Here is a 71212-nt window from a genome sequence, read left to right as displayed (position 1 = left end):
ACACAAAGCTCTAACATACAGTGAACAATAACAGAAAGGACAGATTTTAATCCTAGGATTTATACGTGCCGGCAAGAGCTTATTCACTTTTATAGAACTGAGATTGCAATCATTTCCCATATAGAGTTAAAAAGACGTCTTAAGAACTATACCATATATGAAAAACACAACATCTAATTTTTTTTTTTTTACAACAGACAAACAAACTGCTGCAAGCAATGAAACAGCTTATTTTAGTTTCGTTTTACTCGTTGACAAAAACCAAAACATTTAGCAAGAGAAACCGCATTCCAAGAATTCTTTGCTAGTACAAGGAGCTTTCTGGGTCCTAAAGCTCCTAGAAACTCTCAAACAGCCTCGGAAGAATTAAAAATGGTTAATTTTCTGAATCGAGCACAGTTTCCAATGCATTACCAGACAATATCTTACACAAAACAAACAAACAAACAAAGAATGATCAGGGTAAATTAGAGCAAGAACATTTGCAAACAAGACACAGAAACATAAAGGGTGAACACAGCATTACAAAGAAAAGACATTTACACTGCAGTGCCGGGACTCTAACCCGTTTAGGGACTCTAACCCTTTCTTGGCAGGACTCTAACCTGCTCTCTTGTTTACACTGCAGTGCCGGGACTCTAACCCGTTTAGGGACTCTAACCCTTTCTTGGCAGGACTCTAACCTGCTCTCTGTTTACACTGCAGTGCCGGGACTCTAACCCGTTTAGGGACTCTAACCCTTTCTTGGCAGGACTCTAACCTGCAACTTTCAATACCTGGGACTCTAACCCAGCTTTAGGGCTAATGCTGAGGCGTCCCCCAGCTCCCTTTTGGGCGATAGCGTCCTATCCCCACCAACTTAATTACCTTCTTTTATAAACTGCAGTTCAAAACATAAATACCTCTTAATTTGAAGCAGGAGGTTCTTGTCCACCGTTGCGCAGATCCAAGGGGTCTGGGAGACTCTGCCGACAAAAATTCAGTCGGGGGGCCCTGAGAGCGTCCCGGCCCCTTGGGTCCTGGCTCAGGAAGACCCCCGCTCCTGGCTGGCTCGCCAAATTGATGCCAATTTTATGCCCCAAAACAAGGCGCGGAGAAACTGCTCAGAGACAGAATTTCAGTCTATAAGCAGGAGGTATTTATTTCACGGCCGGGGAGCAGCCAGGTCGCCCTGGACAAACTGCTCCGACTCGAGAAACACACAATCCAACTTTTATACACATTTTGCCAAGCAATTACATCATATATTATGAATATTCATTACATTGCAACATCTACTTTTAATATTCATAACAGGTGGAGTTGAGGCGGAGTTAGAGGCGTGGTCCTTAATTTGGGGAGAACTTCGGTGGGAGTTCCGGTCTTCCTTCATCATGAACCTCGTGTCCTTTTCATCATCATCCTCCTAAACTTTTGAACCTTCCCTAATTTGGGTAGCTTCCTTATGAATTTGGCAGAGAGTTTCGGTATTTGGCACCAATACCTAATTTCTTGGCATGTCCCTCTCTTTATCTCTTTGGTTTCCTCCCCATATGTCTCTTTTTGTGTGTACTAGCATTTTCTGTTCATGTTTATGTTCTCTTGTGTCAGAGCGACCTGTACCTCAGTGAATTTATTGTTTCCGCTTTCATAATGCTGAATTCTATGTGCCTTGCTAAAGCTTGCTTCTACATTTTGTGCTTAACTCTTTATATTGCTTAAATTCGCTTTTCAGGTGTTACCTGGCTTCACTTATTTACATAACTGAAGTCCTTGGTCCTCTTTTTCATGTAATGCTTGGAGTTATTCAGATATAAAAAAATAAAGACAATGTGTTTCAGTGGAAATATGTCTACTTCTAAGCATATTTTCAATGTGATGATATCTTGTACATGGAAGAAAGGAAAATATCATATATCAACAATAATAAGATTATTTTATTTATGTAAATCTATCTATACACTTGAATATCATCAGAAATTCAAGCCATGCTGATTATAAGATTAAGACTTTAAAAATTTCTGAGAAAATATTAAAATGAGAAATAAAAAAAGTTTGGTTCCTTATAATGAATGCAGTCATTTATGTCCTGATTTGATATTACCAAAAATCACTGATAAGGTGGTCATTCAAGATCCAAAAATGCAAATATTATTTTCCTATTCGGTGGTCTATAAGCCTTTCATTTTTGGACTAGGAAAACCAGTTCTGACAGCTTGTCAGTCCAAATACTCTACATAAAGGAATATAATTTCTCTTCTGTCATTTTGACAGGAAAATTATTTTCTGTTGTTCTCAAAGATTTGCTCTACTGAGTTGAATAGCATAAAATCTGAAGATTATTACACTTTTTCCTAACAGGACTGATTGTTCTCCTGCGGTCACACGTATGTGATATGACCCTTAAGAAGAGGAGTTGGAATATATAAATTTCAACATACATTTCTGTATGTTCCTTTATAATGGATTGAAAATCTTTTTAATGTGAAATAACAGTTATTTCTTTGTCAAAACAAAATGGGCAGAGATAAACATTTTTATGTCACCCACTCAGAAGACTGCAGATATGCTGATGTTGTAAATGCATCATTATACATATGTCAGATGTCTTTTCTCTCTTAAAACTTTATTGCTCAGTTTTAACTGCAGAGCTTTAAGCTTTGTCAATATGGATGAACATGAGTCATCCAAATACATGACTCGTATATATCCTTGTTAAAGATTATATCACAGGCCCAGATGGATAATGGACCCTAATGAATAAGTGAAGTCAAGCAGATACTGCAGGATTCTACAGTGAGTAGAACTGAGACCTGCTGTTAATGGAGGAAGTCACTGGGAAATCTCAAAACTGGACCGCCCTGCTGTGGCATTCTCTTCCCACTTCCTGTGCATTCCTTCCCTTTGGACTTTTAATCCTTTGTGCCATATACCACCAGTGTCAGCAACTGCTGTAAGCAGGAGTCTGAGACCCAAATGGTACAAGAGGTTCCTTTCTGGGATAGGACAAGTCACTGTTCTTGACTGTAGCTCAGTGCAGACTGGGTGACACAATGCATGTCGTTAACTGGAAATGCTTTGATGTTCCATCAGCCACTATCTGTGCCAGTTTTCCCATAAGATATAGTGAAATTGGAATATATTCTGTTTCTTTTATGCAAACTAGCCTTTTTCAATGGTAGAATGGTTTTAAATAGAGTCAATGAGATTCATTTAAACTGTTAAAATACTGCTAACTTGATCAGGTGTTTTAGCAGTTAAAAGTTTCTCAGAAGAGAAATCACTTCATTTACCATCAGCTGTTGGTTCCAATGGTGTAAAGCCATCAAGGTAAGGATTAAAGCAGAAAATTTACCTCTTTACAGAGGAATTGTACACTCAATTCAAAACCAAATACAAGTTAATACACATATATGCATTTCCATTAAACATATAATATTAATACATAGTTAATTTTAAAGAAAAAAGAAACCATACTACACACTGGTGAACTTAGTAACGTAAAATTTTCTTAGGAAAAAATGTAAAAAATTATCATAATAAACTTTTCTTTTTAGGACTTCCTCTAAGCTTTATTCAATGTATTCATACTATCTTGATCTGTGGATTAGACTGGACACTCTACTGTGAATATTCAATATTGAGAGCCTCGAGTTTTACGTGGTACTATTCACCTGTCTCAAAGCAATACCTGCAGACTGCAACTGTCTGTGACAGATTCTGTAGAAACTGTAAAAGGAAATATTGCTTCAGCATATTTAAAACGCATACAACTTCTCCAAAATTCACTAAAATTAATGGAAGGAACTTTTTATACTTTAACAGATGGTCGATAAGTCTGAGTAACTTCAGTCTCACAAGCCTTAAATGGGGCTCTGCCTCTGTGTCCTTATAGTGGTGGGACTGTGGCCTGACTTCAGTCACGGTATCACAACCTGGCAAGGCGAGCAAGCCAGGGAAGAGGAGGTCAAATAAGAAAGTAAAGATACAAGGGCTAGATGTGAATAGAACACTACAGGTCAGAAGTATTTTTCTGTTTATATGTAAATAAGATAAATTAGTGATAGCACCAGACTTAGCTGCCTGGCCACAGCATTTGTGCACACTTAGTGAATGTGCCCATCACAAACTCACTGGACCTGTTCTAAGTGTACTTGTCTTGCACCTCTAAGGCACTGATTTCCGGCTGTCTTGTACCTTGTGCAGATACTTGTCTCAGTGCCAATTGGCTTAAACTGTATTGAACTTGATGGATGAGCTTTATGTGCAGTAGCTCTTTCAGATTGCTGAGACATCTTTGATCTTTGCTGCTATGTACCTGGTCAGCAAAAGAGAAGCATCAGCAAGACGCAGCTTTCTTAGCAGACTTTTTAGCTGATGCTGCATTTTAGAAAATTGTATCTTTTATGTCTGGTTTCACTCAGATAACTGCTTCCTGATGCCTTCCTCGGCTCTTAGATGTGACGTTACTTTAGGCAAGCCCACAAACCCAATATCCTGTCAATTCTGGATGCCTGTAGCATAAAGGAAGGGAACTCTTTTCCCACATGAACTAGAAAGTATTGTTTAACTGGATTTTGATGCAAAAGTAGGAAAGCTCAGTGTAATTCAGTCCTATATTAAAGGAAGATGAAGACCTAGTACAGACTCCTGGTGAGTTGTTAGCTATAGCATGATTTTGCTGAAGAACAGCAACAGAGACTGTTTTCTGAGTGTTTTAAAAATAAATTATAGAAGTACAGACTGTACTAGACACTGTACAGAAGAATGGCTTAGCACAATCTAATGATCATGGAAAGCACAGCTGTCCAAGATAATTAAGAAAATCCTAGGAGATTTGCAGCATGGTCCGTCTAGTGAATGGTCAAGACATTGCAGTGCTGTGGCTGAAGGCTGATCATGTCCCCACTCTTATACTCATACTAAATAGTAACCAGGAGGCAGAAGAGTTATTAGAAAACTGGAAATCAAATTATGTCTGTTCCCCTGTTTTTTGGTAATATACCACCAACATGAAACATAATGCTTTCTAGACTCCTGCTTTTCTCTGATTTAGTGCAATACCAGCTCTCACTTTTTAAAATAATAGGGAACTACACCATTTTTACTTCACTATTAAGCTTCTGCGAATTCCTTTTATTTCTCTCATCTTTGAATGAATTTGCAGTGTGTACACTGTAAGTAACAAAATAAGTACTTTTATATATAAAATTATTTAAATTATCTTAATTTTGAATTTATTTTTATTTAAATATATTCATATGGATGTACAATTACTAAGAAATAATTTCTGTTACTCATTTTTGTATCTTCTTAATAAGCCAAGCAAACATGTTATATTGTGCTTAATAAAATTATGTGTTCAGTGGTTACATCCATGGCTAGCAAGTCCATTCCTGATGTTCCTTAGAACTACAGTGTTAATGGCAATGACAGATTCATTTTGCAGTATAATACACCAGGGAATTACTCTAGTTTGGTGATATTCACCAGAAATTCTTCTTCTTCAATGTTGAGGGGTTTCAATGCAGAAAAACTGTATATTTTGCCATGTTAATAAACAAGATAAACAGTATACTTCTCAAGTTAAAAAACACATGCTCTTAATTTGAAACCTACTGCTTGAATTTGGAGGTTCAGTTTGTTCTGAGCCTTACAGTGTCTGTAGTGTAGAGAGCTTTTTCTGTTTTTCCAACTAGATCGCTGTTATAATGGTAGAATAAAATGAGTCAAATAAGTGGATTTATAATGAGAAGGCATGAATTTGTCTACAAATTCTGATATAAAATAAAAATACAATTACCAGAGACTTTTTTTTCCGCTGGATACTTTTCTGAAACTCAGCATTTATGGATTTGGAGCCTCTGTCTTCACTGAGATTTTTTTGGTTTTTGCTTATATTGTGTATGCATTGCTCTGAGATATACTTTTTTTTTTAAACTAAGACTACTGTAACTTGTAAAAATACAGCTGGAGAACCAGGAAACACATTAGAATATATATGTTAAAATCTATATGGTTTCTTTCTGAGATACTAATCTCTTAGAGCCTGTTGGGATAGCTAAAAGCAATGAAACAACTCAGTTTGCAACTGAACTGTGTTTTCAGTTGTATTGAAGATAAGGAGGCTACTATAAAAAAGTTAGATATGCTACAAAAATGTTGAACTATTGTTTATTGTATTCAAATACAAGGTCACCCAATTCATAAGTGGATCTTATCCACAGTTATGGACAGAATCCAAGCAAGTTGATCAGTGTTTTATTATTTACTGCTTGCTATTTATTAAAGAACACTTGGATAGAGGTTGAAGGTTACCTCAGCTTTTTGCATTTGCACTGTAGGATATGTTCCCTGTCTGAGAGATATTACAGCTTAACAGATGTCTCCCAGATGGTCCTCTGATGCAGCCATACACAGAAGTCAGGTCAGCAACTTTGGAAATAAAATTCAACTCGCAGGAAATACTTATAGTTAATTCAGCATGCAGCTTTATTAGTGTTTAAGGAAAAACAAGAGAAAAAGTTGACATATTTAGAATAGAAAACCTTTGCTAAAAATATCAGAGAAACTTTTAGTTTAAAACTCTTCAGTTTAAAAAAAAAGAAGGAAAGAAAAAAGTTTACTATACTTAGAATAACAAACTTTTTGGTAAAAATATCACTGAATTTTTTAGTTTGCTATTCCTGAAGCCTACTCAGTTTAAAAAAAATTGGACACACAATACATAATCTTACACATACACTAAGTGCCTGCCCGTGGTTATCCAATTCTGTCTCTAAAAGCCATTCAAGCCATTTGGGGTTCTGACACACAGTGACTTTTTATTTCTATCAATTAATAGCCAATGAATCAATAGCTTCTTCGTGGGTGGAAGCAAAGTAGAGCATGAATAGAGCATATGATTTGTCTGCTCAACTGTGATTGAAAACTGAAGCAACTATGAATGGGAAAATGACATTAACATGGAATAATTTTGTCTCAGAACAGCTCTTTCTGCCTTTTAACATGTAGACACCTCACTTATGCACTCTGCAAACACTATATTCACAGTGAAAATAAAAGTTAATGTTCATAGTTATCTATTTGAGGCATTATTTGCAAATTTTATGATCCCGAAAGCCAATGTAGGAAAAAAAAGCTACTAAATTAAAAGTGATCTGTGTAACCCAGGGGGGTTATACATCTCTTCTAGGACAGAGAAGCTTATTTTGTAGCAGAAGCATCTCAGGCACATGTTGAAGAAGGTGAAACAATCCTGCTCTCGTCGGGAAACCCCCCATGGCAGGACGGTCCCTGGAGTCTGCCAGCACAGGGAGTGCAGCAGAGCACATGGGCTGGAGCAGAGGGGATGCTGCTTCTGACACAGCACCAGTTAGCCTGAGCTGATTATGACACTACAACCCTTTCTTGCCAACCTACCTACACAACCCAAATTGCACTAGAGTATTTCCAGATATCCTAGAACACTCAGCATTAGAGATCTGGCCAGACTATTTGCTGTAGCATTTCCTCTTCTCTGCTTTGAATTGCAGAGGAAGCTCATATTTCTTTTCTGGCAATTTTGTGTCATTAATTTGTGAAAAAAAAAACCCACCAAAAGTGCATGGTGATTTTATTGGTTTGAAAATTATTTAAAGAATGAAAAAAGTAGGGTTGTACCTGATTTCGAAATCTGATTCTAACACCAGTTTTCACAATTTGTTATTTTGCACACAGTATAGTTTACATCAGTCTTCCATAACTGCTCATGAAAGCATTTATTAGAACTAACACCATTTCAGAACTCCTTACTGCGAGTAGCATGCTTGTTTAAATATATCTCTATGCTGTAATGCAGTGCCTTCCTTGACTACAAAAGCCAGGTGGGCTGAGTCTCAGCTGGACATTTCCAGAGCCTTGGAGAAAAGGTCTTACAGCGTTCAACAATTTTTAATTCTAAATTGGCCTTTCTGATTTGAAAAAATTTATTTAGCACTTTTTTTTTAAAATTACATTGGATGCTGTGGTGCTTTTAGTCATACAACTTTAGTTCTCTTTATCTGCCTTTAGAAAAGGGGCTGCAGGATTTCAGGTACCAGAGGCACTTTCTCAGTTTATCCTCTTGTGTCAAGTGCAGTGATCTGCTTTCTAGGATTTGGATGAAGGATTTGTTTTGGTTCTGCTTTTGGTTTTTATAGCTATTTGTCAAATTCACGGGATGTAAAGTCAAAGAGTCTTCTGCTTTCCCCAGAGAAACCATGTGGGGTTTCTGGCAGTTCTTAGTTCCTGGAAGAAGAGCAGGTAGCACTAGCCTCACACCTGAGTGGTGCCGTGACTTCCACATTCTTTCTGCTTATAAAGATTGCAGAATAGAATAGAAAAGAATAGAATAGAATAGAAGTATTTCAGTCAAAAGGGACCCACGATGATCATCTAGTTGAACTGCCTGACTGCTTAGAATTTAATAATCTGGTTTTAGCCTATAAACTCAGAAAGCATTGAGAAATATATTGGCCCTAGATTTACACATTTCAGGTCCAATTCCATTGTCATTATGTGAACTCTGCGGGAATACAGAATAAGGACTGAAATCCTCAGCATTCAATGATACACTTGTACTGTTCACAAAGGAGGCACAAAAGAAAACAAATGACTAAAACTTTCACTTGTATGCGGTTTCAGTTACTAGTATCATCTGCATTTCAATGCCATTTGATATGTGCTCCTTTTTTTAGGATGCTTTGAAACATTCTTGCTGCACACCAAATTCATTTTAAATTGGCTAGTGTGGTACCTATTAGTGCCAAACGTAAAAATTTATTCTAAAATGGTTTTTCATATCCTGAGGGTAGATGGGACATTTTAAAGGCCTTACAGAATGTCAAGGTCACTGTAGCTTTTTATTTATTAAAGTCAGTTTGGGAAGCAGAACATGTTTTCCTAGAGATGTTATAGCTTTTTACAATAGAATTTTTGAACAGAAATTTACCTTTGATATCACAGGATTCTATAAAATAGATAGGAAAGGAAAAGAAAATAAGTTTACCTCTTGACAGCAGAAGCATGACTCAGGAGTTTGGCTATGCTATGTCAGTTTTAATTAATCTTTCTTAGCAGAAATATTATGTGAAATTTAAACCAGATTTTTTTAAAAAATCAGCTTGAATAATCTTTAGAAAAAGTGATATACTCCATAATTAACTAAGGGTTATATTATTTTTTAAATTATTAGCATTAAGGAGTAAAGAGTTATTTGTACAGCATTCAATAATAAGCATTTTATATAACCATACAAAACAATACCAGTTCCATTTTCCTACTGTAAACTGCAACTTTTTTCATTTGGTCCACTTCAAGTATCCTTGAAATACTCGAGCATGCTGATTTCAGTCCTCAAGTAGAAAATACCTTCTTCTGAATCAGAAAAATTTCTCTTGCACAGAAAATGTCTCTCTAAAGCTGCCAGCCCAAAACCTTTTCCATTTATACAGTTCACATGACATGACCCTTCAGCAAAACTGGAATCAGTCTAATATGTGTCCACTCCAGACCATTCCTCAGTTCTATGCATTCTTCCCTCTACCACACACATTTAGGTGGACAATGCTGCATTTAAGAATGTGTAGGAACATTTATTTTACTGTATAGGGATTCCATGAAACTGCATAGAGTGGTCTTGGCCTAAGGTAGCTTGGTCTGAAAAGTATTATCCTTATAGGAAAAAAGGTTTAGTAAGATGTTGATCTTTCACTTAAAGACCTCTGCCAGCTCAGTCTGGGAGCATACAGATGAGGGCAATGTCATGCTTCACTGCATAAATTTTATCAAAGTTGCACTGCAAAAAAACTGGTCTAAATGTATAAACGACTTTGTTAGCCTCCACAGCTTTTTTATCTAGTGTGCAAATAGAAAAAGAATGTATGTCCCAAGGGGATAAGTAATACTTAAATATCATAATATAAACATAAAAATTATTGGCTTTATAAAAGCTAGGGGGGAAAATAAGCGAGTGGACTTATGAAAGTGTGCACTTGAAAGCCTTCCAAAGCAGTCATGCTCTTACTCAGTAGAACCAGAATAATAACATGCTAGATAAAAACTCTAATTAGGGTACAACAAGGAGAAGATCCTAGGGGGAAATACAGCCATTTATAGTTGTGTCTTAATGAAGCAGAGCTGCAAAATATATTTTATAGACACTCTGAACTGGAAAGAATTTAACCACTAGTAAATATCTTGGGTTTGCCATTTGGCTTAAAAAAGTGTCCTCTCATTCTCTTGTGTTCCTCCTTTTTAATATGACCAGACTGCAATCTCCAAGTTGACTTTGGCAGTAATATATAAAGTATATGTACACATCTAATATTAAGGATTGTTTGAACTCTTCTGTTTATCAGTGACAATGGGTGAAATCCACTTTATTACCATGTGAAATTTGTCATCCTTTTCTGTGATTTACACAAAGCCTTAGTGAAAAGTGAGCTCCTGTAATTTGAGTCAATAAATCTCCAGAAGACTTTTTAAAGGTATTCAAGAAAATTCTTTTTTGCAGCAGAGAAGCTTCTTCCCACCAGTGAAACTCTACCAGAATAGAAGTGGATATACTTACCCAAAAAATACTCAAAAAATAGTTAAGACACAGAAAAGAAAGTTTAAAAAAATATCACTCAAACAAGATAGGAGTCTGTTACAATGTAAAACTCTTCAAAGTTTGGGAAATATATAGATTTATTTAAATGGAAATTCTGGTGATGAAACCTCTTGTATCAATTTCAATCCTTGCAGTAGTACACTAATAGCTTTATGACCAGAATAAGTCCAGGTAGATATCCTTACTGCTGTTATCCTTACTAACACCCAATAAATACTTCATGCAGTACCTGGATATCAGTGGGACTATTAGTGAAACAAGGATCTAAATTGCCAGGTCATGGGGTAGAAGAAAAACGAGTGGCTTTAGGCCTCTGCTGTCGGTCTCTTGGAACCCAAGACTGGCCTCTGGTTAAGCCTGAAGAAAGCATGTTTCTCTGTCATGCTGCTGAATGTGTTCCTGCCTGCACAGGAACATGTGTAAGCATGCTCTGTAGATTTGGGGTCCCTAACACTGTCATTCTAGTGGCACAGCATTTTCAACATATTTTAATGCTGAATTTTTTACTTAAGGAGTTTTAAACTTCATGTACTTGTTACCTATGTAAGTATATAATGTCTTTTTTGGAAGGCAGTTTTAGATGCCTTTGAAGGTGACAGTAAGCTTACACCTGGAAGTAAAATGAGTAATATCCTATGTATTTATTTGCTGGTTTTGATATAAGCCTACCTCAAAGTAAACCAGTAAAGACACGTGCCAAAAAGAGTTAGCACATTTATGTGACAGGAGCTCAGTTTCAGTGTAATTGAGTTTGCAAAAACGAAGCTCACTTTTAAAATGAATGACAACTTATACCTCAACTCTGAGCCTGCAGTGGATATAACAGTGGCACTGCAGTGCCATGTAGGGATTTCCCAATTAGAGTCCCAGAGTGACTGGTAGATGCCATTTCAGCCAGGGCAAAATAGGTTTTATGTACTACTTACCTCTCAGAGAGTGTAATTTCCTTGCTTACATATTGAAAATAGGATCCAGATCTCTGACTGGCAGAAGTGTACTACATGCATGTCTAGAAGTGGGAAAGGCTGATATTAAGCTAGTTCCAAACCTCTTTTCTGCTGGAATTGACAGGCACTGACCTAGCTCGCAAGCTGTTCTAAATTGTATAACCTGTTTTCATTCCTTCTCTGCTTTTGACATATGGGGATCACCTGAATGGAGCTGTGCCCTTAGCACTTCTATGCTGGAGGTGGCTAGCTGAGTATATTTGCTTTGTCTGCTGAAATCAATTTAACCTTATTGTATTAACATTTCTGATGAGAAGACAGAAAAACTGCTGCAGAAATTAAAAAGTCTTTGAAGGAGTTCATAGAAATGGTGAATGGTGAAAAAACAATTAGCTCACATGAAAGAATGCTGTTCTTTTGAAACCACTTTGAGAAGATCATCAGTAAAATGCGGTGATCTATGAAAGTCTAACAGAGCTCTTGGCTAAGAGACCCAACAGTGTGGATCAAATCACTACACTTAAAATAAAAATGGTAAATGACTTATGGAAAGAGAAAACAGAAATAAGGCCTACATAAATAACTAAGATCACCTAATTTTTTAGAAATACTTGCTAAATAGAAATATCTCCCTTAATTCTAGATGCTGTTATGGCATAGAAAAATAAACTCTAAACCTGAAACTAAGAACACCATTCTGACCTATTATATAGGACAGATAAACAGAATGAAATATAAACCTGAATTAAATATATCAAATCTCTTCTCAGTACACTTTCCCCGTTTTGCAAAAGTCTTTACTCAAAGCAGCCCCATCTTCATCTACAGAGAATGTATATGCACAGCATCAAAAATCATGTGAAATTCTCAGTACTGGCAGAAAGAGCTATTGCTAAGATGTCTGATATATATGGATTTGTGTAAAAAAACCCTGATCTACATGTGGTTACAGCTACAATGCATGTAAGAAAGAGAAAGAAAATACCAGTTTTTCATATATAAATATGCTGCGGAGTTTTATAAAATGAAAGAATAACAGTGTTAACAGTACAGTATAATTTGCAATTAAGGGTCACAGCATCACCTAGTGGTCATATACGAAAAGGAGAATTCTTAGTGATCTATCCATTGTTTGGGGATTTTATTCAAAGAGAAGAATGAAAAGCAAAAAGAAAATGGCTGCTTATGCTTCAGGAAGCGTTGCAGGCCAAGGTCTGGAAAGCAGTTACATGACTTAATGCTTTCTTTAAATATCAACTCCCTCTTAACAGAAAATTATTTTTCACAGCAATAATTTTGGGGTTATTTTTCACACACATCATTTCTAGGGTTATGTGTATGCTGATGTAGTTGTGGTGGGTTGACTTTGCTGGATGCCAGGTGTCCACCAAAGTCACTCTGTGACTCCCCTCCTCAGCTGGAGAGGGGACAGAAACTATAACAAAACAGTCATGGATCAAGGTAAGGACAGGGAGAGATCACTCACCAGTCACTGTCTCAGGCAAAACAGACTTGAGTTTAGGAAATTATTTTAATTTATTGCCATTCAAATCAGAGTAGGATAATGAGAAATAAAACTGTATCTTAAAGACATCTTTACCCCACCCCTCACTTCTTCTCAGGCTTAACTTTACTCCTGATTCTTTCTACCTCCTCCCCTCCAGTGGTGCAGGGGGATGGGGAATGGGGGTTGCTGTCAGTTCATCGCACAATGTCTCTGCTGTTTCTTCTTCCTCATAGGGAGGACTCCTCACACTCTTCCCCTGCTCCAGTGTGGGGTCCCTACCATGGGAGACAATATTCCATTAACTTCTCCAATGCGACTCATTCCCACTGGCTGCAGTTATTCACAAACTGATCAAGCACAGCACCCTTTCCACAGGGCACAGTCCTTCAGGAACACACTTTCCAGTGTGTTGGTGCCAGCAAACCTGCTCCCGTGTGGACTCCTCTCTCCAAGGTTCCACAGGTCTCCATGGGGTCACAGCCTCCTTCAGGCATCCACCTGCTCCAGCATGAGGTCCTTCAAGGGCTGTAGGGGAACCTCTGCTCCGACACCTGGAGTACCTCCTATCCCTCCTTCTTCACTGGCCTTGGTATCTGCAGAGCTGTTTCTCTCACATATTCTCACTCCTCTCTCCATCTGCAATTGCTCTAGTGCACCAACTTTTTCCCCTTCTTAACTATGTTATCCCAGAGGCGTTACCACTGCTGCTGATGGACTCGGCCTTGGCCAGCAGCAGATCCACCTTGGAGCCAGCTGGCATGGGCTCTTCTAGAAGGGCTCATAACAGTTTTTCACAGAAGCCACCCCTGTAATCCCCTTGCTACCAAAACCTTGCCACACAAACTCTATACAATAGTACCTAACAAAATAAAGCTGGTACACACCCGAAGCTTTTGTAACATGGACATGATTCCAGCAGTAACAGACGTTATCTTGTCAACATTACTGTAGTCCTTCTGCAACCTTCTTTCTAAAGCTACTTTGTTACACCACACTATTCATATTAATATGAAAACAGTTGCAGAACTGCCACCATGAAAATCAAATTTCTGGTAGTGTTGCCATTTGTATCTCAAAGCTACTCTTGTGGTTTTCTTTTTGACCTTAGTAATTAAAACATTTTGGCCTGAGGCTTCCAAAATTCTTAACAAACACCTTGCTAGCCTTGTCTAACTCACAAGGAATTAGAAAAAATATCTTTTGGGAGCTAAGTTTGAATACCATCTAATACTGCCTATTACTCCAATATTTTTGATCTATGGAGTTGTTATTACAACAATGACCTGGTAATATAGAATGTTAGCCTGTAAGCCAGTAAATACAATATTGTCATTACTAATAAAGAGCCACAGGCTTTCAATGAGTTTGTGAAGAACTGAGGCATGTCAGACTTGCTTTGCTTGAATTCATCTAGACCTGTCTGGATCTTTGTCTTGACATGTTTAGCTGTAACAACAATTTTTCTTATCAGGTGGCTATGCCTAATTTCATTTACTTTTGTTTATCTCAAAATCAGATTTGATATACTTGTTAGTAACACCTGGTTATTCCGTATAGAATGAAATATTTATCACTCTAATCTAATGCAGAAATACAGGCCCAGCGTGACAGCAGAGGCCTTGAAATCAGTGAGGTGTATGGAGACATTCTTATCAGCCTCTCAATTTGTCTGTAATTGTATGCAAACATACAAGAGCAGCTGCAGAAGCTTTGTAGAAATCGGAGTGCTCAATAGTATTTGTAACCTGTATTTTGAATCTATTGAGGGAAAATAAAAGCAGACTTCACTCAGAGAACCAGTCAAACAGTCTACAGTTCTGCAAGTCACTGTATAGTTACAGACCAGATGTTTCAAATGGAGTTTGAAAGCTAAGATGGAATCTGTGCTGTTACATTATATTAGTCTTTTTTTGGACATTTGTCCCAGGAGTAGAGGAAATATATTTACTTGTCAGCCAAAGGATAGAATCTACACTGCACCATGTTCCACAAACTGAGAAGTTCTGCTTTAAAGGATGCAATTGCAAAAACAGCAAAACCAGCACTGATACTGTCCTAAAGAACACCTAATGCTGAACAGGCAAACATTTTGGTATTTTGAGAAAATCCACATATCAACATACCATTGAAATGCAAGGAAATTTATTTATGGCTTTAAATATCTTTGGTTTCTTGTGCCAAACACTTAGTATACAAATATTAACCCTTTTAACATGTTTGAGTCAGAGTAACAATGTCACCAAATCTTATATGATGAATTAACTCTTAATTAGAAGTAATAAATGTCCTATACTACACAGTCTTTGATCAGACCAAGTCTTTTCTAATGACTTATGAAATAAGGCAGAAAACATAATGATTAAAAGGATGGGATGAGAGTGAAAGAATTAATTTTGTCAAGTGCCAAATTTGAAACTCTGGAGAACTAAAATTATATTCTCGTGGATGCCACAATTCTAAAAGCCATTTGCTTGTTATACATTCCTCTTTCTGATAAAAAACAAATTTCCCCCTCCTATCTATTTTTTGTCACCTATAATTATTTCTTACATATAGATATCATTCCACAGGGCAGGGGGGACAGAGAAAGGGGAAATTGCAGCTTGCTGAAAATAAAATATCAGTTACTTATGGAATGGTAGGGTAGAGCTGATTTTGCAAGCTCTTCCTTTCAATATAAGGCAGCATGTTTGAAAAATCATAATCCAATGATCTAGAATGTAGTTGTAGTTCCATATAAAGTATTGATTGTGTTTGGTGGAAAAAAGACACTAAATATCTTACACAGAAGTATAACACACAATAATGTATTGGTCTTGAACCTCATTCCTTGTGGGTAAAAAAGCCAGGCACTCAGCTTATGCAGAGGTGTATTTTTTGCTTTCACCTGAAAGGTTGTTGACACTTGCGTTAAGGTATGAAATACGTCACCTTAGCATTGCACATGTAACCTGAGAACTTTGGAAATGATGAAATGCAGCATGTAGCTTTTCCCCTGGACATATTGAGTGAAAAGTAATTTGTTTTGATTGACAGTTCACTGTTAAAATGTGGCACTTTATAATACAGAGAAACTGTTACAATAAATGGTTTCTTATGCCTATGCTGCAAAACATGCTTAAACATGCAGATGCATTGTTACAAAATTTTTTATTCAAACAAAGGCTTGGAGGAAAAGCAATCAGAACACAACTGCATAGGGAAAGAAAGGCAAAATGCCCCACTGTTGGAACAAACTCTGGGAACTTTGTTTAAACAGTAAAGGAATTACTAGAACTTGCTGCTGAGGTTTTTCAGTGCGCAGGGACAATGGTTTCCTTATTCTGATACTAGAACTCCAGTGGCCATAGTTTGAATAATGTACAGAATGGATAGAGAGTAACAAAAGTCTTTCATGTGTTTCATTAAAGCAGAAAAAAAAACCCACCCAAGAAAAACAGTTGTATCATTTGAGAAAAATAACTGAGGAAAGCATTTTTTCCTCCCTTTAGTGAAAAGATTGTTTTCTTTGAAAAAGCCTTTGTTGACAGCCTCTCAAATTGCATTAAAAGTCCATACTTTTCTTTCTGGAAGAAGAAACTTGAATTAAGGTTATTAGGAGTTTCTGCTGTTGTAATCTGAAAGATTTTTTTCTTGTGTCAGTAAAGGATGAATACTAAAGCAGAAGAGTCAGTAAACTCAGTAGTACAGTCTTTCTGTAGTGCTAACTCTAATACGCAATTCCATTAATGAAAGAATGTGACCCCATTATACAATGTTATTTATTCTGTGAATTGTTACCGGTTTGGGGGCCATTTAAAACTCTGCTTCTCGTGGCCTATCTGGTCCTAGTCAAACAAGAGAGTTCCAATATGTTAGGTTGCCCTCACAGATTCATTTAAGTACATGGATATACAGTATTTTGTAGAGAAGGTAAAACAAGCCTTGGGCTTATCTTCATGCTAATGCAGCTACTTGTGCACTCAGAGCTTCCTTGTGTCCAGCCAACTGGAATATATACTGGAGGCAAGAGAAAATACCTAGAGGCATATTAAAAAAAAAATAAAGAAAAAAATTCCACACTCCAGCTTTTATTTTCTTCAACATTTAGCTTTCTGGTCTCACTTTATCAGGATGATGATATAACAGTATCTTTGTGTATCTTAATTTCTGCAAGAAACAGTAGCATCACTGCTCTCATAATAATGCTCACTTTTGACTGCTTAGTGATGCAGATAAGTACTTTTCAAAAATCTGTGGATTCACTAACTCACACCATCCAAAAGAAAACTCATCTCTTTCAGGTGGACCATTGCATATTTTTTTATAGATTTAAATAAACCTGTGTATCATTCAGTGTGGCACTAATTTACTGCTTTCCTAAGTAACTGTAAAGGACAGGCTGAGTTGGACTTCTATTACTTTGGACAACCGTATCTGCCCCTGGCCACTGCTGATTTGATGTCACTAATAGACAGCTTTATGCAAGTGGGTAATGAGTGATGTGCAAAACATCAGAGCGTTCTGCAAAGCTGCCTTTCTTCACTTTTTTTTTTTCAAACTTGCATTTCTTACCAACTCAATAAATTTTAATTGGAATTTGAAATTTTGTCTTTATGGAGTTACAACACATTTATATAAATATTGTCAGTTCCAAATGGATAGAAAGGGAGAAAAGAAAATCACTAGGAGGTTAATTAAGGAATGGAAAAGCTTGTCTATGCAGGCTATAGAATCTTCACCCTTAGGGCCTTTTGAGACCAGGCTGGAGAGAGTACTAAGTGATGTGGTTGGACTTTAGTGCTGATCCTGCTTTGAGTAGAAGACTAGACTACAGATTGCTGCAAAAGGATCTCCTTCCTTTCTAACCTGAATGAGTCTGTAGTTCTGACTCATACTAGTATTACTAAAACACTTGCATTGAAATTTCTCTCTGTATAAGCAAAGAACTTAACCATGAATTTTAACACAAAACCACAATGCACTGCTGTTGAAGAACTCTATTGTTCAAGAATCTATAAATTTGAATCTTGGAAATTTTAATCTTGGAAAGTAAAAAGAAAATAACATATTAGTCATCTATTTTGCTTGTTGACATGAGGGGGAGAGAAAGGGCAAGTTTTTTTTTCTTTCTGCATCTTAGAAAAATCACATGCACTATTTTATCACCTTGACTTGCATGATACTTTGTTAAACCTCTGCTTTAGAGACGTTCATCTTCAGCAGCCTGGTCTGTCAGGGTGAAGAGACTTTAAAAGAGTTTTTCTCTTTCTTTGGGGATTCTGTACTAGGAGGGATGAACAGCCATCAGATATCAGAATTATTTCAAATGAAATTGTTCTTGCCACTTGTTCAATGTAATTAAAAAGAAGATATTTTTCTCAGACTTTTCTGAGCGGAACTGAGAACAGTGTTTCTTAGTTCTGAAAGGAAAACATATTTGAAGTTATATAATTATTTCCCCATCTGGCGAATGATGTGCAGATTAATAATTGGAATGTACCTAGAGAACTAGAAGGGAAGCAGGGAAGTTTGGTTTGCCTACAAGTTTCACAGACCTGCTGCAAAGAAGTTGTCTGAAGTCATTACCCAGGAGTGAACTGAAAGTCAGGCCAATTTAAACAGGATGCTGCAGAACAGCCACCACAGAATTGCTTTTGCAATCCTCATCCTCCCATCTGCTACAACTGCATGTTGACCAGCATATCCCAGAAAGTCTTCTGGACTTCATACAAACCACAAGTCACACAGAGAGCTGGCTAGGCTGGTCAGTGTTACTTTTAAAGTTTTAACAGCCTTAGAAAAACCAGTACTGCTGGTGTTATCAAGAGAGAAAGTACACTGCCCTATTTGCATGCTATGTTAATTATTCCACCTGTTTCCAAGTTCATAGATATTTTCCAGCTTATCCTAATAACAGCAACAAAAATGCATTCATGGATCCTGTAAGAAATTGCTCCTAAATTTCTGCTTTTCTCCTAGATCCTTTTTAAAGATTGTTTTTCAGCCAACTCCTTCCCAAACTCATTTGGATGAACTTGGACTGTCATCTGATGTACTGAATGAGATCCCTGTGACCACCCACTACGGCCAGATCTTTTCCCAGATTGCCAGTGTTCAGTCATGAAATAAGCACAGCCTAAGACCCTCCAGGTGTACTGCACATATGGTGCCAGGTCCGTCGTGATTCTTCAAGAAACAGAAGGAGCCTTGAAGACTTTATGGACTGAAGGCCTTGGGTTTTTTCTATTGAAAGCTGCAAGAAACAGCCATTCCCTATTCAGCAGGTACACTGCACAGCCTTCCAAACATGTTTTTTCTGTGATGGTTTCAGTGCACCCCAGTGCAGGGCCTGCAGGCTCTGCACAGCGGCATCGGGCGAGTGGCTCTGTGGGACCCACAGCCAGTGGCAACAGTGACACAGGCAGGTGGTGCTTTTGCCAGCCAGCAAACAGCTAATTAGATGCGCTAAAACCTGAGATTTCATCAGTCAAGGTTGGGGATTCCCCCCCTTTTGAGATCACAACCTTTGCCCTTCGAAGCAAGGCAGGGTTGGAGCAGCCCTTGTGGCTGCAGTGGTTACTGGCTGCGATCGGCCTCTGTCCTCACTGCTCGCCCTGGGATCCGTCCCAGGTTGTCACTGGGGCTGTGCTCCACCCACACCGCCTGCCTTGCCCAGACACCAGGGCAGCAGGTTAGTGACTGCGCCAGTGAGGTGTCAGTAGCTCGCTGGTCCGTCAACTCTCTTCAGCTTAGAATTTTGTCTGAGGACAAGCTCTGAACTGTTGGGGCGGGAGGGTTTTGTCTCACGTTGGAGCATCCTTTGGGACGTGATTCGGGCACACTGTGTGTGTGAGGCGCATCCTTTGGGATGTGACTCGGACACACTGTGTGTGTGAGGCGCATCCTCTGGGACGTGACTCGGGCACGCCGTGTGTGTGAGGGGGCACACGATCCCAACCGAAGGATCCCGATCCCGGTCCCAATCCCGCCGCGCGCGGCTCCGCCCAACTCCCAGGGCTGTGTCAGTGTCGCGAGACTTGAGGCCTCAGGCCCCGCCTCTGCTCTCGCGCGAGTTGCCCCTGCGCGCGCCGGTCCCGCGCTGCGATGGCGGCGCCGGGCTGTGCGGAGCTGCGGGCGGGCGGGCCGGGCGGTGTCCCGGGGGCTGTCCCGCCGCACTCCAGCTGTATCCCGGGTCCAGGGGGTGTCCCGGGGGCTGTCCCGCCGCACCCCAGCGGTGTCCCGGGTTCGGGAGCTGTCCCGCCGCACCCCGGCGTGTCGCGGCGGCGGGGGCGGACGCTGCTGGTGCGGCACCTGCCCGCCGAGCTGACGGCGGCGGAGAAGGAGGATCTGCTGCAGCACTTTGGGGCGGTGTCTGTGCGCGTCCTGTCGGACCACGGGCGGCTGGTGAGGGCTGGGGCCCGGGGCAGGCCGCAGCGGGGCCGAGCCGGTGTGCCGGGCGGGGAGCCCCGCGGGGAGGGCGGGAGAGCGGCGGGCTCGGGGTGCCCCGGGCCGCGGCTTCGGCCTCGTTGGCTCTTAGCGATGGGCCTGTGGAAGAGCAGTGCAGAGGGGCCTCTTGCAGGTGTAGGGGCGCACTTTCACAGGTGTGTCTGTAGAAATCTCTATTTGATTTTTTTCTTTTTCCAAGTTAAAAAAACATGGGCGTATCTGTTTGGTGACAGATGCTGTTCGGAAAGAGCCTTGCATTCCTACAGAGCTACAGATAATTGATGTCTGCATCTTCTGTCAGGGTCGTGCTTTCTTTATAGGATATCAAAAATACTGACTTTGTTACAATCATTTTGGGTACCAAATCACGTAGTGGCAAGGTGAAGTAATAAAGTTTGTTATATAACGAATACACAGATGAACTGTGTATTCTATGAGGCTTTGATTTAATTTGAAAAGCTTGCATCCTTTTAAAACCTAAAAAAGAGGAAAATGTTAGAAACCATTCAAAGCACAACAATAGTTACAACTTTTGTAGCAGGAATAGTATTTTGGAAATTGCTTTGATGAAAATGTGCTACTGTGAGGTGCTGAAATAAATTTCTTGTTTGAAAAGAGGATTAGACCTCTTTATCCATATGTACTTTTTTGCAGTTTAGGATGGCTTTTGCTTATAGAAAAAAAGCTTTTCCTGTGTTCCTCAAGCAACTGAGTTCCTGTCTTGATTTTTGACTGCAGGAGGTTTATATCTTAAATTCTTAAGAAAAATGTTTTTTAGTCCTTCACATTGGCTCCATGTGGGAGTTAGGTGACTACTGTCTGGAAGCTTTCAAATATGTAAGCTTGAACTTACAAATTTCTTGTGGACATATATTTTACGTGCAATCTCAACTTTTTGAATGCAGTATAATGTATATATATTATATACAGTAATTTTTTTGCTTGTTTTCTAGAAACATACTGCTTTTGCCACCTTTCCCAGTGAAAATGCAGCTGCAAAGGTTTGTATTGAGTTTGTTATTGAATGGTTTGGCAAAGCACTTTTCTGGATTGCCAGTTGTGCTCTAAAATGTTTTGCACGTCATCTAGTACTCAGTGCTAGAAAAAACAAAGCAGCACAATGTAGTATTAGAGTTCTGTTTCAGGATTTGCTTGCAGGACTTGATGAAATGAACACTTCAGTAGATACCTAAGAAAGATGAGTTGAAAATTGATTGTGGAAGTCATCTGATCCAACCTTTCACATAGATCATGGCAAACTTAGAGGAGCTGAGACTGAACTGGGCCCTGTCAAGGATGTATGTGCATTTATATACAAACTAAACCAAACTTAATTTTCTTGTTTCCTGCAAAATTACGTATTTGCCATAAAATTCCCTAGTGACGTACACAGTTCAAGGCTGCCTTGAATGCCAACTTTGATAAGAAAACTACCACATTAGTGGGAGACTTAGATGCCAGAAAGGTAATGCTAATAATGCTTTTTAAATACTAGTCTGCTAAAAAGCCTGTGTCTAGAACTTCCGCCTTATGCCCTGGTGTTTGGGGTTTGGTTTTTTTGCGTTGCTTCTGGTTTTTTTTAGGCTACATTTCAGAGGAGTACTCAAAAAGTTACAAAGACTGTGTGAGGTGAACAGTGGTGAATTAGGTTGCTTGTGTCAGTTGTTGGCAGCCTGTTGTGTTCTGGACTTGCAGAATGCTGGATCTTCTTACTGTTACTTTTAAGAATCTTGATCTTAAAATTCCCAGCTGTTACTAGCGGAATTCAGTATGTTCGTAGTTTATGAGCAAGAGGCTGGTTACTTGAAATCACAGAGACGTACTAGTCTGTGTAATAAGTATCACTGTTGAGGCTGCAGTCCCGCCACTGTGTTCAGATGACCTAACTCTGCCGTGGTTCTGGCTGGGCAACCTTGTCTCTTCCTGCCAGCAAGAAAGAGCCACTAAAAGCAGGGCTGTGAAGGCAAACACAGTGCAGGACTGCCTGTGTCCATAGTGGCACAGACTGAGCTTAAAGCAGTTGGGACTGCATCCTATGGCTAATTTACCAATCAAAGGAGAAACAGTTATGCTTTAAAATGATTCTCATGTTTTTCCTCTTCCTTTTCTTTCTTTTCTCCGCTGTAATTACTTGAAGGCTTTATCAAGGCTGCATCAGCTGAAACTTTTAGGTCACACCTTGGTTGTTGAATTTGCGAAGGAGCAAGAGAGTGTACAGGCCCTTAGCCAGCCTTCTGTCTCAGAGAAGTGTAAAAGGTATGTGCGTAATATAGTTATGATTGTGGTCAAGGAGAGGAAATTCCATATTCATGATACTTTGGTAGTCCTTTTAACTCAAAGGAAAAATTGTAACCACAAAGAAGTGTTAACAAGGAGGTTCAGATCCACAGATAAGTGACTGCGTTCCTCACATTAGACCTGTGTCATTACCTCTGGAATATGTAACTAAGTGATAAAAGCTATGTGATAGTGTTTAATTAAAACAACTGTAGTAGAGGTTTCAAGTTACTTAGAATATGAACAAATCAATAATTTAATACCTTTGAATTTATACAGTCTCTGAACAGAGTGCAGCATGAAATCATTTTAGTTCTTTTCCTATGAGTAGATTGAAGTCAGGAGTGTTTTAATATAGGGAGGCTTACTTAAATCTGCATAAGTACTTATTTTAGAAGACTGTGGCTACAATAATTGTCCACATATATTAATTCTGAAGCATTGATAATGGCTGTAGTAATACCGTTGATAAAGATGTTAAAAATACCTATGTTTATCAATTTCTAGTATTAATAGATGATGCCTGTTTTGTATACTACATGAAGCATTTAAATTTAGCCCTCTTTTAATTAAGATTAAATTAATTTTCAGTTCAGAAGAACCAGTGAAAGAAGAAGAGAAGGTAGAACCAAGCTGTGTTAAAATAGAGAATGGAATTGCACCCAACCATGGGTTAGTGGTTTTTTTTATTTGTCTTAATTATTTTATTCTGTTACAGGTTATTTTGAAATGTGTTATGTACTGTTGAACAATAGTTTTGTTTTCTAGTATGCTACTGTTCCACAGGCATAGCTGTAGGAATTGTCTTAAAGATGAAGTTTCAATTCCTCGAGTTTAGAATCCTCACAAACAAGTAGTGACTGGTGCTTTGAGCCATGAAGTTGTGGATTGCACAGTAGCCTTCTAGCACTATGCATTGTTTTCTCAGGAGGAGTCTGAGGGCTGGGTAGGTTGTCCCAGTGTTAACAGCAGAATACCACTGATTTTTGGTTTTCCAGATGCCGCTGCTTCTTTCCCACCCCCCCCAGCCATTTGCATTTTTGCATACATGAAGAACAAGTTTTTTGGAGGCTAGTAAATTCAACACTCTGAGTATTGAGCCTGCTATGCTGTGCTTTTGGTTTTGGATGCTTTGATTGTTTCTATGTACTTAGGCTTTCTGCTTAGGTTGATACTTTCATTGTGCCCAGCCCAGTAAGTCTGTCATGCACTGAGGCCTATTCCCTGGTGTTAAAGTCAATGTAAGGGGCCCAAAGCTGTTCTTGGGGAAATAATAATATTTCAGTGTTGCTTCAGATGTAATGAATAGTTAAGCTTCTAGTAATCATTAAGTGTTACCAGTGGCAGTGGTGTTAAGGTGTCTTGTTTTTTTTCCTCAGCCTCACCTTTCCCATCAATTCCTGCCTCAAATATTTGTACCCACCACCTTCAAGTGCAATTCTAGCAAATATAGCAAATGCCTTGGCAAGCGTGCCCAAATTTTACGTCCAGGTAAGTGAAAAACAGGAAACAAAATTGAGTATAAAAATCAAATCTCATTTTTCCTCTTTCAGTTATGCACAGAAATAATTTTTTTTGTCATAGTAAATAATAAGTTACTTTTTCTGTGACAGTGTTAATCAATCTTAATTTTTTACCACGTTGAGATAATAAGATTTTATTGACCAGAGATAGCTTACTGAAGACTTAACTGGATATGCTCTTCCTAATTAGATGTGACTTGAGTACTTGGAATTTCAATTGAGAAGATGCTTTGCTTTTCTCATTAGCCTTTTTAGGGTGTTGCTTTTATTTACCATTAGTATGGTGTCTCAGGTGGAGGCTTTCACATTGTTCATTAACATTAAAACTCTGCTGATTTACAGCTGCCAGAAGTTACTGGCTATTATACCTAGCAAGGAACTGTTGTCACTTATTTGTTTAAGGAAACCTTGCTTATTTTGAATAATTTCAGGTACTTCATCTAATGAATAAAATGAATCTTCCTCCACCCTTTGGACCGATTACTGCTCGCCCTCCCATGGTAACTTTTTAAATATATGTTTTAAGTACTGTAGAAGTGATTCACAATTTAAAATGTCAGTAATATGGTAGGAGATCTAAGTTTTCAAAGCTGGAGAAATCTCTGGAGGATAGCAAATACTGCTGCATTTCACTGGGTGCGATGTGCATGTTGGTCTTCTAAAGAAATCTTTTTGACTGTACTTAGAACAAAGAAATACACACATATGACAGTAGCACTAGAATGTTTCAAACTGTTGGCTCACTGTAGAAACTGAGATGGCTTTGGAGGTTAGGCCTCCACCTGTATGTTTTGACCACATTCTTCTCAGGAAAGTCCTTAAAGCTGAGTGCAAGGTGGAAACCCAGGACCATGGGTTTGCCATATTTCTTATTACCTCAGCTTGAAAGAATTAAAACATTCACTGCTGTGCTTCAGAAAGCAGCAACATTTTCTTTTTGGTTGTGGAAAGTTTTTCATTAGTAATGTGGTTTACCAAAATAGCATCTAGATCCCTATAAGTATACTTTGAGAAAATGCTTCTTGTCATATTATAATTTATTGCTTTGACTGTTTTTATTAAGTAAAGGAAAAGAAGGTACACACTTTTTATTTTCATACAAAGTTTAGATACTTTTTTAAACTTTTTCCCCATAATTAGTATGAGGAGTATTTACCAGTGCCTGTGCCACCTCCCCCAATCCCACCTCTGCCTCCTGAAGAGCCTCCTTTGCCTGAAGAGGACGAAGAGCAACTACCTAGTGGGGATGAATCGGAATATGAAAGTGATAATGATGAGGAAAAGGAGAGGTATGTGTTTTGCAGTCATTTGCAAGCTTTTGGGCTCACTTAAAGTGGTGGGTGCCTTTACTCTTCTAGCTTCTGGTTCAGCAAGTGGTGGAATCTCTCTTAACATTTGCAGCACATAGATATAGTATCTAGTAGATAGTATATAAAAATCTTTCTAGGTGCTTAGAGAAACTCCAGATCAACTTAATAATAGAAGGACAGTGCTGTTGTAAATGCAGTAAGAAAAGGAAAACGGCCTGTTGGTGTGCAATTTATCATTTGTTCTCATGTCAAAAAACCCCCACAGTGCAGTTACAAGGAAGCATTAGTTTGTTTTTTGAATTCTTCATTGTTCCATATCTTTACTGAATTAACTACTCAGCCCGAATAGTATATTAATAATTGGAGGTTGTGTGCAGAGGATGCTCTTACAGTTTTGGAAGTGGGGTTTGTTTAATCTTTAAACTCATACTAAAATTAAAAAACCAGTTTTTTTATTTGCTATTTAAACTGAAAAGTAAATCAGAAAGTCACTATGCTTTATTCAGAAAGATACATACATTTGGAAAAAGGCACTCCTGTTGAGTGGAAATTGTGTTATAAATTCAGGTTCAGCTTGGGGTGTCACAGCTTTCCTTACAGATTCAGTGTCCTAATTAGGAGCATGCTTGGGGAAGGAAGGGCATCATTGACCTCATTACAATTATAGATTATTAGTGTAGTTTCATTTTTTAAGGTACCTAGTTTTATAATCATATTCTGGAAAGTTCTATTTCAAAGGCTTTAAGGAGAGGAGAAGGGTTTTCATAATGAGTATTTTCAAATAAACTGTAAACGACTTTGTTTTGGTTTGTTTTTTATTTTTGTTAAAATAGAATGACCAAGTTGATGGAATTAGCAACCCTTCAGCCTAAAAGACCGATAAACTCAAAGAGACGAGGTGTTAGAAAAAAGCAAAGAATTAAAGACTTACTGAATGTTCCTGTGTGTACTCCCCACAGGTTTGTATTTTTTCTGTGGGTTTTTTCACTTTTTCAGAAGATTACTCCTTGTACTAAATTGTGTTCTCTGCATCATGTTTGCTTTAGTGTTGCTTTTTTAAAACAAGCATCCTTCACTGATAGCTGAATTTGGCAGATGAAGGGAAGATGGTCTTCCCTTATCCTCATGCTTGGTTTTATTGCTCAAAAAGTCCAAATTTTCCTGTAATTTGAACTAAAGTCTGCTCAACTACCTTAATCTGTAAAGTGTGCCTGTTCAAGATCTGTGTTTCTCTTGCTACCAAACTACTAAAAATTCCTTTTCATAAAAAAAATAACTAATTCTGTATCACAGCTGTGACAGAAGCAATCTGGGTCTATTTTTTTAAATACTTCTTAAAATAAAAAGTTATAATAAAATTATGATACTGGACTTGGTTGAAGATAAGTTTGGTTTTTGGAGCTGCAGTTCTGTGGCACAGTAGTCACCAGTGTAGTATTTCTGTGTGGTGATGAGTGATTGTGAATGCATTTTTCGTAATAGCCACCTGCTTCCTCCAAGTGATTTGCTATATTTTTTTAAAATGTGGTATATTTTTTTACACTAGGTGAGAGCAGCAGCAAGGCCAGTTATTTTTCATATTTAAGTAACTGCTAAAGTTTTTAATAAATGCCTGTTTGTCTTGTAATGTGGTATGTATTCTTGATTTTGCTCCCACTGCCAGCAATACCTACTGTATTTGTGTTCTGATCAACTTGAACTGTTGGGTGAGATTTATGAAATGGAGAACACATGTATTTGTGGTAAACAACAGCATAGAATACATCTGGAAGAAATCTTGTATTTGAATATGCATTCATCAGTGTCTGAACCTTTAATTAACATGTTGTTGTTTTAAACAGTAATTTGCACCCTACACTGTCACCTTCAGATGTCTTTGAGCAGCCACATCATGTAGGTCATAAAAAAATAGAGTTTCATATTAGTACTGACATCCCAGCTGTTCTTCAGATAAACTCAGAAAAAGAAGAAAAAAATGGTAAGACTTTGTACTTCCAATGTATTTAATACTAAAATCATCTGGGTTCAATGTGTAGAAAGGTGCTGAAATTTAGGCCAGGAAATTCTTTTCTTCTTTTGTACTGGAGCTTTCAACACCAAGTTGTGTCATGTTTGCATTTGCTGTTTTTCCCATGTTACAAGCTTTGTAAAGGATACGGAGGATTTTAAAGGTCTCTTTCTCTCCTATGTGCTCTGTAGGTTTATGGTGAATTGCACTGCCTTTTAAATGTTAAGATTTTTTAGCAAATGTTACAAATGCATTCTCAGTATTTTATAGTGTAAATGAATATATCAGGCTAATTTCAGATTTTCCTTTTCCAGCTCTTAGAGAGCAGCATCCAAGTGATTGCCAAGTCCTTCTCTGTGGTGCACTGATTATCTGCTGTAATAGTGCTGGGTGATAATAGCAATGAGATGTGATGGTTTTTTATAGGGTTATGGTCAGTCTGTGTTTCTTAGTACTTTATAGTAATATTCAGTTTTTTTAAATCAAAATTAGATAAACCATAGAAAGGGATACAGGCTTGAGCAGGAAGGCTTGTTTTATGCTAACTAGCATGTGCCATGGCTTTTGTTTGTAGTACATTGGGTTTTATAGGACCGTATAGAGCAGATGCTTTTGTCAAACCAGGGATTAAGACTAATTTTCTAAAGGATGTGTTCAAATTGCTTTACAAAGTCTACTATATTAAAATATTACTGAAAGGAGTATACTTCTTTTGCTTGCTCTTGATCCTCTTGTGAATAAACATACAAACTGCTTAAATAATGTGTTGAAATTTCAGATCTTTCTGCAACCACAGAAGAAATCAATAATACAGGCTTTGGAAGGATTTTCCCAGCTCCTAGCTCAAATGATAAAATGGAAACTGAAGAGGAGGATGATGAAATACCATCAGAATTTATTTCTAGAAAGGATCTAGAAAAAAACAGACTTTCTAGAGAAGGTATAACTGAGAATGTATTATCTAGTAATACCTTTTTGATTTGTTGAAACAAATAGTTTAAATAAGTAATTCCTTTCTTAGTTGATGATAAGTTATTTTATGTACTGAGCAAGTATGCGAAGTAAACGAACTAAAACATTCTCTATTTTTTCTCTTCTTTAAGAAATGGAAAAATTTTCTGTTTTCAAAAACTATGAACCAGGTGATCCAAATTGCAGGATATATGTGAAGAATTTAGCTAAACAAGTCCAAGAAAAGGTAGGTAAACAAGCAAATCAAATATTTATCCAAAAGGGCTTTTTCTTGGCTTTTCTCTTATACCTACACTTTAATTTCAGGATCTCAAGTTTATTTTTGGAAGATATGTTGACTTCCAGTCAGAAGTGGAACGAAATATGTGAGTTCATTTGGTACTTGGTTAGATTTAAGTTTCTTATGTTATCTTCTACGATACTGTTGAAAATTGTGATTTTAGAACTAGTCATCGTTTTTTATGTTTCTACATAAAGAAAAAATGTGTTTCATCTGAAAATCTTCATTTATCTCAAGTACAGAAATAGAATTGTTTTATAAACAGTGTAGATGATTGTGTGTATCTGGTCATTTTGCATGTCCTATTTAGTAGTACTGCACACCAATTGCCATCCTGCAGTCCGATGTTACTTTTTAGTAAATGGTTCCCCCAGGCAAAATGGTCTCCAAGGACATCATTCCTACTTGTAGGCTTTGCTCCTATTTCTGCTATTTCTCCAATTTGATGCATGAGAATCACATTTTTACTGTGAAATATGAAAGTTTTGTGAAACCTGAGTAATTCCCAATTCTCCATTTTGCCTCTAGGTTTGATATACGTTTGATGAAAGAAGGCCGTATGAAGGGACAGGCTTTCATTGGACTTCCTAATGAAAAAGCAGCTGCTAAAGCATTAAAAGAAGCAAATGGATATGTCTTATTTGAAAAACCCATGGTGGTTGTATCTTTTTCTTCAAACATTTACATTATATTCTTTGTAATCTGTCCGTCAATCTCTTGTTTTGCTGTCATAGTGTTCTACAAAAGAGGAAACACAGAAAACCAGTCAGCATAACACAGTGTACTATTGTTAGTTTTATGGTAGCTGAAAAAAAAAATAGAGGCACCTCTTCTAAAATAGGAGAGTAAAGGTGATAATATAAGACAATAAGATGCTCTGGTCTTACCTCCAATCCTGCAAAGACAATACAAAAAATAATTTAGCTTGTATGACCTCTGTATTTAAATTAAATACAAGCTTTTTGACTTGGTTGGGCCTATGTTTGCAGAATTAAGAACATAAGAAGTGTTCCTATTGGGGTCAGTTGTCTCTGATTACACTGGGTCTCCAGCTGGAACTGTCACTTTTTAGTTGCATGGCACTGTTTTTTGTCTGTAAATCTTTCCTTATTTTTCACTTGAATGTTTCATAGTTTGTTTCATTTTCTTTGTGCTCACATTTATCCCAACCTCTGTTCCTTTTACCTTTTTTCCTCCTAAATTCTGAGACATCAAAGTTACAGAATTAAAATGCTGGGATGGAAGATTGTAGATATCAAGCATTTATCCCTCTGTAGTTACTCTGCATCAAACCTATTTCCAGTTAGTTCTCCTTATTTACTTAGTATTGCAAACTCTTGGACAGTCTCTCTTAAAAACTTTAATACTGTGTAACGGTGAGGTCCTAATCTTTGACTAATGGACACTATTGTTATAATACTTTATACTGTAGTAGAATTGATTCACAGGTAAAGATCACTTTCTAGACTGTGTTTTGCAGAAGTAATCTTTTTTTTTTCTTCTTGATTGGCTTCTACGTATCACAGACACTTGTAGTCCTTAACAGAATCTCAGCAATTTGCTCGTTCAGCTAGACCAAAACAGGATGCCAATGAAGGGAAAAGGAAAAAGTAGAGCACTGCACAAGGTATGGACTCTGCCTGAAAATAAAAATAAATAGGCTTGGATTTTTTTTGTTAGTGTGTGCGTTTGTTTGTTTTTATGTAATATCTCTTTAATGGCTTATTTAGGAATACTGGGAAACATTCCATACAATTTTCTTTTCTTAAATATGTGCTTATATGAGGAAAACAGAATGCAAGGTATATAGTTGGTGTAAGTTTAAAACGTTGCTTCTTCCTCTGTTTAACAATTCGGAGACTGACATTTCACTGCTCCTGATCTCATAGGGTACCTGTCAGTTTCTCTAATCCTTTATCTGGGGAGCTAAGGAGAATAATTATGTGGAATTGGACCACTTACCTTTTAGTAATCTTCCAGGGTTTTGGTATTGAAAAGAGTTGCCTCTTTACATTGGTAGGGATGGAAGGGAAGGAGTAAAGTGATGCTGAAGAACTGGTTCCAGCAATGAACTTCTGCTAGCTGTAAAGGACCTTTGGCTTTGCTAACTTTGGAAGATGAGATCTTAGTGCTGTTGCAGCATCCTTTAAACTTATCTGAATTAGTGAAGGATTTTCTGTCAGAACATGCTGCTTAATGCTGCATTAATCAAGACTTCCTTTGTGGAATGCGTAGGTCCTGATTTTTTGGCATTATTATCCCATCATAACATGTTGGGAAAGTAACTTATAGCAGAAAGTAATTGCTATTATTTCTTATGATGTAGCTTTACTTCACTACTGCTTACCCTATTTCCTTTTAACTCAAGCGAAATGAGCTCTAATTTAACTGTGATGGGTTTCATGGCCTGAAAACATTTGCATAGTAAACTCTCAAATTCTTATGTGAAGTAACTGATGCCAGAATAAGAAGCACTCAGTTCTCAAGCTGCACCCTCTGATAGATCAACGAGTTCAAATTTAAAGGGCATTGAACTTAATCACTGGTTACAGTTAGGGATTGCTCTGGGTATGCCACCACTTAAGACAAAATGAACTCAAATCTTAGGCTGAGTGCTTATGAAGTATTCTACTTAATCCATGATGTGTTTTTAATCTGGAGGTTTGATCCTTGTTACTTTGAAGAAAACGTGAAGTTTGAAATAAAGGATGTGAACAGTTGGTTTTGATTTTTACAAATTGGTTGGAGACCCCACAGAATGGTTATTGTGAGGGTAGTATTTCTATTTACAACAGTTATGTTAATTATATGTTCCTTGTTGTATCCATTGTCCTAAGGATTTCTTAATCAGATTATGTTTGAGCTTATTTCCCTCATATCTGAGATACTACTTGGTCTTAGAAGTTCCTATTTCGTACAACTGATTGCGGTTTGCAAAATCTATATTTTGTAAAATTAAAAGTAATTTTTTTTACAGGCATTCTTCTGTATTGGTCATTGAAAAGAGAGAAACGAGCCGTGGCTAAAGTATCTTATTAGGAACAAGTGTTGATGAGACAGTTTCAGTCTTGTTTCCTACTCCTGCTTTGTTAGCAAAAACTTGTATTTATATTTTATCTAGCATCTAATAAGAAGATTACTAAGTGTCTTGATATTCAAAAAAGAAACTTGAAACATTTTAGCTATTGGAAAGCCTGACAGATGAAGACTGAGCATTTTTATTCTTTTTAGGAATTCCATGTCTTTGCAACTGATTTTGTACATTAATTCTGAATTCACTAAACATGATAAAAACTTGAATTCCATGAAGAAAATAACAAAGTGCTTACTTGGTTATTAATTATGTTGATGGTCAACTCCGAAGCATTTTTTAGAGTGAACAAAAACATACTATGCAAGACTTAATTGTGCACTTGAAAGTCTTACCTGAATTGCCATCTTGCAGGTGTCATTGGTTTAATGTACCATGGGCAGAACTGCTCCCTTAGCTTGACTGTTTGTACGTAGCAATCACAGAATGTTTAGAATGATACAGATTTGTAAGGATCCATGAGGTTTAGTTGAAAATATTTGTTTGATTTCCCAACTAATGATGAAATGGAACCCTATTTTTGCATGGCTATGTTTTCCTTTTCCTGCTGGAACATTCTGGTGGATGCTGATTTATGATGCAAAATTCCATTATAGAAATCTGAGTCTGGTTTTGTGTTTCATGGGGTTTTTTGTTTGTTTGTTTGGGGTTTTTAAAATTTCCTCTATAGAGATTTTATCCTTTGTGGAGAAGATAATACTTCTGGTTTATAAAAATACTATGTAAGTCCTCGCTGGCTGAAATATCTTTCTTGATTGACTGGCAAAAAGTTCAGTTAGTATTTGGGGTGACTATTTTTCCTGTAGCTAAAATACAACTTTTTGGGAGAAAGGTTATGTAGAAGAAACTGATGCTGAGACTTCTCCAGCTTCTTCTTAGGAAGAAGTGACTTGAAAGCCAGCATTAAATGGAAATGTGATTGGGTTTTGGACCTGATGGGAAAAAAAAAAAGTGAGTCTGTGAGATGGCAAAGACTTGAAGGAGAATTATGAAACAGAAAAATCTGGTGGTATCCTAGTAGTTCCAGTTACAAAAAAATGTATTTACTTTTGAATATGGAGTTTAGTGTTGGTGGATCCATCAGCCCTCATTAAGTCTCATAAGGTGTCAGAACTGTATTTTATCAAACAAGCATATTTGCTTTTGATAGGTAGCATAAAGTTATGTGTCTGCAATACTGAGAATCAAGTAAAATTAAACCACATTCTGCTGTTCTTCTTTAGAAACATTCCTGCGTAAATACTGCAGTAATACTGTCATGCAGAGTGTATCCTTTCTTGTTGTATCCTTTTTTTGTGCAATGTTTCCCGTAGCACTCAACTACATCTAAGTTTTCATATAGAGTAGGTGTGGGGAGGAGTTTACATGTTTAAAGCTTGAGCTAATCTGGTAATTTTGAAAAGCAAAAGATGCTTTTTCAGGGGGAAAAAAGAAATCAATGAGTTTTCTGTGTTGTGTGAATAGACACATTAAAGGTTCTGAGTCTTAAAAGGTGGCCTCCACCTTTTTCCTCCAAGGTCATATACCTTACTAATTTGTGGTCCCATTCCTTAGTGAAACAGTTCTAGCTCAAACAAGCTGATGTATGTGGAGCTGTGCTGAGCTCACACTGAGGGTGTCACTTTGTTTTTCTTTAAATAAATATTATTATATTAATATGTTGGCTAAAATATGTTGCAGAGCAATTCCTAATATTAAGGGGTTGACAGGTATTTAGATCATTTGATGATTACTGCTGTCCTGGTATATGAGAAACAATCTGTAGTTGATTCAGTTTATACATTCCTTACTATGTCTTTTTTGAGTAAAGAAAAAATTAATAATAACTTGCAATGAAGTATTTGAACTAATACTCAACTATTAATCACTGCTACCTTTTTGTTGGTGTTTTTTTTTTTAGATTGTTCTCTGCACTGAGGTAGTGTTGTTGCCAGTGACTTAATTTTCTTGTGGGTTTCATACTACATTACTATTTAACTTTCTGTAATTTAAAATTAATACAGCCTGCATCTATTAAGTCATATTTTTTTCAGACATTAAGCACTTCTTAAAATACTTTAACATCTTTCAGTTTAGTTGTCAAAACAAAGTATAACAGTGCTGTTTTCTGGTTGTTCTTACTTTTAACATGCCTTTGTGATGTTCCAGGTCCCTTTTGTGTTCCATCTCTTTCAAGTATTATCAAGCTGGGGGAAGAAGCAGTGTAATCGTCAGGACTCTTGAACTGTGCGTAGTAGCGTTTCTAAAGTATTTAAGGCAGACTATAAATTGGCAGACTATAAATTTTCTCGTCTTAAAGATTCTACATCTTTAAAGTGTCACAAGACTTATATGATAAATGTATGTTAGTTTGCTTGTGAAATCTAATAAATTATTTCCTTTCTCTTTGTTTTGCCTTTCTCTCTTCATTTTGGCTTTTATTGTGGGGTTTTTGAGTTGGGACGGATCTTTTTCCTGTCCTGGAACCAACAGGAGGACTAGTGCACCGACATGAATTTGTACTGTGAAATTAGGCACTGTTTTACTCCGTAATTAACTTCCATTGTTCACCTGCATCTTGAAAAATGTCAGTAGTGAGACTGAAGTCATTAAAACAACAGTAGCAGTTAAAGCAGTGTTAAACCTGTGTAAATGCCCTGTTGAACTGTGATTAATAACAATAAATGCTATGGAGGTCACATAGTAGGATTTCTTACATATTTGGCAGATTACTGTAACTGTCTCAAACCATGTGGGAAACATTGAAATGATGTTTACTTGGCAATAGGGAGTCCAGTCCAGTGGACTTAAAGTTATTCCATAAAATACTAAGTCATGGTTGATGGTCTAGTAACTGGCTCGTGTAAAAGATTTATTTTGTCATCATTCCAGCTGCAGGCAGTCCAAATCACTAGTTATGATGTCTGGACCAAAGTAACTGTATCTTTGCTGGTTCTTTCCATATGAATTGGCTTATCATATTACTATAAAATGCTTTTACTGGAATTCTTTTTTAGCTTATTTGTTGCATTCCCATGTGGACTGTGTAGTTGTTTGTTAGTTTATCTTACTTGTTTTTGGACTTGTAGACCAGGAAAAATATACTGAGAGAAGTTTTATGAGAGTGGCTGAAGGATTTATGATGCTTAGAAGTGAGAAAAAAGTAGCTTAATTTTTTTTTTGTGGGTTCTGTGGCCATTCCATTATGAATAAAGCTAAGCTGTATATTTGGTGGGGTTTTAATTATTAAAGTAAAATACAAATAAAACATGATGTCCACCATCTTACACTCATAAGCTATCAAGGAAACTTTTGCAGTCTTGTTGAGAGAATATTTTTTTGGAAGTCAGGAGGAAAAACTTTCATTCCTTTAAGTCAACTGGGTTTTTGTATACCTATTTCTGCTGACTGTTTGTATTTGGGGCTTTGTTTCTATGGTTCTATGATAGTGTGTCCTGACACCCATGTTGAGCTACAAGTACAGTTATTAAAATAGTGCATAAAAGGCCAGCAAGTGAGTTTTCAAAGCAGCGAAGTAGGGTAACAGCAAGGTGGTGCTGTGCTCAAGGACAAAAATACTTTTTTAAGGCATGCAGTAACTGTATATCCCTAGAGCCTTCCTTTCCCAAATCTCAAGAATATGTTCCTGACTATAATCTTACATTGAATCGACATCATCATGTGTAATATAAAACTTTTAGATATTTTCTACTTTAGTGTTGCTAGAGTGGCTTTGACATACAAAGTAACTAATGGAGTTAGTCATAGAAAAATGTTTCTTTTCTCTGAGAATGGACAAAACCACAACTAAAGTAAACAGTTGTATTTGGTCGTCTATATATAACATGTAAGGACCTTCTGCCAGGAGCTGCTAGTTCGGGTAGGAGCTGCAGTGTTTGGCCTACAACAGGAACAGTAGCAAGGCAAGCTTCTTTAGGAAACCAGTGGCCAACAAAACTAGCATTCCAGGGGAAAGAAAAGCAAACAAACGAAATCCCAAATAGCGATCCCCGGCAGAGACGGGTATAGAGAGGCGGGCTCGGCTGTACCCCGGGGCTCTGGCGCAGTTGTGCGGTGCCCGGCTCGGTCCCGGCGGAAGGGGCGGTGCTGCGGGTGCGGGACTGGGGCGGGCCCAGCGCGTACGTGCGGGGTCCCGGGGCTCCGCCGCTCCTCTCGGGGTGTGCGCGGCCGGGGGAGCTCGGGGAGCAAGGGGGCCCGGCCCGGCGCACTCGCGGCCGGCGGCGCTGCCCCTGCCGGGCCCTGGAGGAGCGGCCGAAGCGGGGTTTGGTTCGTCTGTGCGAAACACCGAGCTGGTGAGGGGAGTCCTGTGGGGAGCCGCTCGAAGTGACAGGGACACTGCTTTGCTATCCTGTAAAAGCTTCAGCAGGCCTGCGTCAGACCTCTCGCAAATGTAAATGCTGCTGCTGGTGTGTTGGAGATTGCAGCTGAGCTTCACAGCACAGACTAACCCAGAAGACAAGGTGACCTGAGATCTCATGCTGTCCAAGACAGCAATAGTGCTCTTCAGAGACAGTTTTCTCGCATGTTCTCTGAGGTCCAGTCAGTTGTGCTCTCTTCCATAGGTGAATACAGGCCTATTAGTTTTTAAGTTTCAAAACCGTTGTGAAGCCAGAGCCATCAGAATGTGGTGGGGATTTCAACATCCTTATTCTCTTATCATTACTTGTACTGAAGTTAGAACAACCATGTATCTATTTCAAAGAAATGAAAAACAACATTGGGTCTTCAAGCATTAGGCCTTGGAGCTGGTTGGGTCAAAGTACATTAGTCTTACTGCTTTGTGTAATTTACTGCTTATGTACTTACTGCTGTAAGTAAAATTTGCCAGTCTGATAAATGGCTTCTCTCATCAGAGAAAATCAAACCTTCTTAGCTCGTTTTCTTTTAATGTATGTTCTTCCTATCAGGGCAAAGAAGCATTTTTTCATGAAAATGGATGCACACAACAACTGCTAGTGGCTGAAATTTATCTGTATACTTTACCAAAGATCTACAAGTAAATAATTTCATTAAAATCATTTTGTTCACAAGAAGAAAAGCAAGCTAAATATACCAAACTATTGATTCTAAATAACTCTATCTGCTTGTGAAGAATAGTGACAGCTGATAGCAACAGGCTCTGGAAAGCAGATTCTGTACTATATATAAACTGGTGTATTTTGTGCTTGAATTTGCTCCAAAGAGTGCAGCTCTACTGCCTGATGGATATGAATTATCATTTCCTTGAAACAAAAATGAGGATCATTTTGTGGAAGTCGTGGAAGATTTGATATAAACTTTGGCCTGGGTATCTGTATCATAGCAGGTTGGAGTTTTCAGCAGTGCATTCGCAAATGTGTATTAAATCAGGAAAGGCACTGATTTCCTTCATGTAGCAAACCTTGAAGGCCCTTGTGTTCATGTTTAAACCTTCCCTGAAGTGTTTGGTGTTCCCTGTAACAACACCGAGGAATCTCCCTATTCCCTCTTTGCCCTGTGTTGTTTCTGTGTTAAGGTAGCTTTTTATAATAAACAGCTCCTAAGAGGAAAGTAACAATCAACTTCTAAACATGAAGAGTGTGAAACAAGATCCTAAATAGAGTAATGCAAACCTTGATAGTTGTTTAACTTCTGGTTTGTTACAGACTGTATCTCTTTAGGTGAGAAAAAGGAGAGGCAATTTAAATATAAAGCTTGTCTTCTGTGTTTGTCCACAGGTAAATACAAATAGGATATGAATTGGGAAATAGAGTTCCTAGCCTAGCTCATTAGAAGGTAATGCAGCTGATTTTCCTCCTCTGGAAAGCTCCTTCGTATGCAGAACTCTGTGCCTTGGCCCTGAGAAGATTTCTTGATTATGGAGCTTCACAGCACTTCTAATGTCTGCCATTGCCTTGTGTCCTTTGGGAGGACAGTATCTCCACAGAAATTGTACAAGTGTACAGAGATTAGACATGAGCATTTCTGGTTTTGAGTCGCTATAATAATTTCTGTGTCTAAGAGATCTTCCAAGGTTAGGGTAGTTGTTTGGATGGCAGGTGTCATGAATATCATGAATGACAGACACCCATGTTAGACCTCCAAAATATGTGGGGGTTTGTGACAACTCACAATAAGAAATATTCAGCTTCTCCAAGGTCTTGTCTAAATATGTGCAAGTCATAGTATTGCCATTTTGAAAAAAAGATACCTCTCAAGGATAAATAGGAATGTAAAATATTAGGGATTAAAATGGACCAAAATATCCATTTTAGTTTATATAACAACTCTTTTGCCTTTTGGGGTCGTTTTTGGCTTTATACTAATAAAAATACAACTTACGGGAGACAGCCTATCAACATCTTAGTTGTAACTTCAGGAAAACAAAGTTACTGTAAGAATGGGAGGTTGATATAGCATAGATAGAATCCAGTTCTCATACAAAATGACAATCAAGTTAAATATAGTGCCAGAGGTAGGCATTTACTTTTAAATGTGTATTTTCTAATGTGTACTTTACCCTCTTGCAGGAACATAAATAGGTAGTAGGAAGAGCACAGCTGATCACAGAGCACAGGATGGGTATCTATTTTCTTCTGTTAATTGTAGGGTTTTGCTGGGGGCAGTACAACCCCCACACCCTCTCTAAGAGGACATCTATTGTGCATCTCTTTGAATGGCGCTGGGAGGATATTGCCCTGGAGTGTGAACGCTATTTAGCTCCTAATGGATTTGGAGGAGTTCAGGTATGTCTTTTCCTATCAGTAGGTAGTAAAATTGCTACATGGATGATAATTTGTTTTTCAGAGAAAATGTTCAATTTTGTTCCAAATGTTCAAAGGACAGGTAGTGAGAAAGAAAAATAGAAATTGGTAATGGAAGTCGTAAATGCTGACAGATATATTCTTCAGCTATCATTGAGAAAGCATGACTTTATTTCATTGTTCCAAAGTGCACATTTTGCATTCTGTGCTATTACATTTAGATGAATTAGAATTGCATATTGTTGACTAAATCTTTTTTTTTTTTTACTGCTGTGAAGAGTAACCTATGTTTATCTGCTTGATATTATTTAAATCGAGGGAAGCTCTTAAGAGCTAGATAAACATAAAATAGAACTATGACTGAAAAAAATGGCTCTCAGAATAACAAAGTGCTGAAGGTTTAAATAATTAAGTATACAAGGCTGCTATTTGTGTTCCCCCAAACTGGCAAGTTTCTCTCTGTTAAGCGAAGTGTCACAGTAAGCCATTAAGAGACCTTTCTTTGTAGGAACCTGGTGTGAGCAGGCAGAAATGAACTGAACACAGGTTCTGGTGGGGGTGTGCCTACGTGAGTCTCTTCTGTCTGAACAACAGAGACATGTTCCTGTAGAACCAGTACTGTCAGATGGGTGGTGTAGTGTGGCTGGAGAGCAGACACTTATTAAGCTATTTCAGTTTGCACGTCAGATTGCTCGGGAAAAATTGGTGAGAAGCCTACCTGTCTCTTATAGCCCAGAAGTTTGCAAGCTGCCTGAGTAAGAACTCTCCCATAATATTCAAATAATAACAGCTTTTCTTTGCAATCTTCTTTCCAGACACACAGACCTGATTGATTTTTAAACTGATTTTTCAGACTGTGGTATATGCCTATATATCTTTTTAAGCCATTCTTTGACAGTGTCTCAGAAAGAAAGATTTTCAGATGATGGCTTGCTGAGATGGTCACAAAGCTGTGGCAGCTAAGTAGGCTGCAGCCTAGGGATCTTTCTGAGAAGTGGTGGGATCAAGTGGTTGTGCTCAGAGGACTTGGAGGTAGCAGCAAAAGCTTGTTACCAAAAAAGTATCCTGAAGAGAGTCTGTAAAATTTTGGAAGAGGTATAACTCACCTGGAAACTTGCAAAAATTACGACAAGAATGCTTTTATCCAAAACATTACAAAAATGGGAAGTTGGATCAGTTTTAAGAGCAGGATGTTACATCAGTTGTTATGCAGTCAGTTCCTTCCTGATCCTATATCTGCTGACCTAATTCTTTGATTTCAGATATTTTTTTTTATCTTTGAGGCCTGCAGTTACAAAAGCTATTAGGACACTATGTCCACGGACCTAATTTTTATAGTATTTTTCTACCAGCTGAAAGCCAGGCCTAAGTCTTATTTTCAGTGTAAGCAGAGGATACTGAGTATCTATATGGGTTATGTTCTTTCTCTAACATGGGCAAACAAATTAACCCCTATCAGTATCCTGTTACCAAGTGCCATTGTTTTATTCACAGATTTCACCTCCAAATGAAAATGTTATTGTTACTGACCCCAAGCAGCCATGGTGGGAAAGATACCAGCCTGTCAGCTACAAGCTGTGCACACGATCTGGAAATGAAACTGAATTTAGAGACATGGTGACCAGGTGCAACAATGTTGGAGTAAGTGCTTTGAAAACCTTCTGGTGTTAACAATGCAAGGATACAGACAAGCAGTAATTTGGAAGGGAAGACATGGTAGCACTGGAGTGAAGATGGTGGGGGTTTTTGTGGAATAGTTTTGTTTGGAAGGGACCTTAAAAGGTCATCCTAGTCCAACCTCCCTCCAATAAGCAGGGACATCGTCAACTAGATCAGGTTCCTCAGAGCCCCATTCAGTCTGACCTTGAATGTTTCCAGCAATGGGAAATCTACCACCTCTTTGGGCAACCTGTGCCAGTGTTTTACCACCCTCATTGTGAAAAAGCTTCCTATATTTAGTCTAAACTTGCACTTGGCCTTGTTGAACCTCATGAGAGTCCCCATGACCCCACTTCTAAAGTTTGTCCAGGTCCCTCTGAATGGCATCTCATCCCTCAGGTGTGTCAACTGTACCACTCAACTTGGTGTCATCTGCAGACTTGCTGAGGGTGCACTCGATCCCTTCATCTGTGTCATTGATGAAGACACTAAATAACACTGGTCCCAGTACGGATTCCTGAGGGACACCACATGTCACCGATTTCCACTGACACTCTGAGCTGTTGGCCACTACCCTCTGGATACGACCATCCAACCAATTCCTCATCCACTGAACAGCCCACCCATCAGATCCAATCTCTCCAATCTGGAGAGAAGGATGTTATGGGAGATGGTGTCAATGGCCTTACAGAAGTACAGATTAATGACATCTGTAACCCTTGCCTTGTCCACTGATGCAGTCACTCCATCATAGAAAGCCACTAGGTTACTCAGACAGGACTTGGGTGAAGCTGTGCTCCTTGTCTTAAATCACCTTCTTGTCCTTCACGTGCTTTAGCACAGTTTCTAGGAGGATCCAGGTTGGATGGGCCTCTGAGCACCCCGATCTAGTGGAAGGTCTACCTGCACATGGCCAAGGGGTTGGAACTAGGTGATTTTTAGGTCCCTTCCAACCCAAACCCATGATCTTCCCAGACACAGAGGTGGCACTGACAGGTCAGTGGTTTCCAGGATCCTCCTTTCTACCATTTTAAAAAATGAATGCAATGTTATCTGCTTGTTTGTAGGGCTGCATGCTGTATCACCATTGCTGTATACTAATAAAAGAAAAATAATTTTAATAAAATATTGGGTGAAACAATCAAGCATATATAGGGGGATGAGACAGGAGGTGTGGGAGAGAGAACATTAATTAGTGATGTTGTGGGAAGTAGCTTTCTCAAATTGTTATGTGAATATTATTCTCTAGGTATATATTTATGTGGATGCAGTAATCAACCATATGTGTGGAGCTAATGCTGGTGCTGGTGACCATGCCACTTGTGGAAGCTATTTCAATGCAAAGACTGAAGATTTTCCAGCTGTGCCATATTCTGGCTGGGACTTTAATGACGGTAAATGTAAATCTAGAAGTGGAGACATTGAGAATTATCATGATATATCTCAGGTAAACCTAGAACTATGATTTTCATGTACATCTGTTCCTGTGCTGTGGTTTCTCTGCTCTCATTTACAGTCAGACATTTTTTAAAACAAAATGCCTCATAGAAAACCATCCAAATTAATAATAGATGTTAGTGTTGCTATCAGGAACACCACTTCTTAAAGGGATAGCTCTATTTGAGACAATGGCTCGGTTTCAGATTTAGACAAATATGCTTAGGTACTTTATAAAGACAATTTAAAGCTCATAAAATCTATTTAGCGATTACCTTGTGTGGGAGTTTTGTGTTTAAAAAAAAAGTAAGAGTTATTTTTTGCCTTTTATTGTAATTGGAAGTTTTCTTTGGTCTCAATTTCAGAAAAGAGAGATTAGGATTTTTTAAAGGAAAATAGTAATGCCAAAATCTTGAAAATTGACCTTTTGTTCAGATATTTCCTAGGAGTTTATCTATTCCTCTATGTTAGATTTTGAGGTCAGGACTTTATAACTACCAAAGAATAAAAAATTATCTTCTAAAAATAAATACCTACTTTTCTTGAATAATGTCTTATGCCTTTCAAATGCCTTTGATCTTTCCTGAATCTAAGTTGAGGGGAAAGGGGTTTTGGAGAAATGACAGAAGAATTTCTAAAGGAACTGTTCTTTAGTTCAGTTTGCAAGATAGACTAATGCACCTTGCTCTTTCCAGGAAGATGTGCATAGCCATGGAAACCCATAATGAGTGTTCTTAGAAAAAGCATCTCAGTATATTCAACGTCTGTTTAAAGTATTCTTTTGATGAAAATCAGTGCCCATCATTTTGTATTTACAGGAAATTACAGTTTAATGTTTTAGAAGGCTAAAGTAACTTGAGATTTTGAAAATATTTAGGACTATAATTTCTAGAAATCTTTCATATATCAGAGAAGAAATGACTACTGAGTAAAATGCCTTATACTTGCATTTAAAAAGCTGATTATAAATGTAATATAATATAGTCTAATCCTTCAGCACCTGCAAATGCGTAAATTGGGTGAATGCAGATTTCTTAATGCTCCTTCTGTGTAGATGACTGTCCAAGGTACCCGTCCAGGCAAAGATATGGTTGGTTTACAAAGGCTAGTGAATGCTTTATTTGGCATTGTAACGTAGGCAAGAAAATTCAAAATGTATGCAGAACACTATGTTTAGTTTATTAGGGGAAAAATGCTTCATTTCAGAATTTTTGCCCAGGTGCGGGACTGCCGCTTGGTCAGCCTTCTGGATCTGGCCCTGGGGAAGGACTATGTGCGCTCGAAGGTGGCTGAGTACATGAACCATCTCATTGACATTGGCGTAGCAGGCTTCCGAATTGATGCTGCCAAGCACATGTGGCCTGGGGATGTGAAGGCGATTTTAGACAAGCTGAAAGATCTAAATACTACATGGTTCCCTGAAGGAACTAAACCTTTCATTTACCAGGAGGTAATCTTTATTTTTTTTTAAAAATTTTACTGAACAAATGCGTTTTTTTGTAGGCACAGTATGGACTCATTCATACACGGAAAGCAACGCTTTGCTTGACTGAACCCAAGCGCCTTTCAGATTCAAGATTTATAGAAATCATCATCAAGATTTAATCACCATAATTTGCAAATATCTAATCTGCCCGTAAACGGTAATTGGCATGCAGAATGCCCCAGATGTTTTGGATCTTCTGGAATTTTCACCTGGAAATTTCACTTGAGATGAAATTTAGTGCATTGAAGTTAGTGTAAAAAATCTGTTGGTCTAAAAAAACAGATTTCACTTCCTGAATTTTAAATTCTGGATAATAAATTGTAACAGAAGATGTAACTGCTGTCTACAGTCTGAAACTTTGTTTTCCAATGCCATAACTAGTGTTGCTTGATGTTCTGAATTTGTGCTTTATATTTGAATAATGAATCCGAAAAAGACCTAAGAAGCAGGTAGTTGCTGGTTTCAGTCAGCAGAAGCTAAAGTTGATAGACACATTTTATTAGATCAGTATCGGGCCTGCAAGCACTAGGGCCAATAATGAAACAGTGTTTAGCTACAGAATGAAATGAGGCTGCCCAGCTGCTGGAAGCAGAGGCATTGGTGACTAAACTAAATATAAAGTTGATACGGGCCAAGCATTAATTATGTATTAGTGATCAATCAGCATAAGGAGACATAGGATGGAGATGGAAAACAAGTTCACAGCTAGGTTGAGGTAAAAGGGGAAAATAGCTTTAAATGTAATTTTGCAGGAAGGCCAAAAAATATAATTAGCTCGAGTATTACCTGTTGCTTAAACCAATGTTAAAGGGAATGCCTTTTACTTGTTTGGTTTTTAAGTAGAAAGCAGTACTGTGTCTTTCCTGTCCCAGGTAATTGACCTGGGTGGAGAGCCGATCAAAGGCAGTGAGTACTTTGGAAATGGCCGAGTGACAGAGTTCAAGTATGGTGCAAAGCTGGGGACAGTGATCCGCAAGTGGAACGGAGAAAAGATGGCCTACCTAAAGTAAGGATAGAGGTGCTGCTGTTTATCTGGGCTACACTGGATACAACAGTTGACAGGGTAACTTCAGCTCTTTGTGTTTTTGGCTAGGAACTGGGGAGAAGGCTGGGGCTTTGTGCCTTCTGACAGAGCCCTGGTCTTTGTGGACAATCATGACAACCAGCGGGGGCATGAGGCCGGTGGATCTGCTATTCTGACCTTCTGGGATGCCAGGTAAGGGATTGCTCTTGTCTGGGTGCTGTTTTGTCTGTCTGTTTCTCTTTGCACGTCTCATGACTTGCTTTGTCCAACCAACAGGCTCTATAAAATGGCAGTTGGTTTCATGCTGGCCCATCCGTATGGGTTCACACGTGTGATGTCAAGTTTCCGCTGGCCAAGATATTTTGTTGATGGAAAGGTAGGCCTGCAATGCTGACGATGCATTTGTGGTGGATAAGGAGCAGAGCAGGGCCCTAGAAGTAGTCCAGCGCATTTCAGTGTGTTAAGGGATTTCACTGGGCCATGTTGGATCTAGCTGGTGAAAATTTGATGCTCCATCTAACTTTTCTCTCCCAGGAGGCTCTCTGCATTTTCAGTAAGAAGTTATAAACTTCTGAATTACAGGACATCAATGACTGGGTTGGACCCCCAAGTAACTCGGATGGCTCAATAAAGCCTGTGACAATCAACGAGGACACTACCTGTGGCAACGACTGGGTTTGTGAACATCGCTGGCGTCAGATAAAGTAGGACACTGTGGGAGAAAAAACTGAGTGAAAGCAGTTGCTTTTGCTTCATGTTCCTCATGGCTTTAGAGCTCTTGCAGCTGCAGTGACAGCCGTTCCTTGTATTTTCAGGAACATGGTTATTTTCCGTAACGTGGTGGATGGTGAGCCTTTCTCCAACTGGTGGGACAACGGCAGCAATCAAGTAGCTTTTGGCCGTGGTAATAAAGGCTTCATCATTTTCAATAATGATGACTGGTAAGTAAGAGAGGAATAAATTATAATTTATTATTTTTATAAATAATTTATTATTTATTTTAAAAATCTAGGTAATAGTGAAAGCTTTTAGGGTGTTGCTGGCTCCAGCAGATCTTTGGAACAGATGCATCCTCTGTGTCTTTTTCTAACAATTTAAACTTATCATTCTCCACTCTACCTGGAACACTCTTCACTCTTGGCAGTTAGGCCTTGTACGCTGATCTCACTGTTTCCCAGTTCTGAAGTTGGCTGGGTCATTGAGCAGGGTCAGCCAGCAAAGTCTTAAGTTATAGAAATGAGGGAACTTGTAAACTCAGGAATGTGGTCTAAAAGTGACAGTGTTAAAAACTGTGTTGCAATCTTTTATGCAAGAATGAGATGATAAGAGAAAGAGAGTGTGTCAGGCCTGTAATAATTAGAAGCAGGTTGTGGTGATGAGCAATTTGAAGGATGTAGTGGTTGTACAGATTTTGCAGTGTCCAGAGAAGTGCTACAGGATAACTCCAGAATTACCTAACATCTGAGAAGGTCTCCAATATGAGTTGCAGAGCATTTTAGAGTCCACGTAATCCTTACTGCATTTCAATCTTTTCCAAAGGTCTTTGAATGTAACTCTGCAGACTGGTCTGCCTGCTGGCACTTACTGCGATGTCATTTCTGGGCAAAAGAATGGTGACCATTGTACAGCAGTTGAAGTTCACGTTGCTGCTGATGGCATGGCAAATTTCCTGGTTGGTAATGAGGACGAAGACCCATTCATTGCCATTCACGTTGATGCTAAATTGTAGCCAGATCTGTTGTGCACCTGTTGTTTCTTCTCTTCTGTATTTTTGCTAAGAACATACAGGTGGGCCGAATGTCCAGCACCAAAAGAACCAAGGTAGAGCAAAGTCTATTAGTTAATACTAGTGAAATAGTGAGCAGCTGCTCTACAGAGACAGGAGCTAGTGGTGCCAGCGCACATCTGGGAGTGGTGCTGTACACCTGTTTGCATTTTTAAGCGTGCTTTATTCAGTTAAAATACTCATACAAAATAAAAGGAGAAAATTGAAATTACTTAATTTAAAATGGTGCTGCTCTGTCCATGAGTGGAAGTAGTGTGGTTCTCTTTAGGGGCAAGTGGGACTGGGAATTCATGGGATGTCCAAAAACCAAGAGAAGACACTTTGTGCTGAAACATGGCACAATTCAAGTTGCTTCCAAATGATAACTCAGTTGAAAATGTGTTTCCTCTGTTGATCTGTACATTCTCTGTATCTAGTGAATAAAAAATGGCATTCAAATCAAGTCTGTCCCTTTTTTGTGACAAACCAAACATGGGGTCTGGGTCAGAGGAAGCTGGCCTGTGCCAGTTGTTTATTCCAGTCTTTGGCATCAGTCAAGCCTGTCTATTACCTGGTTCACAGTCACCTTGTGCCTGTACAAGTAAAAAACTTAGTTCTTCCACAGTTACCCCAAAATTGACTTGATCTCCATTACTGCTGCCTATAATACAATCACGTTGTATGGTGGATGGTGGGCATTCCTAGTCATGGAAAAGGAATATGTGGGTTGAAACCAGCTAAAGCCCATTGCTACCTACAAAAAAACTTCTGTTAGTTTTTAATTTTGTGTAACCACTGTTGTACTGAGCCATGTCTACATTCTTCCCAATGCTGGTCTGGCTAAACCAAGGAGATATTCACCCTTTTTAATTAACTCTGGGATAAACAGTTACATTATCAGCTAATGCACTCAACTAAAACACTTACACACAAAGAGTTTGTGTGTTAAATTAGCATTCCTTGCAACACCCCTGGACAGTCAGTCACAGCCTGCACAGCCTGTCGTGTGAGGGCTCTCAGTCCTCTTTCCCAGTGGGTTTGCCATCCATTGCATCAGGCTAGCAAGGATGGGTCCTTACTCTTCTTGGCTGACAGCAGCATATTTTTCAGTGGAAAACGCATGCCACTGGAAGCTGAAAGTCATGCAGTGACATGCCATCTCATCAATGGAACCCCACAGGGAATGATGATGTAAAAATTAACCTGAGGCACATTTGGTTGCTTTCAGTAATATTGAGGGATGAGGGGGTCTGTTCTCACTGAGTTGGTAATCACAAGGTGCAATCACTCACTGGTTCCTTGCTGTTAGTGAGTAGGCAAGGTCATTTGCAGTAATTTACTATTTCATTATAGTAGTGGGAAAAGAGGCTTTTAATAAGGTCTGTGACATGAAAATGAACAGGTGGACAAATGGGACAAATGCTTCTGTGTTTTGTCCTTGAAGACAAATTCTGGGAAAGAGAAGGATGCATGTGACATATTGGCATGGCTAGTTTCAGAAAGAACAGACTAGAGGTAGTTTGGGTACAAAGTGCACTAATGTACTGATGTTTCTTTTCTTCTGGAGTAGATGTGACCTTTTTTCTAACTTTTTTTTTTGTCACAGATATTCATCAAATGTCAGGAATTTTATGGTCTTTGTATTCTTTCAGAGTGGTGTTGGTATGACTCAGGCTTGTTCATGGAGAATTGTTGCTAAGACCTTGATTTTATAGGTCAGTTCTGTATGAAGACCTGAAGGCATCTTATGAGCTAAAGTCAGTAGTTGTTTTTTTTTTCAAAGGAGAAGATTGTAGGAAAAACCAAAAGGGCAACAGCTCTGGCTTTCAGATTCTGTTTTATGTCAGTCAGCTAACACTTATCTGCAGTATCATTTACATCTGATTTTGGGTTGTTCCTTGGCTCAGATGAATCAATAGTCATTTAAAATGAGATGAAACCTTATGCAAAGTTTCTGCTGGAGAAGGAAACACAGCTTGGATGACTTTCAGTCAGGTACAGCGACAGCTATTCTGCACAACCAGCTGTGTGAAGAAAACTGATAACAGTTCCTAGCAGAGACTGGGCAGTGACACTAGAGAAATGCTTCAGGTGTGAAAAGGCATCAGTTTCTAGTTACCAATGTGATTCACCTGGGGAAGATCCACAGCCTGTTGTCCAATAGAGCTGTAATTGACTGAGAGTGGCTGATCAGGTACCCTGGTTTGAACTCTGCCAGCATTCAGAGGTGTCCAGCTGTCAGGATTAGATAAACTCAGTCATTCTCCTAGTGCTGTTAGGTTTTCATCTTTCAGACACTTCTCCCTCCTTTTACCTTCCAAAGACCCCTTTCAGGGTCTGTGTGTTATATTTTGAAATACTTTTGATAAAGTATTTTTGTTTACATGAAAGAGTGCAATTCTGGATTTGGGTACACTGCTCACAAACTGCTTAGTTTATGATAGTGTGTAATCACTGTGAAAAGGTATTTTATCTTCAGCTGTTGGGCAATCCAGGAGAAAAACAAACCGAAGGAATGATAATGAGCTAGCTAGCTAAATAATAACTGATAGCATTGATCTAGCTAGCTAAATAATAACTGATAGCATTGATCCTTGTGAATTTTGACAGCTGTGGTAGGAACTTTGTCATCTTGCAGGAACATAAATAGCCTGTGGAGAGACTAGAGTGCCTTCAGTAGATGGCACCATGCAAGTGCTCCTCCTCCTCCTTGCAGCTGTGGGGTTTTGCTGGGGGCAGTACAACCCCAACACCCTCTCTAAGAGGACATCTATTGTACATCTCTTTGAATGGCGCTGGGCGGATATTGCTCTGGAGTGTGAACGCTATTTAGCTCCTAATGGATTTGGAGGTGTTCAGGTAAGAGTAGTAGGAAAATGGCATTTGTAGCATTTAATTAATAAATCAAAATCCCTGAGATGGAAACAGCCATCTCCAAGTAACTTTGCTGTTGGAGAGGGCCAATGATTTTGTATCTCTAGCAGGTCAGTTACAAAGGGGCATGCCTTCCTCTGAAAGGCTTCCCCTGAAAGCTAAGACTCTTCCCTTGTTCTGAGGGAAGTGCATAAGCATTGAGGTTTGGCTGTCACCACTCTGGTTACAAATACTTCCTGTGGCTTCAGCCTTCCCGTGCACATGCCCTTGAAAGCAGGCCCCTGCTGGACCTGGGCAACCCACAGAAAAAAAATAAAACCTCTTTCTTGCCAGTGTACAAGACAGATATCTCTCAGACCTGGGTTTATGCTGTGGGAGAGGCTGGGTTGGGTGCTAGCCTGCCTCTGAGGGTAGAGGTGCTGAATGCAGGTTTTGCCCTTAAAACGTCAAAATAAAACCAATTGATTTCTTATCAAAGTATATAATTTCATCTACAGGTTTCACCTCCAAATGAAAATATTGTCATTACTAACCCAAACAGACCTTGGTGGGAAAGATACCAGCCCATTAGCTACAAGCTCTGCACTCGGTCAGGAAACGAAGATGAGTTCAAAGACATGGTGACCAGATGCAACAATGTTGGAGTAAGTGCCTTGAAAAATCTGTATCTGATATGGCAAGAAGTGCTGTATCAGCTGAGGGAAGGTACTACTGCTTTCCTCTAAGGAAACATATACTGAGAAGAAACTGAAGTGGAAAAAAGTCAATAGTGATGTGGTAAAGTTGAGGCTATCACTTCACAATCACTACAAAACATAGTGAAATGCTCACATTGCTTTTCCAGGTTCGTATTTATGTGGATGCTGTCGTCAACCACATGTGTGGGGCTGCAGGTGGCTCGGGCACCCATTCTACCTGTGGAAGCTATTTTAATGCTGGAAACAGAGATTTTCCAGCTGTGCCATACTCTGGCTGGGATTTCAATGATGGCAAATGTCACAGTGGAAGTGGAGAAATTGAAAATTATGGTGATATATATCAGGTAACTTCCTCTGGCAAAAGTTTTGATTCTTTTTCTTTTTTTTTTTTTTAACATGTTGTGTAAACTCCACAGTAAGATGAAACAAAGGGTGTAGTTTCTCACAAAATCTGTGCTTAGTCACTTGACAAATGAATGAGGTTGTAACCATAGGTACTAGTGGTGCAAAATATTATGAGTAGTGAGAAATCAAGAACCTGTGTGTGGAAGTTTTCCCCTGAACTGAGCCCAGTGTACTCAGCTCAGCCCACGACCTCATTCTTATAGCTTATAAGCTCAGCTGATCATGATAAGGAGCCCCCTTGAAAAACAGAGCAGTGCAAGGTGGTGTCCTGGTTGAGCAACTTACTGGTTTTTGTAGTTGGAATGTGTAGCAGTTCTTTCTCAAGCTCTTTGGCCACTTTGCAGCAATACACTATGATATTTCTGCACTGGCACTGCTTCATGTAAGGCTTGCCCTTCACTGGTTCAGGTGGCTCCTAATGTGCATCTGTAATATGCATCTGTGTTTCTGTAACATGCATCTGAAGTCCTGGGTTACAACAGTTTAAAGGTATTTCCATTTCAATCTCCACCCCAGTCCCTTTGGACCAGACCATTGTGTTTAACATTGTAATGAATTCCTCCCCTTATCTCTGCTCTGCCTTGGACTTATCCACAGACTACAATCCCTCAGGGCTCTACCTGCTGCAGAAGGAGCCTTGTCTATGAGCCACAGTCTCTTCAGGAGGACACCTGCTGTGGCACAGACTTATCCACAGCTACAGTCACTTTGAGGGGCACCTGTTCCAGCATGGCCCTATCCATGGGCCACAGAGTCTTCAGGGATACACCTGCTCCAGTGTGGCCTTACCCACAGCCACTGTTCCTTTAGAGCCTGCCAACATGCCCTTAGCCCTGGCTGCAGTCCCTCCAGGGGTGTTCCTGCTCTGTTGTGGGCTTGTCCATGGCCAAACACTTTGAGGTGCTCCAGCATGTGCTCATGCACAGCCACTGATGCTTCAAGGTGTACCTGCTGCAGCACAGTCATGTCCTTGGGCCCCAGTCCCTTCAGAGGGACACTGCTGTGGCACAGACACAGCCATGGCCACAGACACTTCGAGATGTACCTGCTCCACCGTGGATCCATCCACAGGTCACGATCCCTTTGAGTTCACTCTGGAGTTCCAGCCTGTCTGGTACAGCAGCACAGAAACAGCAGCAATATCCTGGCCACCTGCCAGCCCAGGAGCATCTCCACTGCCAAAATCCAAATGTTCCCTGAGTGAGGTGATCAGCAGCACAGTGGAACAGCCAGCAGGGAAGGCAAAAAGCAGCCACTAATGAGCTCTAGACTCTCATACACAAGTGAGTCCTGTGCAAGCACAGGAGCCTGCCAATTAATAGCCAAAGAGCAATAACAGCTATAAATTCCATCTAGCACATTCCAATCAAACTTGTTATTTCAAAACCTTTGAGCCCCACATTTGGCACCAAAAAGAACTGATGTGGTTTAACCCAGTCAGCAACTAAACACCACACAGCTGCTTGCTTATGGGGGAGAGAATCAGAAGAGTAAAACTGAGAAAACTCATGGGTTGAGATAAAGACAGTTTAATAGGTTAAGCAAAAGCTACATGTGCAAGCAAATCAAAACAAGGAATTTATTCACCACTTCCCATGGGAAGGCAGATGTTTGACTGCCTCCAGAAGAGTAGGGCTCCATCATGTGTAAGGGTGACCTGGGAAGAAAAATACCTTCCCTCCAGACATCATCCCCTTCTTCTTCCCACCATCATCCCCTTCTTCTTTATCTGCTGAGCATAGAATATCCCTTTGGTCAGTTAGGGTCAGCTGTCCTGGCTGTGTCCCCTCCAAGCTCCTTGTGGGTCTCCAGCCTACTCGCTGGTTGGGTGGGGTGAGGAACAGAAAAAGTCTTAACACAGGAGTTTAGTTTTAGTAATTGCTGAGCAGTGCTTGCACAGAGTCATCACCCCTGTTTTCAGCACAAATCCAAAACACAGCCCCATACCAGCTACTTTGAAGAAAATTAACTGTGTCTTGCCAAAACCAGCACATTCTATGTCCCTTGTCCCATAGCATTTACATCATGCTAAAGTACCACACTACCCAATCAAACCACCACCCCTCTCCACCTCCTTTGATAATACAGATATAATCTCTTCTCTTCTTTTCTCTTCTCTTTTCATTTTTCTGTTGTCCAGGTCCGGGACTGCCGCTTGGTCAGCCTTCTGGATCTGGCCCTGGAGAAGGACTATGTGCGCTCGAAGGTGGCTGAGTACATGAACCATCTCATTGACATTGGCGTAGCAGGCTTCCGAATTGATGCTGCCAAGCACATGTGGCCTGGAGACATTAGAGCATTTCTGGACAAGCTGAAAGATTTAAATAATACATGGTTTCCTGAAGGAACAAAACCATTCATTTTCCAGGAGGTAATCCCCTGTTTTGCCCTTTATGTTTGTTTTTGTCTTTTGCATCTCTTTTACCTTCCTCCTTCAGAGGAACAGCAGTATGTCTTCATCCAGCTTACCCCAGAAAGAGCTTTTTGGGAACAGTGCTGCACGCATAAGTAATTTTGCTTTTTAAAACTGCCTCCACAACACACTGTCAATCAACTTTACCGTTTCTTTATTCAGTCATGTTTTTGAGTCCATCATGTATTATACTGACTTTGGATTGATTTACACAACAGAAATACACATACTTAAGTACTTTTTTCTCAGTGTAAAGCAAGAACTAATGTTGAATTCTGTACACTGCATTTTTGGTCTCTGTGAGACAAGAACAGATGCACAGATTTTCCTTCCTGTCCCAGGTAATTGACCTGGGTGGAGAGCCGATCACAGGCAGCGAGTACTTTGGAAATGGCCGAGTGACAGAGTTCAAATACGGTGCAAAGCTGGGGACAGTGATCCGCAAGTGGAACGGAGAAAAGATGGCCTACCTAAAGTAAGGATGGAGGTGCTGCTGTTTATCTGGGCTACACTGGATACAACAGTTGACAGGGTAACTTCAGCTCTTTGTGTTTTTGGCTAGGAACTGGGGAGAAGGCTGGGGCTTTGTGCCTTCTGACAGAGCCCTGGTCTTTGTGGACAATCATGACAACCAGCGGGGGCATGGGGCTGGTGGATCTGCTATTTTGACCTTCTGGGATGCCAGGTAAGAGATCGCTCTTGTCTGGGTGCTGCTTCTTTTTTCAGCTTGTTTTGTCTGTCTGTTCTCTGGCAGGTTTCTCTTTGCGTGTCTCATGACTTGCTTTGTCCAACCAACAGGCTCTATAAAATGGCAGTTGGTTTCATGCTGGCCCATCCGTATGGGTTCACACGTGTGATGTCAAGTTTCCGCTGGCCAAGATATTTTGTTGATGGAAAGGTAGGCCTGCAATGCTGACGATGCATTTGTGGTGGATAAGGAGCAGAGCAGGGCCCTAGAAGTAGTCCAGCGCATTTCAGTGTGTTAAGGGATTTCACTGGGCCATGTTGGATCTAGCTGGTGAAAATTTGATGCTCCATCTAACTTTTCTCTCCCAGGAGGCTCTCTGCATTTTCAGTAAGAAGTTATAAACTTCTGAATTACAGGATATCAATGACTGGGTTGGACCCCCAAGTAACTCGGATGGCTCAATAAAGCCTGTGACAATCAATGAGGACACTACCTGTGGCAACGACTGGGTTTGTGAACATCGCTGGCGTCAGATAAAGTAGGACACTGTGGGAGAAAAAACTGAGTGAAAGCAGTTGCTTTTGCTTCATGTTCCTCATGGCTTTAGAGCTCTTGCAGCTGCAGTGACAGCCGTTCCTTGTATTTTCAGGAACATGGTTATTTTCCGTAACGTGGTGGACGGTGAGCCTTTCTCCAACTGGTGGGACAACGGCAGCAATCAAGTAGCTTTTGGCCGTGGTAATAAAGGCTTCATCATTTTCAATAATGATGACTGGTAAGTCAATGGGAGAAACACTGTACCCAGAGAGAAGCATAGCATCCCTCATCAGCAATACAACCCGAGTTATTCAAGTGTATGCCAAGTCTAGAGAGCTAAAATTACAGAATATTCTGAGTTGGAAAGGACACACAGGGATCATCGAGTCCAATCCTTAGCCCTGCACAGGACCATCCCCAAGCGTCACATCATGTGCCCAAGAGTATCATCCAAACACTTCTTGAACTCTGGCAGGCTTGGTGCTGGGAGCATAGGGAATGAAGCAGGGGTAGGATCAGAAAGCTTATGTTTCAGATTGCTCTTCAAAGTAGCATCAGGTTCAAAAATCTTGCACACAATTTGAAATGTTTGTTTTTAAAATAATGGATAAATAGCATTTGTTTATTTTCACACAGGAATATGAGTGTTTATTTGCAAACTGGACTGCCTGCTGGTACTTACTGTGATGTTATTTCTGGACAAAAGGAGGACAACAAATGTACTGGAAAACAGGTGTATGTTTCTGGTGATGGAAAGGCTAATTTCCAGATTAATACCGACGCTGAAGATCCATTTATTGCAATTCATGTTGATGCAAAATTGTAACTCCAGAGAAATGTCCTCTTCTGTGCATTACTGTTTCCCCTATATGTGGTTTCCTGTTTTTTGAGCATGAATGATTCTGTATCTGGTGAATAGTAAATGGCAAGTAAATTGAAGAGTCATGCTTTTTCCCTTAATTAATTGGATGTAACTTTATTACCTCATAACTAGTGGCATTGCAGTCATAGGTTTTAAGGCAATGCAGCACTTCAATTCCCACTTAACAGGAGAAAATAAAATAAATAACACCCCCCCAACCCAGCACCTCAGTAAGTTAAAAAGCAGTATTTCCAAGGCTAATACGTGCACACACAGCTGTATCCCACAGCAGCCACGTTGTGGGCAGTCAGCTACAAGCAGTGCCTGCATACAGTTTATCCCTTTCTTGTGGCAAACCAAACCTGGGGTATTGGCCAGTGAAGGAAGCTGGGCCATGCCAAGCAGTTATTCCAGTCTGTGGCTTCAGTCAAGCCAGTGGGTTACAGTTTGTGCCCGTACAAATTAAGCCCACAGCTCTTCTGTTGTTATCCCCAGTGGTTTGCTGCAAATGAACATTCACTGTGGAGGGTTCCAGAGGTGTCCAAGGACACTGTATATCCAGGCATCACTTACCCCTTGTGCCAGTGGCTGAAACCCAGCATATTCTTGTCTATGTGGTGTGTTAGGCTCCCGTATTCTGTAATATCTCAGAGAATTACACAGACAGAACACAGATTTGGCAGCTTTCCCTATTTCCCTGTCAACTGTGAGAAGATACTGACTTAAAAGGCAAGTGTGAGCTTTGCTTTAAGTCAGTGTCTGCTAGGCCAAAAGTACTTATTGTGGCCTGGTCTGGAGGGGAAAATAGAAGAGGGTTGCTCAGATTTGCAATTTTTGAGGTCAAGGTGTACTTTTAAGGGCTCTTTCCCTTTTGTGGTGGGAGAGAGAGTATGTGTGGATGTTGGGGGTGGTTATTGGCTCTCAGTGTGCCCAAGGGCTCAGAGTGTCTGTCAAAGCAGTCGTGGTGTAGGAAGAGTGTCCCTGGCCCAGTGCTGGACCTACCGTCTGTCTGCGTTACTGGCTATGTCCAGCACTACCTGAATCCACCCACGCAGCCCTTGGATCCACTCACTGGAGCAGTGTCAGAGACTGGGAGATTCGTGTGGCAGGATGTTCATAGCCAGTGCAGACCTGTTGTTTGCCCACAGGGGCAGGTCAGGAGCCCTCCTGCCCCTTTGAAATTGATTGGCACTGCCTGCTGCTCCTGGGTTACTGTACCCGCGTTTGTTTAAGCCCTGCATTCAGCTCTAACCCTCAGAATCACTGTGATTCCATACTAGCTATTATTCAGACACTACCCAATCCCAAATGGAATCGTCAGTCCACATTTCCAATTACAAATCCACCTCCAAGCCCCACAGTTTTTGTGGCAAATGGCTGAAATGACACACATTGATCTGAGGTGTCCATAAATCAACAGGCGGTGCTGAATATGGAGAAGATTATGTCTGTGCCTGTGAACATATGTGGATCCGCTTTCCAATTATGTTGGAGTGCAGTGAGTGTTTTGCCTAATGTAGACTCAGATGGCTCTGCATTTCACAGTAGAATTAAATAGAAATATGGAGGAAAAGAAATCTGGAGACAGTTTCCTTATATGTAAGTAAAACTTTGTGGGCCAAATGTTCATTGCTTGGAAAGGACCTGACCTGTTTTTTGTTCCTTTTATTTCAGGCTTTTTAACACATTGCATTATAGTATGAGCACAAAGATGATGAAGAAAGCAACAGTGTCATCCAGAGCAACACCAGGTCTTTCAGATAACTCACAAACCCCAGTCAGCTTTACTGATGATCGCTAAGTTTTTTAAAAAATTTTAGTACTAGGAAATATTTATTGTTATCATTTCTATTGTCACCCTTCTGTATGTAAATTGAAGGCACTAAGGCCTTAATCTTGTGTACCAGTAATCAGTGAAAAATTGAAATTATGTTATGAAATTTATCAAGTTTAAAGTAAAATGTTTGCTGGGGCACAAGAAGATCTGTGTAACAGATCTGCTGAAGTGTAAAACTTTAGAATTTTGTGGGCATTATGCAATGTTTCATTTTCTGTGGCAAGTGGTGCTCACTGTCACTGGCCAATCAGTGAGTTTAATTGAGTAATGTCAAAATCTGTTATAGGTTGATTTTTATTTTTTTTTTGTAATATTACCAGTCTCAAGCCTTCCAAAATACTATCTCAAACCCTAGAAATTCTGAGATGTAAAAGAAAGTAAAGATTTGAATAAGAGTTGGCTTTTATTTTCACTCCAGATTTGGAGTTTTCCAGGTACACTCTCTTCTCATTTTTATATTTTACTTTGAAATCTGGTGTAGAATTTAAACATGGGAAAAGTCCCCAGACCTAACCAGCTTGGATTAAGCACACAAAAAACAATATTTCCAGTTTTAGGGATATGCCAGGTACCTGACTGGAAAAAACTTTCTGAGCAAAGGTAAATACTGCTGACTTTTACGTACTATCTGGTTATCAGCTGGGTTTTAAAGTGAATGGAAGAAAGATGACAGTTAGTAATAGATTATTTTTCCTTTGGGATCTGTGAGATTTCCAGAGAAGTTCAACTAGTTCTGTTATATAATTTCAGTTCCTTCACTGGAGAAGAGCATGAATGCAGCTGCTGGGTCATGAAGAATTGCTCAGTTGACATTGGTTGTGCAGCAGGTGAATCTATCCATCTTTACTTATGATGAATAAGATAATAGTGTATCTGAGAAATTTGCCTTCTGTCCTTCTTTTGTCCCTGGTTCAGCTGCTCCAGCTGCCCTCTGTTCTACTCGGTTCTATAGACTTCCACACACTTTTATCCCAGTTTTGCTTTTCCTGCTTTTCTGCCTCTTCTGTCACATGACAAGTACCATTTCCATCCTAGCCAGCTCTTCCTTTGTGCTCTTTGGGAAGCTTAAAGGATCTGTGTTAGATTCAGACACCTCCACTCTTTGAACAATTTCATATTTTTACAGAAATATGGTGTCCTCTTGGATAATGTAGAAAATGAACAACTCCAAAAGCAATGATGGTTTTATGAAAGCTTTTGCATTTATGGTACACCAAAGCTACTAATGGTGAGTGTTGAGGACACCTTTAAATAAAGAACAAGCTGTTTATTTTCTTTATAATGTGCTGGAGCAACAGTGGAATGAGGCTATAACTATTGTCCTGTAACTACCATATTCAAGCAATATGAAGCCTATAAAAGTGTGATTTGGAATATCTACATTTCACAGGTACCATAATTGAAATTAAGCAGAATTTTGTATATATCAACACATTGTTCAAACATTGTTTGTTTTGTGCTGTACAACATATGGAGGCATTTAAGGGAAGTAGACTGGAACAGAAGGAAGATCAATGCAGAGATAATTAATTTGCAGTGTAGGTACGAGAAAAATTCTTTAACTTATTTCACCCAGATGGTCTGTAAGTATCCATTATTAGCAATGATATCCCTTAGAGAACATTTTAGGAACAGTAGTTAAATGGTTTTACAGAGAAATTTTAAGACTTTAACAATTCTTGTTTAAACTTTACTATGGTCCTCTAGTTGACCATCTTAACTTCTGTCCTCTCTACACTAAGGAAATTTTGGGGCTGCTGGTAAATCCTTAACAGTTAACACCTGCAAAATCAATGAAGAATAATTTATAATTTTCTCATTTAATTAATTGTAGTTGTGTTTAACTGGGTGATAAAGAAAGAATGTCCTTTGCTTTCTAAATATATCTTGTGATGGGATGTTTTATTGTAGTGGGGTGGGAAAGACAGTAGATAATTGTCAGTTTTGTAAATATAAAACACTTGTTCACTTCAGCCTCTGACAATTAAAATATAGAAAAAGAGCAATAAAATAAAGCATAGCAGTAGATGTAATTTTCTTGCTATGTCCTTTTGTTTTGGCCATGTGCTCTCTGAATATGTGTAAACAAAGCACACCGCACTGAATTAAGCAGAACACCATGTAATACCATAAAATGCAAATTCACAAACATTGTTAATTTCAAATAATATATATTTAATTGCTTAATTTATTACTTTTTATTTTGTTAGTTTTATCCATATCTATCAGAATCTTGCACACCAAAATCAGACTATTGTAATCAGAGAACACACCAGTAGTATGAAAGCTCACACTTTAAGGGGCTGGTTCCAGGCAATAAGAGTTTTCTGATTGTTTTATCTCTTATCTTCTGTAAGTCGCAATAAAATCCCCATCTTTATAGCTGAATTCATTTTCCTCCAACTCTTCAGTTTTAAGAAAATTATTTGGATTTGCTATGCAACATATGAGGATGCCTTCTCAGAGCATTACTGGTTATAAGTAGCAGTCACTGAGTAGAGATTAAAGGAGGTAAGCAAGTAATTTGATAAACTGGAGAAATAATTGTCTCAGTCGACATTAATTTCTGATTCTGTAGATGCATAATAAGGCTGTAGATTTGTTCATTCTTTTTTCTTTTTTTTCTCTTTATTTTTCTTTTTCACTTTCTTTTTCTCCTTTTTTTCTTTTTTTTTACAGTAGTTCTGTCTCTATATGTAGCTTTCAGCATAATAGTTATCAGAATTTAATGGAAGTGATGCACAATAAAGCAAAGTAAGTGGCTACTTGTATATGCAACTGCTCATATTTAAGTTATATATATGGACACATTCAGGAAGTAAACACTTTCACATTCATCCAATTAGAAAAAAGAAAGCATGAGTTTGATAACATCACAAGATTATTTATCCTTCTAGTGGGTTTAATCCACAGAGTTAAAATTACATATTTGTCAGTTAAGGTGAAATAAATAGTGGTATTAGAAAAAACCATGAACTTCTAGTGTACTGTCCATGAGTGGACCAGAGGGTTAAGTTTACTGAATTATTCATGGCAATTTATTTTCTCATCTCAGTGCTGGAAACTTTTGTTCAGCTCTGCATATGTCTGTGTCAGCTTTTTATTTCCCTGAATCTCTGTTATTTTTCTAACAAAAGAAGGAGTTCTGTAAAGGGAAGCTAGCAGCCTATTGTCTTTTTTATAGAGACTGAAAAATTTTATTCAAGTTATCATTTTGTTTTAAGGGGAACAAATTAAGAACTCAACACACAACACTAATTTTTAAATTGCTGATCGTGTGTTTATCTGCAATCTGTGTTTTTAACAGTCTTAGTCTATTAGTCTCATTTCACAATGTATGCTAAACAATATACAGATATTTCCTTTGCAAGTGTTTTCATGCTATGGCAATTTTAACTTTGCCTAAATGTTAAATCAGAATGATGGTGGTAAGAATGAATGCTATTAGCAAATATGTTACTAAACATGTTGTCTTTCAGATTGCATTTAATATGAAAGTCTTGGTTATTAATATTCCGGTGACGCTGTTTGAGACAATAGTGGTGAGTTCTCTCCAGCTACTGGAGTCAAAGTGAGAGTGAGTGTTTGGATTTTCACCCAGTTGGCACACTAAAGCATTGAGCATTGGCATAAATAGCCAGAGCATTTAATGTAGGATTAAGAAAGTGACTTACACCCTGTAGGAGAGCAGAAAAGTGTGAGTAGTGCTGCGGCACTTGTGAGTTGAAAATGGAAATGCCAAACATTTGTCAGAGAATGACATTGTCTTCCATTGTCTTCATTGGTCCTAAAATAAAACTAGATTGCATTATCCAGGCACTAAGACTGAGAAGTAGCCACCTTAATTAACTGCATTATACTTTCTTTTTATTCCAAGATTTATGTTTTTGGTTTGTTTTTTTCCCCCCAGAAAAAAAAAAAAAAGGGGTGATGTCATGGTAATATACAATGTTGCCTTCATATTTTATTTTTCATTTCACTTGGGAATAAAGCCTTTGGAAGCTTAGCAGTTTCTGTGTGCTCATAGTTGACAAACAGTAATAACTGTGGATGCTAATTTCTGCAACCTTCTGAATGCTCTGTGGAGCATGGAGTCAGTCAGGAGACCCTTGAAGAAAGTTAACCTTTAGAATTTGGGTAAAATGACTACAGGGAACTAATTATGTTTATAATAATGAACATTAAGACATTGGCCTAATTTACACTGGTATTATTCTTGAGCTGTTCCCTTGGAATGTGTGTGGGGGAGGTAGTTACTAAAATGTTGACTCATTATCTTACAGGACACCATGGTATAGTTCAAGTATTGGAATTGGTCTGTATTTAAAATATGCCTTTATTTATTGTCCAAACTTTTCTGTCTTTAAGGTTTGGAAAGAATATCTGTGCTTGGAAATTGTTGAGACTAAGCTCAAATAATTGCTGCCTGAGCTCATAGGATAAAAAAATTCACTTAAGAATAGCCATATTTGGTCTACAGCAGATTTACAAAGCTGACAAAATTGGAGAAGTGATATAACTTCACTATGGAGGGCTATTTTTTTCTAAAAGAAGGGAACATCCCATAACTCAGCCCTGATTTACTATTCCTATCTTTCCCATTTGTCATGGATTAAATACAATTGCTCTTCCCATGTCTGCTGACTTTGGAAAAATACTCGTCTTCCAGATTCACAGGTTGCTTTCTGTTCATTTGATCTTCACACTCAAATGCCATGTTATGTTTATCCCACACTTAGAGATCAGAAGGTTGGATAAGACCATTGGGGTCATATCAGTTGCACTATAATTACAAGATGATCCTCTCGACTTGCCTCTTAAATGTTTTATCTGGTCTACTTTGAACATGGCTTTGTCGATGCATCAGTGACTTCTTTTGATGTGCTATTCTAGTGCCTAATGGACTTTATGGGCAGATTTCTTTTTATTGGCAAGATAAAATTTACGTTTCCATACTATAGTTCTCTACTCATTAATCACCTTAAATAACACCTTGTCTTTTCCCTGACAATATTTCCTATCAATAGCAGAGAAACTAAGTGTATGTTGAATGTCAGTGTAGTATAGATTAATTAGGCTTAAATCAACTGCCACAAAATGAAACCCACTTCAATTTTTCCCTTCCTCTTTTTTATCTAAGTAGACACAGAATTCTAGTAACAAAATTTTTCTAATACTGCATGATTCAGTAGATTTTTTTTCCTCACATGATCTGATACTTTCACACTTATAAAATAAAGAAAGTACGAGAGCTGACATGTCAGTTTGGTGTCTGACTACAAGGCAGTCACATACAGAATGAAATAATTACTTGCTCGGCTGCCCCAAATACATTTGTGCTGCTAGTAATTAAAATTACTTTGGACTTTTCAGAATGTACTGCTGTAGAGCACCTTGGCAACACCTCTTCAGTCTACGATTCCATGCATTTTTCTATCATTCTTGAAAAATTAAAGCCATTCTGCTCTCAAAAAAACTAACCATCAAAAAAAAAAAAATTTCTTGTGTCATAACATTAGAAAATTGTTTTGTTCACAACAATGTAATACTCTTTAAGACACTCTTTACATTCATGACATCCATTGCCTGTTTTTAGCTTGGAGCTACACACACAACTCCACAAACACTTGGATCAGCAAAACTGAGGACTTGCCAAACTTTTAATGTATGTGAGTGAACGAATTCATTGAAACAAATATCTAAGCATTCTAGAGAAACTTTCCATGCTGCCATTGAAGTCATAGGCACAATTTTTCTATGTTAAACCATTTTGCTATTTACTTTAGAAACAATATACACTAGGCCGGAGATAAAGAGTGTGTAAAACCAAAATTCTGTTGCCCTCTAATTCTGAAAGTATTTAAATTAACATATTCTTATGCTAGGTGCTGATGTGTATATATTGCATATAAAGAGATACACACAAAGGCAGTGTTGTATCCATATTTATAATACAGATAGCATCATCAGTGTGTTCAGGAGACACTGCATTTCTACAGAATGTAGCAAAATTGTAAGCTTTGCTGAGTATCTCACTGAATTTAAATAAATAGCTTAGGATCTTCAGATTCCATTTTTATGCTCAACAAACTGTCACTGAGGAAGTAGCTTTGCACAGTTTATGACAGTTTCAAGAGATTTGCAGTTGTGCTCTGAATGCATTCAATTATACTTAATATCAACCTTCAGAATTACTTTTTGCCATTACCTGGACAACTTTGGCGTGGAGTAAAGTGCTTTGTTCAGAGATAGTATGCTAATGTAATCTGTTTGAACATCTGATATATTAGAACAGGCCATTCTGCATGGAGGAAAAAAAGCATCAAATATATATGAAATATCACAGGCTTTTTTTTCCGGTACTATCCAGCCCAGGAGTTAACTCCAGTGACTTGGTAAGGGGCTGAGGACAGGCTGAGCTCTGGCAAACCCCTGTTGCTGTGGCAGGGCTTGGGTAGCATTCAGGGACCTCACACACCAGGACCCACCTCCTCTTTGTTGCTGGGCCGTGGCTCCAGTCTCAGGAGTCTGGCACCTCTCCGAGGACCTGCCCAGGAGAGGACCTGCCCAGCCATCCCGGGCGTGGTGGTGGTGCTTCCTTGGCCAGCCCTGCCCTGCCCACTTTGTGCTGGTGCCACAGGATGGGCTCTCGTGGCCTCCATGTGACAATGGCCACCCTGTGCCCGGCAAAGCTAATCCTGTGAGCAGGTCTGATGAAGGTGGTGTCGTGGGGAGGGTTTTGAAAGAGACACGGTAAATTCACGAGAGAAATTTGCTTTTCTCATGAGTAAATATAATGCTTTATTCTGTTACCTCTACTACTCTACAGCCCAAGTTTGCATGTAGGGAAGCATTACTAGATTTTTTTTTTTTTATTTCAAATAATCTCTACTCCTTGAATGCCATCCTATGATTTTTTGATTAAAAATATTTCAGAAAGATCACATGTAATTCAAAGATAAGGCCCAAATGCCACATGTTTCTGGGAACAAAGTGATGTGTCAGTAAGGCTAATGGGTCTCTAACAAAAAATAAATAAATAAAAATTAAAAAGAATGTCTAAAAAAGTGCAGTCTTAGACACACTGATATGCCTAATTAAAGAAGCTGGATCATGATCATCAGGATAATATAAATACTAATAACATTAATAGCTTAGCTTAATCTAAATTGGACTGTTCTGGAAAATAGCTGCTAATTGGTATTGATAGAAAATGATGAAGTCATGTAATTTTTGCTGACAGACTGTACTCAGTTCACAGAAACAAGTTCACTCCAATGCCAGACAAAACAGTTCTAGTGAATTGCAAATAAGCACATAGCATAAATGCTGCCTTTTTCCTAAGTACTAAGCACCAACTATATACTGTTATCAGCAGCCTCAATTACAGAAGACTTCGGGTTTTGACAACAGGAACAAAACATTGTAAATGTTGGCAGCAGTTTCAGCTTGCCTGAGCTGCAGTAGCACTGAGTGTTTCTTGCTAGAGCAGCTCCTCAGGTAGCCTGAGCCAGGGGAGTCAGTCCCTGAAGATCACTGGTTCTGGAAGATTTCCCTTTATGAGGAAGTTGACTCTTTATTGAAGTCTTCACAGTCCTGCAAAGCTTCCACATTTTTATTGTTGAAACTAACACAGTAAAATTCTGCAAGGCCAGCGTTGGCTGTGCAAGCAATACAAAAGCCCATTAAGTAAGTCAAATGACATGATTATATCCTGTTCTTTAACACTTTCCTGTTAGGGAGCACTGAAGTAATGCAACACCTACCTCTTATTTTCCTTCATTTTGACAAGGAGGGAAACAAGAAAAAAAAACAACCACCTGAAAACCCAACAAAAATTGAAATGTTCTATTCTGTAATTTGATAATACAATTGATTTGTAATACTTTGTCATGTATTATTGTATTACATTTTATATTTATGCATCATAGAACCTTTCTATGTTACCATGTACCCTGAAATATAAAGAACATACAAGTTCAACAGTTTCATTCCAGACTTTAGCATCACCTTAAGTGTACTTATTTTAATTTCCGTGTCACTGGCTTTTATATGTCTAAAAATTCTGTATTACGATTATATAGAGTGACTGTTTTAAGCAGCACACCTAACTTGGGGACTTTTAGTCTTTGATAGAGTCTAAACATTTTAACTGTCATTATGCTCACTACAGTTCCAGCTGTTAATTTTGACTTTATAAGTGTGTACCTGCTGCAGGTCACCATCACACCTACAGAGGGATAACTTTAGAATTTTGTTTCTGCTAAGCGAGAACAAGATACACAAGACACACAAGACAGCTGATCTTTTGATTTAGCTTTTAGAACAAGATCTCTGCTGATGACAGAGCAGATGGTCAACTTTGTTGAAACGGAGAATTAAAATAACTAGATAGATTTTTGGCAGATGTTCGCTACATTCATGCATAAATAAATGTAATCTCATCTTTTATCTCAGTCTGGTTCTAGGTGTAAAGGATGTGCAGTACATCATTTGCAGTGTATTCTGAAACCTGAGCCACAATAACTCTGCATTTTCTATATCGCTACAGTGAAAGAATTATGTCTTTTGCTTTTATCCATCAGAAGACGTACAGATTGCTGAAATCTTATTTTCATGTGTTTGCTTTCTGGTTTATTACAGAGGAAAATTTTCCTACCAATCATAATGGTATTTTTTGGACAAGCTATTAGGAATAAAAGTACAAACTATGTAGCACAGATCTTCTAGCAATGCTCACTGGTCAAGCACAAAAAAAGGATGTCAATAAGTATTATAACTCAGTCCTGAAACTCATAGATAAATACAGATCCTGTTGTTTTTCTTTAGCATATTTCCAACAGAAGGCTACTCATTTTGGAACTTTCCAGGCTGAAGATATTACTTCCACAAACTCATCTTTTTAGATTTGTGGCCAGGAAAGTTAAAACAGAATCCTTCACAGACTGTACAACTTTGATAAGCTTTAAATGGAGAAAGTTTGTCAGGAATCCTTGGTTTATCAAGAAAAGTTCTTTGTCAGTAAACTTCCCTCTCTGACAATGTGGTATCTCTGGATTTGGCGTCCAAAATAAGAAATCCTGATTCGTAGGCTCAACCTGAGTGTCCTGAAAGAAAAAGTTAAAGTTCATGTGCACTATACAGTGTTTCACACAGCTGAGATTTTCAAAGGTACCTGTTTAGTACTTGGCAAATTTCTACAGGATCTCAAATCCAGAATATTGAAAACTACTGATTTTATACCACGTAGAACAATTCCAAGATAAGTGGGAAACAGCAAAGACCCAGGGAAACCATTGCTTGCTTGCAGGGCCTTGGCTTCAGATATGGAAAGCCCTGGCTCTGGGTGATGCTCTCTTGGGGTCACCAGAAGATTTCATACCAAGAATGTAAGTAGTTCTGATATGAGACTTGAAAGTTTGAGCAGACAATAAGTAGCTTGACATTTTTCATAGAAAAGAGAGGGGAAAAGAAATTGTGCCTATCTCTTAAGCTGCAGCAGAAGTCACAGCCTCTTTCTTTCAGTGGGACTGTGTAACATCAGGTGCTCAGCAACTCATGTAACAAGGCAGAGCTCAGGGTTACCTGACAAATTATTGGTGCAGTAAAAAGGCTTCACCGAAGGGGAGAAAGGGATTGTATCTTCAGTTTTCTGAACCAAGAGGCTAATTGCAGTCACTCTTTGAAATGCTGAGCAGTCCTATCCAATGGACTGCACGTCTTGAATTCTAACAGGGCATCTTCTGAGGCCAGTGTCAGTGGTACATTATGATTAACATTGTCAACAGTGAGTCAGAGCATGGTCCCTTAGTACTAGCACTCTACAAACAGAGAAAACATTGAATTTTTGAGAAAAATAGAACTTGAACCTCTGTCACTGTGAATTCAGAACATTTTTTCTGAGCCCTTATCATTAGCATCTGAAATAAAAGTACTCCTAAGGTCCCTTTTTGGACTGTAGATGGTGAATGGTCTTGTGAATTTCTTGTAGCTTACCAGTGGTCCAGGACACACACATAAAGAGACCAGACACTTGCTGAAGGGTATGTGTCTGGAACAAACTCCATTTCAAAAGTGGGCAATAATTAATAAGGCAGCTCTTACAATCACGTGTCTCACAATGACCCTTCTAATAGAAGCACTATCTATCTACTCCCTTCCTTTCAGTGGAAGAAGACAAAATTATCTTGCTAAAAGTCTGGTGAAATAGTTTATGACATGCAGATATAGGCTTTTTTTTTTTTTCTGTGAATGTTTTGCAACTGGGACAATACCTATTCTGTTGCATGCGCCGTGGCATTTCAGGAATTCTTGCCAAAACAATAAAGAAAAAGAAGGTTGTAAAAAGAAACAGAATGATAAAACTTGTCATACCACAAGATGGCATTACTGTTTAAAATATAAAGCTTACTCCACTAAAACAATAGTGCTACGACCATTCATAGCAGATAGTACACATAACACTTGTTTACAACTACAATGTAAGATGGATATTTTCAAGAAAGGTAATCACAAGTTAGGAGTATCTGCAGGGTTTGTTTTAATTCTTTCAAGAAGTACTGTAGAACAGTATAATACTGTGGCTCAGACTCCAGTGGAACAATGCTACAATGGAACAACGGTACTGGATTTCAAGACAAAACGCATAGAGATAAGGAACATATTGCAATCAATGAACACATTGGACACTCTTTTTCTCTTTCATGTCCTCAGTTTCTGGAGAAGAGAAATTTGAGGCCATTAAATAGCGTCTGGCAGCTATTTTTTGTGCATTAGCTATCACATTAATATTTACAGCCAATTTCAGGCAGCAGAGAGAGCAGATGCAGGAAGCTGCTGTGGCATTGCTTCGCAAGTATAAAATGTGCTGTGTGCAAAAGGTGTCATTCAGAGCAAGCAGATAAAATGATACTATATACTCAAGGGTAAACATATTCCCTTTCTGGGGCACTTCCAGGTTATGTTATTAAATAGTTATTGCTGTCATCTCTTATAACAAAACAATCACAGCAAAGTGTTTCTGCAGCAGCAGGTCAAAGACAGGTGGTGATCTTACCCAGTATGGGAGTGAGAGCTGGATGGTCTCGCACTCAGAGGGCTTCCTCAAAGGCACATGAACTCCTGTGCATAAACACACACATGCATGCTTGTACAGTGCTAAAAGGAGTGATGAGGAATTATAAAGAAATTCTATTCCAGGGACATACATCATGATATAAAGATAGAAAATCTAGTCTTGTCTGTACACTGTTAGAGTGGCAAGAGGAGTCCTAGACACATGCCTACCTCCAGAATCATGCAGGAAATCGCTTACAGCAGGTCAGCACCTGCTGTTTTAGTCTCTGTCTCAGAGAGCACTCTGCTAGGGATCTGGCAGTTGCAGGCTGCAGAGCTGCTGATTTGCCACACTAAAGATTTGTCATGGTGTAGTAAGAACTTGTTAGTCTGCCAATTGCCATGACAAACGCAACATATCTGTTTCTGTTTGCACTGACAGATGCAAATCGCTAGTACAGAGCCTCGTTCAAGGGATGTTTTTCAGCAATGTGAACATAGTACTGGTCTATGAAGAGGAGTGTTATTATATTTAACTGCAGGGTATATCTTTTTTCCTTGATGTATACTATACCATGTAACTCCCATTAACTTTAAAAGGTTATAGACTCTAGAAACATCAAAGTAGGACACACCCTGAGGAAAATAAGTCTGTCCTTGAATGCCTATGCACAGCTACTCTGGACCTTAATTTAAGAGTGCAGTTCTTAGTCCTAAGTATTTCTACTGGATCTGAAACTGAGCTCAATTCTCATTAAAAAATCTTACAGAATTTCCAGAAAATAGCAACTCCTAAGAATGTCTTTTAAACCAAACTATTTAAAACCAAAGCCTTATTAGACAATAAGATACTTACTGTATTACACAGAACTAATTTTAAAATAACCAAAAGCAAGTATCTTACCATACGTATTTCAGCATTATATCTTGAATCTTAAATCTGTCTCATATCTTGAGTTGCACAGTCTCACCCTTGCAGCTAGAATTCTTCTCAAGAAGATGATATCAAGTGCCAGATGAATCCACCTTTTCTACTCACTGCTTGCCTAAACATTCAGGCATTGTGGACATACAGCTCAGGCATGATTTTTAACCTTCATTTTGCTTCATAATTTTCATCAGTAGCCATTAATGCCTACTCTTCATGGAAACAAAAACTTCACATTGATCTCAGTGTAACTTCTCTGTCATAATTCAAGTTTTCCTGAGAAAGACGTAATAGTTCTCCACACAAGTATTAGAAATTGAATTTTCTCCTACACCTCTAGCATTTAGACTAGACATTCACACCTAGTTACATGTTCATGTGTCCCATGGGGAGCTCTGTCTTTACAGGCAAAGAGAAATCTTAGCTACCTTCCAACTCAACTTGTATGAAGTGAAATAGGGATGAAGGATACATAGGCAGTGGGCTGAGAATATCCAGCCTTTAGTGTCAAGTGTGTGGGAAACTGGTCCTTAAAAACAACCTTCTATGATTTATCATAACAAGCTGTTACTGCTACAGGTCAGGATGCAAAAGGGTCCACCAAAGCAGTGGAGATCTGGAAGGTCAGAACCAGGAAAGTATTTAGCAGAACTTTTAGTATTTTCCTGGGCAAATATGGAAAACCACTGTTGTCCAGACTATATATATATATGTTTGTATTTTTGTCTTCAAAACACACCAAGAAAAGATAATAATATCTGATATTGTTAATTACTTTATTCACTCTGTACTGTGACATTTTCCAGCTCTCCTAAAACTCAGAATCTCTTTGCTGCATTTTTGGTAGCATGACAGTGTGGAAGAAAGTATAAATAAATAATAAAGTGACCTGTAGACTAATATGCTCCCTAGTTCAAAACTATTTTCAAGTATATATTTTAAGATGACATGCCATTAAAATAAAAAATTAATAAACAGAAGCAAAAAAAGGCACCATATTTCATTTCACATTAAATGCATCTAGGTAACTTGTCACTCTGCCATACCTTATCAGGGGATGACAAGGGCTACAGGACCAAAGGACAAAAACAAGCTGTGCCATAAGTCACCTTGAATTTGAGCCCTGGATCTGCTGTGCCAGAGCAAAAGCCCCACATATCTTGTACAATATTCCGTCTTTGAAAGTGACCAACTTCTGTAGAAAGTGCAAGAAAAGAATGTAAAGGAAAATTGTGGGATAACTTCTTTAGATGTGAGGAACTGCTTAATTAAATTAAAAAAAAAGCACAAAGCACCAAGGTTTCTAGCCTTACATTTCTTCATTCTATCTTAAATATAATTCAGATCATTCTTTCACAATGTTTTCAGGTTAATGAATCCTTACTACAGCAAAAAACGTTTTTGTTAGCATTTTTATTTGCTATTAAAGAGCAATAGTGCTGCCACAGAGGCAAGAATCACTGGTTTTATTTTTGTGTTTGAGAGGTGGCAAAAGATACCCTAAGAAAAAAAAAAAAGGACAGAGTAGAGGGAAAATCAGAAGAAGCATCAAATTTTCTTTGCTTTTGAGTGTCTTTCATCCTCTAGTGATCCTAACCCACTGCCTAAGAAATGGGTGGGTGGGCGTATTTGTGTGTGTATGTTGTGTTCATATGTGTGCATACTCTTCAGGTGACATGCAGCTCAAAGATACTCAAGGAGATGAAAGCTTTAAGCTTTGGCATATTTGAAAAATCAATACCCCAAGAAGGTTTCCTGCAAGGCATATATCTGAGAGTGATTGCAGAATGTACCCATTGTCTAATATTGTACTGTCGTTTTGGGAAGAATTGTCATTTGCAAAGAGTACTTTTGGGAACCATGATACATCCCATAATCTGCTCTGACTACCCTACAGTGAATAGGATGAGCAAGTGTAAATAATGGATAATGTAGCATGGAGAAAATAAGAATCAAGGCATCCAAAATCTAAATTGAGGTTTGTGTTGTAGTGGCATTGGTGTTGGCTGCTTCATACTCCAACTGAAAATCAGAATAACGCTACAGCCCCAAGACTGATCTAAGTTACCCAGGTGACACAGATGTGGGCATTACTGTATGGAAAAGGGCTGTTACACACATTTAGTATGCAACAGCTACTCCTTGTGGGCTACTACAGAAAGTGGAATTGGTTACCTTGTCTTTTTTGCCCACAGGTACTGTATAAAGTAAATTAATAGAGAAAAGCTGACTGTACTACAGTGTCATATCTTTGTGTTTACCTTGCAGTAACTTCCTGTACTGACAAGGTTTAACAGGTGAGTACCAATACTGCTATGACACCGAAAGGCAACAATCAGCAACAAGAACCTGAACTGCTCACAGTAAGCGATTTACAGCTGAAATATTGTCTGTTAAAAGATGGCTTCTGAACACGTTTCTGTAAACTAGGTTACCACAATCATTTTAGCAAAATGTGGCTGAATCTCATCTGCATCTCTAGATCTCTCTTGTAGGCCCTTTTCACGTCTTCTCTATGAGACTGCAAAAGCTCTGCAAGGCTTCACACTATTTCCCCTGGTACTCAAATCTATTTTCTGCTTTTCAAAGATGACTGAATTTTTGAAAGTTTTCCTAGCAAAAGAAAGGAACACTAGGTACAAGTCAAATGTACTTTTCTGGTTGCATTCAACATGAGTGTGGAGTCACCATTCTGCTCAACTTCAACAATGTCCTTCCAGTGTCCTGTTAAAATCACCCTCTGTCTAAATTTGTTGGCATTGAAATATTTGGAATATCTCCCCAGTCTATCTCCTTCTACTCCAGAGTATTTAAAACCTTGTAACAGTAGTGTTTTGGGTTTTCTCCCCACAAAATCAGAATAATAT

The 71212-nt window shown here is 38.8% G+C and overlaps 3 protein-coding genes across 16 annotated transcripts; all 3 read left to right on the top strand.

Moving 5' to 3' along the window:
* Positions 1 to 20137: 20137 nt before the first annotated feature.
* Positions 20138 to 34343, top strand: RNPC3 (RNA binding region (RNP1, RRM) containing 3). Of its 4 annotated transcripts, none has more exons than XR_010432699.1 (15): positions 20138 to 20452; positions 21448 to 21495; positions 22632 to 22750; positions 23363 to 23443; positions 24151 to 24262; positions 24726 to 24794; positions 25435 to 25583; positions 26438 to 26563; positions 27446 to 27582; positions 28391 to 28552; positions 28716 to 28810; positions 28891 to 28949; positions 29393 to 29525; positions 30419 to 33904; positions 34104 to 34343. XR_010432699.1 is itself a non-coding variant. In XM_064664557.1 (15 exons), the coding sequence occupies exons 1-14, from the start codon at positions 20153 to 20155 to the stop codon at positions 30476 to 30478; spliced, it is 1650 nt and encodes a 549-aa protein (XP_064520627.1). In that variant the 5' UTR covers positions 20138 to 20152; the 3' UTR covers positions 30479 to 30491; positions 34104 to 34343. The 4 variants fall into 4 exon arrangements, 3 of the variants coding, with proteins under 3 accessions (XP_064520627.1, XP_064520625.1, XP_064520624.1); XM_064664557.1 differs by having other exon boundaries at positions 30419 to 30491; XM_064664555.1 differs by having other exon boundaries at positions 30419 to 30491; positions 33179 to 34343.
* A 1787-nt stretch (positions 34344 to 36130) lies between these two features.
* LOC135418849 (pancreatic alpha-amylase-like) lies at positions 36131 to 46511 on the top strand. Of its 11 annotated transcripts, none has more exons than XM_064664561.1 (12): positions 36131 to 36345; positions 37652 to 37709; positions 38444 to 38659; positions 40172 to 40318; positions 41586 to 41783; positions 42993 to 43223; positions 44132 to 44265; positions 44353 to 44475; positions 44560 to 44659; positions 44866 to 44987; positions 45099 to 45224; positions 45823 to 46511. In XM_064664561.1, the coding sequence occupies exons 3-12, from the start codon at positions 38492 to 38494 to the stop codon at positions 46010 to 46012; spliced, it is 1539 nt and encodes a 512-aa protein (XP_064520631.1). In that variant the 5' UTR covers positions 36131 to 36345; positions 37652 to 37709; positions 38444 to 38491; the 3' UTR covers positions 46013 to 46511. The 11 variants fall into 11 exon arrangements, with proteins under 11 accessions (XP_064520631.1, XP_064520637.1, XP_064520629.1 ...); XM_064664567.1 differs by having other exon boundaries at positions 36131 to 36415; positions 38523 to 38659; XM_064664559.1 differs by having other exon boundaries at positions 36131 to 36415.
* A 2205-nt stretch (positions 46512 to 48716) lies between these two features.
* LOC135418850 (pancreatic alpha-amylase) lies at positions 48717 to 54602 on the top strand. The gene is made up of 10 exons (XM_064664570.1): positions 48717 to 48907; positions 49420 to 49566; positions 49767 to 49964; positions 52166 to 52396; positions 52780 to 52913; positions 53001 to 53123; positions 53237 to 53336; positions 53543 to 53664; positions 53776 to 53901; positions 54300 to 54602. The coding sequence occupies exons 1-10, from the start codon at positions 48737 to 48739 to the stop codon at positions 54487 to 54489; spliced, it is 1542 nt and encodes a 513-aa protein (XP_064520640.1). The 5' UTR covers positions 48717 to 48736; the 3' UTR covers positions 54490 to 54602.
* Positions 54603 to 71212: the final 16610 nt, after the last annotated feature.

This window comes from Pseudopipra pipra, chromosome 9 (assembly GCF_036250125.1).
Source record: "Pseudopipra pipra isolate bDixPip1 chromosome 9, bDixPip1.hap1, whole genome shotgun sequence".
NCBI lineage: Eukaryota > Metazoa > Chordata > Aves > Passeriformes > Pipridae > Pseudopipra > Pseudopipra pipra.
Note: the sequence above shows the minus strand (reverse complement) of the source record. Positions and strands in the feature narration are given on the sequence as shown.

Excerpts from the sequence above, each read along its gene's own strand:
- RNPC3 (XM_064664557.1), top strand. The coding sequence starts at position 20,153 with ATGGCGGCGCCGGGCTGTGCGGAGCTGCGGGCGGGCGGGCCGGGCGGT. Across the intron at positions 24,263-24,725 it reads TGCCCAAATTTTACGTCCAG|GTACTTCATCTAATGAATAA; the intron begins GTAAGTGAAAAA and ends GAATAATTTCAG. Across the intron at positions 29,526-30,418 it reads TTGAAAAACCCATGGTGGTT|CAATTTGCTCGTTCAGCTAG; the intron begins GTATCTTTTTCT and ends ACAGAATCTCAG.
- LOC135418849 (XM_064664558.1), top strand. The coding sequence starts at position 36,478 with ATGTTCTCTGAGGTCCAGTCAGTTGTGCTCTCTTCCATAG. Across the intron at positions 41,784-42,992 it reads ATTATCATGATATATCTCAG|GTGCGGGACTGCCGCTTGGT; the intron begins GTAAACCTAGAA and ends ATTTTTGCCCAG. Across the intron at positions 45,225-45,822 it reads ATTTTCAATAATGATGACTG|GTCTTTGAATGTAACTCTGC; the intron begins GTAAGTAAGAGA and ends TCTTTTCCAAAG.
- LOC135418850 (XM_064664570.1), top strand. The coding sequence starts at position 48,737 with ATGCAAGTGCTCCTCCTCCTCCTTGCAGCTGTGGGGTTTTGCTGGGGG. Across the intron at positions 48,908-49,419 it reads ATGGATTTGGAGGTGTTCAG|GTTTCACCTCCAAATGAAAA; the intron begins GTAAGAGTAGTA and ends TTTCATCTACAG. Across the intron at positions 53,902-54,299 it reads ATTTTCAATAATGATGACTG|GAATATGAGTGTTTATTTGC; the intron begins GTAAGTCAATGG and ends ATTTTCACACAG.